The sequence below is a fragment of the Rattus rattus genome, chromosome 4 (genome assembly GCF_011064425.1).
Source record: "Rattus rattus isolate New Zealand chromosome 4, Rrattus_CSIRO_v1, whole genome shotgun sequence".
NCBI classification, from domain to species: Eukaryota; Metazoa; Chordata; class Mammalia; order Rodentia; family Muridae; genus Rattus; species Rattus rattus.
The window spans coordinates 115,214,505-115,285,515 of record NC_046157.1 but is presented as its reverse complement, the minus strand read 5'-3'; the positions used below and the strand labels follow the sequence as shown (position 1 = coordinate 115,285,515).

The 71,011-nt window shown below is 46.6% G+C and overlaps 1 protein-coding gene across 1 annotated transcript; it reads left to right on the top strand.

Moving 5' to 3' along the window:
* The first annotated feature begins 27,339 nt into the window (after nt 1-27,339).
* LOC116898145 (protein transport protein Sec61 subunit gamma-like) lies at nt 27,340-27,556 on the top strand. Its single transcript, XM_032899523.1, has one exon. It carries the CDS (start codon nt 27,350-27,352, stop codon nt 27,554-27,556), a length of 207 nt encoding a protein of 68 aa, XP_032755414.1. The 5' UTR covers nt 27,340-27,349.
* Nucleotides 27,557-71,011: the final 43,455 nt, after the last annotated feature.

The window sequence follows — 71,011 nt, the reverse complement described above, 5'->3', positions numbered from 1 at the left end:
AAAAACAGGGGGCTGGAGAGATGGCTCAGTGGTTAAGAGCACTGACTGCTCTTCCAGAGGTCCTGAGTTCAAATCCCAGCAACTAAATGGTGGCTCACAACCATCTGTAATAAAGTCTTAAAAAAAAAAAATCTCAAAAAGAAAGGCACCTATTTTTGACCTGTGGCCTCCATGTGCATATATGTACATGTGCATAGGCATATGCACCTGCATGTGCACATGCTCCCACATGTCAACACACATGCACACACACATGTGCATATATGCACATGCACACACACGTGCATATATGCACATGCACACACACATGCATGCGCAAACACCAACCATGATAAGTTGGCTTAGCAAGATACCGATCCCCACAGCTGAGAGATATAGGTAGACCTGAGGCAAAGGAGCTCTCCTTAGGACACATCCTTGCTCTCTCTTCATCCTCCATTCAGTCCTAACAGTGTAGAGCCAAGATGGCGGACAGTGTGTTCCAGTTTGCGTCTTCTCAGCTGAGAGTGCTTCTCTTTTACAAAGATTGCTCCATCCAAGGTTCAGAACTGAGTCTCGGCTGGTCTGGTTCAGATGCTATCAGCACCTAATGCTTGACCTTATTCACACCCAAGTGCATACTTTACAAAGCTGTCAGTAAAGGGATATTTGGTGGTGGACATCTGACAAGCAATTAGATCGTGATGATAAATCTCTCGTTGAGGAGCCCTCAAAGAGCTCCCTTTCCTTCCCAGTATGAACAAACACAGAGAAAGAGAGATGGCTGTCAGCAAACCAGAAACTTAATCTAACTGCACCTTGGACTTGTAGCTTCTTGGTCTATGAGAAATAAAACTCTGTCATTTACAAGCTACCTAGTCTGTGGTTTTCTGTCACAGCAGCCTAAATGGACAGAGTCCATACTGGAGCCTAAGAAAATCTTGTTGCGCTTAACCTGTTTAAGTTGTTTATCCCACTAGTCAGGGCCCGGGTGGTACACCACCCCTGAGCCGGGGGCCCACGTAGGCAAAACGAAGGCAAAATGTAGGCAAAACATTTCAAATAGAGGTGGCGATGGACGTTGGGAAAGTCAAGCAAATGATGCTCAGTTAGTCCACGGTCAACACTTGTGTTCCTGAGTCTTCCCATAAAGGCAATAACTGGGGCCATCTAGGAGGTCACTCTTTCAAACAGCAAAAAAGAACCCACCCTAACCAAGTGGCCCTTCCTTGTCTCCATGTCTTCTGAGTAAATGATGAGGAAAGTGACCATCTTTCCTTCTGAGGAGGTCTCCTAGCTTACCTCAGAAGTAAGCATGTGCACCTCAGAAGTCAGGAAAGGGGAGTGAGCGCCACACATCGAATGCTTAGCCCAGTCCACTCTTGCAGCAGAACTGCCATCGCAGGTCCCTTTCTGGACTCATCCTTCACACTGACCAGAGGCTCTGACCCAAGTCATGCTTCTCCTCGGACGGAGTGAATCACCTAACAGGTGTCCATCCATCTCACACCAGCCATACGGTCTCCTCTCCTAGATCTTTCCACACAGATCCACTCGGGTTTTATAGGTGAGGCTCTCGAATTGTAAAGTCAGGTTACCTGGGTGGGTGTCCCCTCCCAGCATCCTTCTCAGTCCCTCACCTCAGGCAAATGACTTGGGCTTTCCCTGCTTCAGCTCGGCTTAGCTGGTAAGTAAACAGACGTGGTTGGAGTACTTAGCACAGACCTGGAGTAAAATGCTTAGTACAGGCCTCAAAGCAAAAGAGGCATTGGCCATTACTATCTCAACTAGGACCGTGACAGTTATGATGCAGCGCTTAGAACAGCTGCTGCCACATCGTCAATGCTCAATCAATGCTGTCTCTGTCATCACTGACTTGCTTGCTGACCAGTCTCACAACCGTGGCTGCTGCTGAGTCAATATGCAGGACAGTTAACTGGGACTGTACTTGGGCTTCCCGAACACAGTGGGCCTTGACTTGGGGGTCACCCAGGGAGCATTAGTAATCCTGAGGACCTGGAATAGGGCCCAGAGATTGATGGAAACATAATGTGACAAGAACCTTCCCCTAATGAATAAAGATTTCAGGGGACCAATCACTGGGCAAGGAGTAGGCGGGACTTCCGGGTGGGGGAGGAGGAGAAAAGGGGCTTGGAGCTTTTTGAGAGAGCAAGCTAGGGTACCAGATGTAACAAACCAGAGGCCCCTGGTTAGGTGGCGGATCCACCCGCCACCGGAAGATTTAATTTAGTATGGGTTACTAATTAGGACGTTAGCAGTTGCACCCAGCGATTGAGTTACCTGTTGATTCTTAATTAAGTTTGTGTGGTGCTTTCCTTCACACAATGACTCAACTGAGTTCCAGAGAAAGGTACAGTGGCAAGGCACCCGAGGCAGCCCCAGAATTTGATGCATGGGTGTGATATCAACCCACCGAGTCGGGTGGAGATATTTTAGAGCCAAGGGTCAGAGAGTCTGCGGTGATGAGACCACCCCGCCAGTGCCTCGTGGCCCTTAGTGCCCGCGGCATAAAGTGGGATGTTGTCTTTTTAAGTATTTCCTGCTACAACATATTATTCTGTGAATGAAAGGGGATGTTTCAAAACTTTCCCAGTGGATTCCAAAGGATTCCACCAGGTAGCCAGGGATGAGAACACTGCCATAGGGAGATTGGATGGGGGAGAGGATGCCATTGTTAGCACAGTAGGGAGATAACAGATGGAAAAAGAGGTGCCCGGGGGCTGGGAGTTCAGTAGCGGGGTGTACACAACTTTGAGAGCATAGATATTGTCCCCTCAAAGACATCCTGATGGGCACCAGACCAAGGACAGTGGTGATCACAGAGCCAGCCAAGGGCTTAGTTTCTTCTTGGGGAGCAGAGCCTGGGCCACTTAGACTGCGCAGAGATTGATCTTTCAAAGCTGGGTGGGGAAGGCGCAACCCCAATCAGCTAACCTGTTGAGACTGGGACTCTACAAACAATACGCCTGGCTCTGGCCAAGATAAGAGTCTTGAGGGATGATTTCTGTCGGGCAAGGGCTGTATCTCAGCCATTGATTTGTAGCTGCAGCAAATACTTACAACTTGGCAGTCGTTGTGCCTGGCAAATAAAACAAACGCCTCTCCTGCTTTGCGGGCCTAATTATCTAGATCGAGGAGAGTGTAAAATAGGAATGCTCTGGATGGGCACCTGTGTGTGAGCTGTGGGAGTTAACTGACTGCTGCGGTATGTGGGGAGAGCATGTGGTTAGAGGATGCGGGTTCTAACCATAACCGGTGGTCACCACACAGTGGCTGTCCTCCATGCATCTGGATCTCCTTGGAGAACCTTTAGAATGACTGACTGCGTTCCAGTCCCCAGCCCTCAGCATCCTGCATTATCTAGGTGAGATCAGAGGATGAGAATCCTCCCCTCTCATCCAGGCTTCAGCTCTGTCCAGGATGCAGCCAGCTTCTGACAACCGGCTGCTCTGACACCTAGAGCAGAGCTGAGCAACTGAAGGAAGGACTTCCACAGGGACAAGACAACGTGGTGTGTGTGTGAATTTTCCCATTTTGAACAGCTGTGCCCGGCAGGTTTGAATTATTATACACCAGAGAACAAGAAGGATTGGGCTATGCTCTTCAACTCAGGCTCTTCCAGGCTGGACTTGCTAACCTGAGGGTTTTACACCGGGTGACTTTCCTCTGCTATTAACTATCAGGGGCTCAGAAAGCACCCCGAGTTTTAGCAGCGGGAGACGGACGGGTCTCCGGGTCAGCCAGCAACGCTATGGGAGGACAAAGTGATAAGCTCTGTGAGTGTTGGGCTGTGCAGGGCTCGTGTGGAAGGTAGTCTGCCAGATGCGGTTCTCCCTCAAGCACCTCTCCAAAGACACAAACTGTTCCCATGGTAATTTGAGCCAAACAGAGGGGGAAGTGGCTCTTCGCCGCACGGTCACTTAGACATAAGTATGATTTTTACATAATTTCCTTTGACTGCATCTGTTACCACAGATCACACCCACCTCCGGAGTGCACAGTTCTATTTTTTAAAGTGGAAATTGCGGGAAAGGGCACCTTTATCAAAATATCAAAATTGCCCCCTCTTTCTCTCTCCTCTCTCTCTCTCCTCTCTCTGCTTGGAAGCCATCAGATTGATTCAGCTCAAAGCTAAATATAGGGATGACTAACAATGATTTGCACAAGAGTCTTCGAAATTGCTTGTAAGCCAGCAAACGGGAAATAGATTATCCAGCAACTACATCGACTAGCATTTGAGACAACGGCCTAAATCCAGCCACTGGGAGGAAATGAAAAGTAATGTACTTTTCTCCTCAGCCTGGCATCAGCCCAGGGACAAAGCAGGGTCGCCTTGGATGCTGGGCACAGCGACCGCTGTCATGCCTATCTGGAGGTATCCCATGGGAGAGCTGCAGGGAGAACACAATTCCACAGCGAGCCCTGAAGTGAGTTTTCTAAAAATCAGGTAGTTGATGAGCCATGGTCTGTTGGTCAGAGAAAACGAAGCTGTCACATCTCACGATTCTGAGGATTTTGGGAAAGGCCGGCTAACGGCTAACGGATGCGATAGAGGGCTAGGGGAAAATGCCAGGAAGCAGCCAGGACCAGAGTCAAACAACTCTTTCCATCACTGCCTCCTCTAATTACCCTGGCATGGGGCACCAGGAATGCTCAACCTAGCAGGTATCTCCAGCAGCATCCTGAGGCAGGAATAGAGAGGCTGCTGGCCTCTGCTTTGTGCTCTGGGGTCCTACTCCACACAAGGTGGGGCCCAGGATCAGTGGGAGGTGACAGCCCGAGTACCTGCCTTACCTCCTAGACTGTGGGAATGCAAACTACTACCCTGCCCCACTTTTCCTACAGCTCATGAGCTGAGAAAGGTTTTCTATTTCTCCTTAGTGTAATAACTGAAAGGAAGTGTGTTGTGGGGCAGATAGAGGATTCGGGTTTTGGGGTCCATAGTGATGTTCTGCGGGAACACAGCCATCCTGTCAGTCGCCCTATGGCAGCTGAGTTGTATAGTCACTAGGGAGACTGCTCTCTTAGTCCTACAGACTGTCTGGTGTTGGGTTTGCTCATAGAGGAGAGGTTTGTTCAGTTTAGTCTGTTGCTGGGGTCTGAATGATCAATAGCCCTATCAGTTTGGCCTCTGAGGACTGTGTCAGAATGTGGTGTCAGGAACGCATGTGAAAAGTTCCAATGCTGAGGATGACGTAAGAGAGGCCCCGACAAGCACGTCAATGCCATCAGAGGGCAAGCGCTCATATGACTAACCACCGTCTAGCCTATTCTATCTCTTGAGGAGCCACCATCCCTCATTATCGTCCCACAGGAGAGCAAGATCCCAGAACACGAACTTTGGATGCATTCAAACCATAGTAAACCACAGTGCCTGCAAATACTAACCATGTGGCCATTTATAAGTTCACTGGCCCTGGGTCTGTAGAGCCCATGCTCAAGCCATACGGCACTATCAAATTTTCTACCCACGGGCCCCCAGCGCTTCTGTATGCAGGATGGACCTCCTCTCAGTTACTTATCAAGGGGAGCTAGAAGCCAGCTATCTACACTGGCCCAGAGGACTCTCCCTCAGTATTTTCTGAGTATGAGAAATGTGGCGGGCAAGATGCAGGAGGAAGATCTGGCTCGAAGGCCCAAATATGGCCCTCTCTAGCCACCATATTCCAGCCCAGAACCCCGAGTCCGATAACTTGATAACTTGATGTGAACGTTAAGCCGTTTGGGTTGTAAGAAGGCAGGCATTTGCTTTTGAATATGAGTTGTCCTTGACAAGGCTCACACGTTTGGATACTTGGTCCCTGGTTGGTGGCACTGCTTTGAGAGGTCATAGGCCCTCTGGAACATGGGGCCTTTCTGATGGAAGTAAGTCAATAGGGGTGGATCTTGAAGGCTATACCTACCCCAGGTTCTGGTCTAGCATTCTTCGATTCCTTTCTGCTGTTAGGCTGCGAACAGCCCCAGCCCTATGTTCTGTATGCCATGAACCCCGCCCTGCCTTCCTCATCAGGACAGACAGCATCTTCTCAAACCAGGAGCAAAAATAAATCTCCCTCAGAGAGGAAAAAAAACCTTCTGGCGGTGTGCTGGCGGCTTCTTGCTGCTTCCACGGACTCAGGCCAATTGGCAGAGTGATGTCAGCTGATGAAGACTAGTCTAGAGTTTTGCTAAGACAGGCTCATGTGTGAGGCATGACTAATGGAGGACACATGATGCTTGGAGGGAGTATAAATAGGACCCAGTGAACAGTAATGGAGGCTAAGCTGGGCTCATAGTTAGCTGTGCAATGCTTCTTGGTCTTGTATCCTCACTGATCTTCACTTTCCTCAGAGAGGCACAGCCGAGAACTTCTCCTGGAGTCCCTGGGGGTCCTGGTCCCTCCTGCTGACTCATGCTGATTCTGCTGAGGTCTGGCTGTCTCTGCTAGGTCATACTACCGCGCTGTTATCCCAACACTACTGCACTGGACTGCTGGTGTATCCGTGAAGTGTTTGTGAGTGGATCGAGCTGCCGCTGCTGACCTATGAACTGAACTGCTGATTTCCTGGCAACACAAATTTGTTGCAAAGAACCATTTCTAAACAGATCTACTTCCCCCTGTATCCTAACAACCTTTCTTTTCCACTACCTCAGATGGGTGATGGGCTAGAAGGGAGGTTAAAGCATTTAAGAACCATCATTAAAAGTAGGTAAAGAGAAAAAGTAAGTCACAGGGAGGGGCCATTTTGTCTGTTCATGGCAGATGCAGCTCCTTGTGAAGAGTGCACGTCAGAAGCAGCTGGCTCTGGCGTATTCTAGAGACGTCCTTCTGAAGTTTCATCCTTTGGTGAGGTTCATGATGGTTGGAACATATGGTGGAGACTTCTGATGTCTTGGTGGAAGGAAGCAGAGACTCAGGAAGCTGGTATCGCTTACAGGTCAGGTCGCAGAAAAGCACTTCTGTTATCTGGGGTTGATGTCCTAGAGGTTCCAGGGAATCCCCAAATAGCATCTCCAGCTGAGCCCAGGCTCAGACGCTTCAGATCCAAGTCACTTTAGAAGCAGTATTTCATTTCATGCTCCCACCTCCAATGGGATGGATATTTCCATGACTCTCTACCTGTAGATAATGCTACTGAAACTCAGAGAGGGTAAGCCGTTAGCCTGAAGTCACACAGCTAGGAAGTAAACAGAGAACTGAGTTCAAGTCCTCCTGATTATAAAAACAGGTAGGCTTACGTCCTGTGCAGCCCACATGTCAGGTTTGCCCATTATGCACAGGACAGATGAATGACAACAAACGAAAACCCACAGCGGCTCCTACAGCGGGGGACTGGCTGTCTTTGGGAGTCTGTGACAGGCAGCATCCAGTCTGACGTGCTAGAGTGTGCACATCACTCAGTGATGGAAAATAGGAAACTTTTCAAAAAGTTTAGGTGAACTTGTCCATGACGAGGGATGAGAGCCGAGTCATTGTATGAGTTCTAAATAGAATCCAGAACACTGTAAAAAGCCCGAGGTTCTGGGCTGTGTGTCCTACATTACCACACCCTGCAGAGTTCAGTTGCTGGGCACTCTTTGGTGGGAATTTGGGGAAACAAATCCCCGCAGAGTGTTACAGAGAATCACATAGGGTCAAGCAGAAGAAAGGCTCAGTGGAGAGGTTTTGAGGTTTTGTTAGGGTTTCCTTTGACATGAGCGGTTTGCAGGACAGAGTACTGAAAAGTGCTGTTGCCTCCAGACTGGTGACCCAAGCCCTGAGGCAGGAGGATTGAACGTTCAAGGTCTCTCTGGGTCAGGTTCAAGGCCAGCCTTGCCAGATTAGTGAGAAACAGTCTCAAAATAAAATATAAAAAGGACTCTGGGTGCAACTCAAGGGGGCAGTGCTTGCCTAACATGTCCAAGGACCTGGGTTCAATCCCAGGACAGAAACAAAATGCTGTGGCCATCTGGGCACAGAGAATAGTGCGGGAGAGGAAGAATAAAAGGGAGAAGATTGTAGCTGTTCCAGAGGTTCAGTGCCTGAGATGAACAGAGTACATGGGCCTCTGAGAAGAGGAGACAGCAGGAAGGCCGAAGGGAGAGGACAGTCTGTGACAGCTGCATTACACCTGTGCTCCCAAAGGCTGCCAGCCTGGCAAAGGCTCCACCCACCACACCTCCCACCTTGAAAGATACGGTCACTGGAAGGATGCCCTGGACATGGGCACACACGATTCAAATCCCGATCTGCCAGGGCAGATCAGCAAGTCCAGAACTTTATCTCAATCCCTGGCCAGGGACCTGCATCCCTCTGCTTCTCTGCAAAGCCTTGACTAGTCCACGGGGCTCTCAGAATAAACGCTGTTCCCAGGTGTGTCTGTGAAAGTGTTTGGGGGTGAAATTGGCATCTGGGTCAGTGGACCCTGAGGAGAAGATTGCACCCCACAGTGATAGTGGGCTTCATCCACTCCCTTGATAGCCCGGCAGAAGGCTAAATGTGTGCCCTTCCCGCCTCACGGCTGAAACTAAACAGCTTCCATCCTCTGCCTGAGGCTGGGATTTCTACAGTCAGCCTCCGAGATCCTCAGGCCTTCGCCCCTTGATTGAGTTGTTGTCACTGGCTTCATGTTTCTCTGGGGAACCCTAAGTATACAAGCCCTGTCTGAACCTGGGCAACGGAGAAACATTAAGATGACTAACCCTTGAGAATGTGTGTGTCCCCCGCATTGTTCTTAGGGGACCGTCTACAGGGAACGGGGTCCTCCAAGAAAGAGGAGCCATCACGTAGGTTGGTGTCCACATGCAGGTGAAGGCAAGGCCATGACTGGACAGTAAAAAATGAGGCGGGGACGAAGCTTTTGTAAGGCAGGAGAGAAGGGGAAGGAGAGGGAGAATCAAGATGGAGGCGGAGAAGGAGGACCCAGATCCCGGTGGTCTTGAGTTGCCAAGGTAGTTATGTATATTTCTTAAGGGGTGGATTTCTGTAGGCAAATTTATCTTATCTAGGTGGGCGGTTTATATCCTTATCAATTGGTTCTGAGTGTATCGTGTGGATGTATTGTGGACTGAGAATTTAACATGTAAATCTGACTGGTGGGTTGCAGTTTGCTGAGTCTTGATTTTACCGGGTAGCTGGGACCAGAGAGTCCGCAGTTAGCAGAGAGCCGCTGGGAGAGACAAAACCAGAGATAAATTATGGTTACTTCCATGCAGCCCCACGGGTGCCGGAGCTGACTCTAGGGACCAGCGTGGCAAGGTGCCATGCTGCAATGGCTCTCGGATACCCTGGGTCTGAGAGTACTTGAGGACAGCGTGGAGCCGCTGAGATAAAAGTACCCCATGGGTGCTGGCACTAGCGTGGGATAAAGGGTTACCAGTTTTTTACTGTTTACTGCAACACCATCGTGTTTCAAAATGGTGGGAATAGGAAGGTCCAGCTAGGGATCTGTGTTACAGACGTTTGCTGGTGCTGTTTGGGCTTCCACAGAACCTACCCTGAACCTGCTGGGCCTGGACCAACCTTTCCAGAGAGTTCTGTTATCTTCCCATAGCCGTAGCTTCATCTCCTGTCACTGTCAGAAGCTGTGACGTCCTGACCCCCACTGGCTTGACCGAGGCAAAGGGGCTTTTGGTAAATGGACTTTGTTCCTCTGTTGGAGGAAAGGCCAAGATTAGCAACAGCATGCAATTTAACACACCTGAAGAATGAGAATTTCCTTCCTTCCTTCCTTCCTTCCTTCCTTCTTTCCTTCCTTCTTTCCTTCCTTTCATTCTTTATTCTAGTTTTAGTCTACTATAATCTAAGAAGATGCAAGAGATTATTTCGATGTTTTTGTATTTGTTAAGACTTGCTTCTGGGGCTGGAGAGATGGCTCAGAGGCTCTTCCAGAGGTCCTAAGTTCAATTCCCAGCAACCACATGGTGGCTCACAACCATCTGTAATGAGATCTGGTGCCCTCTCCTGGCCTGCAGGCATACATGCAGGTAGAATGCTGTATACATAATAAATAAATCTTTCTGGGAAAAAATAAACAAACAAACTTGCTTCTGGGCCTAAGTCGTGATCTCTTTTAGGGAAAGGGCTGCTGAGAACCCTCGACGGCTGCTGTGAAGTGTTCTGCAGCAGGCTGGGTGAGCCTGTATGGTTTGCCCACACAAGGCTTGCTTTTGTTTCTGTGTGGAGACCTAGCTGTTGATTAGAATGAGCTGTTGGCATTATTACATATATTACATATTATGTGATATATACCATTACTGTATTCGGAAATACCTGTCACTTCTTGTTGGCCATCTTTGTTTTATGTAATTGGGAGCCCTATGGCTTGGAGAATATATGGTCTCAATGATTGCATTTTTGGATGGATTGTTTCCACTATTATTATAATATATATAAAACACCTTTATTATATATTATAATACCCACCACTATTATACTATGTTATGTAATATATTATAATGTCCATTAATATAATTTTCAGTTATTATTATTATACTACTACTATTAGGATTTTTTAAACCTCATTTAACCAATGTGTTTTAGAGTGTGTCTTATCAGATGTGATATTTTTGGAGCTTCCATTTGCTTGATAAATTAACTCTCAGTCAGTGTGTGTCTGTGTGTGTGTGTGTGTGTGTGTGTGTAGGTGTGTGTGTCTGTGTCTATGTGTGTCTGTGTCTGTGTCTGTGTGTTTGTGTTAGTGATTTGAATAAGTATGGCTCCATAGACTCATAGATTTAAATACATGGTCACCAGGGAGTGACACTATTAGCACTGTGGCTTTGTTGGAGGAAGTGCGTCACTGGGGGGCAGGGAGCAGCTTTGAGTTCTCAGATGCTCAAGCCGGGCCAGTGTGTGTCTATCTCTCCTCCTGCTGCTGCCTATTGATCCAGATGCAGAATTCTCAGCCATGTCTGCCTGAGCGCCACAACACTTCCTGCCATGATGATAATGGACTGAACCTCTAAACTGTAAGCCAGCCCCGATTAACTGCAGTCCTTTCTAGGAGTTCTGTGGTCATGATGACTCTTCACAGCAGTAGAAACCTGTGTGTGTGTGTGTGTGTGTGTGTGTGTGTGTGTGTGTGTGTGTGTGTGCGTGCGTGCGTGCGTGCATGCGCGCACACGCTCACTCAAGTGCGGGAGTGTCAGAAATTACTTCAGTTCATGCTGGTCTTAAATTTTTGTTATTTCTCTGTATAGTTTTAAAATGACATACGGGTGCGGTAATCCTGACTGTGGTTGCTCACTTGCAGGGCCTGAGGTGTATTAGTCCATGTTTCCGGGTTAAGATCTCTGCTGAGAACTCCGGTGGGTTAACCTTTTAGGGTTGGCAGTTTTCTTTTTCAAAATTGTTTGTTTTTGTGGCCTTAACATTTTGACTACAGCGTGTCATGGAGAAGCCCTTTGAAATGTCTGTTTGGGCCCCTAAATGCCCTTTGTATAGGCCCATCCCTTTGCTTCCCTAGATTTGAGAGCTTTTCTATAATAATTTCAAAATGTCCCATGCCTTTAGCTTTTAAAAACATTTGTATCTATTCTTTGACAATGCCATAATGTATGTAAGGTATTTGGATCACACCCATCCTCTAACTTTTCCCTCTCTCAGCTGCCTCGTCCTTCCTCTAGACTCTGCTCCAATGTCTTCCTCCTACTTTCCTGTTTATGGACTAGGACATGGGCCACTTCTAAGCGGCTACGCTCATAAAAAAAATTTTCTCCCTCTCCTCTAGCACCAATTATTTGCCCATTTCCCCTCTGCTGCCTTCTTCAACCACGCATACTAGAATGTGAACTTGATCTTGTACAGGTCTTGTGCAGGTAACCACAGCTTTTGTGCATTCCTAAGGGTAACAGCCACGTCACAATCAGATATCCCTGTTCTTTAGCTCTCCCATCCTTTCTGACCCCTCTTCTTCAACACAATGTGTGTGTGTGTGTGTGTGTGTGTGAGTGTATGCACGTGTGTGCACATATGCATACATGGGTGGTGGACAAGGGTGTGTGAGTGTATGAGTATGTGTGAGTGTGTGTATGAGTGTCAGTGTGTGTGTATGTGTGCATGCATGTGAGGTGAGTGTGTGTGAGTCTGACTATGTGCACATGTGTATGTGTGTGCATGAGTGTGGAGTGAGTGTGTTTGTGAGTGTATAAGTGTGTGTGCATGCATATATGTGCATGTGTGTGCACATGTGCATGCATGTGGGGTGTGTATGAGGGTGTGTGAGTGTATGAGTATGCATGAGTGTGTGTATGAGTGATTGTGAGTGTGTATGAGTGTATGTGCACATGTGTATGTGTGTGCATGAGTGTGGAGTGAGTTGTATAATTATGTGTGAGTATGTATGTGCATGAGTGTGCATGTGCATGTGCATGAGTGTGTGTGTGTGTGTTTGTGTGTGTGAGTATGTGTGTGTGTGGTGACTATATTCTGTCTAGAATTGAACACTCAATGTCACTTCATCACCTCGGTCATTTTGAGTCTCTGACCACCACAGTAAGAAGCCTTTCTGCCCAAGCTTGAGAGTAGCATTAATCTATGGATATACATGTAAATATTTAGAAGGCAGATTTACAATATGTATATTTAGCAACACAGCAATAGGTTGGTTTCCCTCTATGGCCTAAGACCTCCCCAGTCATGGCTTGTAACTAGTTACAGTACCAAACCTGAATTCTCTCTTGTGCAGTGGGCTTCAAATCCAATCCAAAAGTGGTTGGTTACCCCTATAACATCCATGGCACGGTTGCATCAGTGGGCACATCTTGCCTGGCAGATCAGTCTTATGCCTTTAGTACCTTGTTTCATGGATTTTTAAATTCAGTCTCTTAATCATGTCCCAGAGCTCCTGAAGCTGTGGTCATTCTGTTCATTCGCTTATTTTTACTGAAGTCTGGATGGAGTATTTCCTCAGCCTCCTCTTCCATGCCTGCATATGAGATCGTTTGGTGCAAATAGAGTGTTTAGGAGAACAAACTGAAAGCCCAGGAAGATAGCTGTCCCACTTAAAACTACAAACCTTAAACACAACCACCCATTATCTAGGTGACCACAGACGTATTTCTGTCTGTCTCTGAGAATTAGGCTCCCAAACGATAAGATAATATGAACTGGGCTGTTGGAACACCAGAGACATAATGGAGACATTGAGTGTGAAGAACATACACTGCTCACAGATAACCATCATCTATTATTATATTCCTAATAACGAAGCTATTATTACATCTCCGATAATTACTTTATTAAAAGCCCCTGTCAGAGTCGAAGGTGGGAGGATGATACGGCAAAATTAGTTACAATCCCACAAAGCTATGGAAGTGACAGAAAAGGAAAAAGCAATTCTTGTGTCTTCCCCCATGTGTACACATGATCTACTACCCCACATGCTCACATGACCTATTACCCCACATGCATACATGGTCTATTACTCCATGTGCACATATGATCTACTACCCCATGTGTACACATGATCTACTACCCCATGTGTACACATGATCTACTGCCCCATGTGCACTCAAAATCTATTCCCCCACATGCACACATGATCTCTTCCCCCACATGCACACATGATCTCTTCCCCCACATGCACACATGATCTATTCCCCCATGTGCACACACGATCTACTCTCCCACGTGCACATGTGGTTTATTCCTCTCAGCCAACCCTGCTATGGCTTGAATGAGGTCTCTAGAGCCTTCATACTGGAAACTTCCTCCCCAGTGCATCAGGGTTGGGATCATGGGGGCATAGGAGAGTGGTTAGACCCTCATGAATGGGTTGGTGTCCTTGTCTTGGAAGTGGATTTATTATATTCTGTTCTCTCTTGTCCCTCATCCTACATGACCATTACCTTCTACCTTGTGACACAGGACAAAAGACACAATATCAGACCATGTTCTAGAACTGTCACTAAATACATCTCTGTTCTTTATAAATTCTCCAGTCTGTGAGCAGTGGTTAATCTTGGTTAGCAACTTGTGTCTGGGATCAATATCAACTAGGAAGCATGACCCTCCATGGTTCTTGGAGGATGTTTCCAATCAGGATTAGTTGAGAGGGGGTGATCTTCCCCAAGAATGGACAGCACTTTCCTTTTGCAATGGCCTGAAGAGAAAGTTGAAGAGAAAAGTGCTGCTTTCTTATCAGCCTTTGCTCCTGGCCGGTGAGGTTTTCTACCCTGTGGCTTCCGCTTCTGTCCCTCACTGACTCTATAGACTAGCTTCTTTGGCTTTACAGTATGGACTTGAAGACAAGAGCTCTCCAGGAATCATCTAGGCATTCATAGTCAGACTGGGGTTATCTAAGGCATCCATCCCTGTAGACTGGGTGGCTTGGGTGTTGTCCATCTCTCAAGCATACAGACAACATGGCTGGACCACCAGCTCAGATCACGTAAGCCAATCTAAAAGCCCCATTTCTAAGATCTGCTCATCCTATCAGTTCCATTCCTCCAGAGAAGCCTGATCATGCTCTCTCAGAGCAGCAGAGAAGCACCCGGGACAGCCTTTTCCAAGGGATGAGGAAAGTACGACACAGACGGTGACCAATATTCTTGACTCAGCTTGAAAAAGTAGGGGCAGGACATGAACCCTGCAAACCACAGGGCTCTGTGGTAGAGACGAGGGATACCTGGAGCACAGAGCAGGTGCTATAGGGACACGGGATGTGAACGCTCAGGGAGTCCTTGATGTGTCAGGAGGAGAAGCCATCTCATTATCAGACTCCGTTTCCCTCCCAGTTTCATCAAGAACCACTGCTGAACTCTGTCACCTTGCTGAATGCCCTGTAAGAAAGGCCACAAACCAGAAACTCCCTGAGTAGCACACAACCTCGATTCAGAATTGAAAAAACAAAAGTCACCCTCTCCCAGGGGCCTGCGGAAGTCGTTTGTGAGTAGAGACTCTGGGCTGACTTGACAGCATTTCAGGGGAAGACACAGCCGTGTCTCTACAGAGGCACTGCGTTCTGCCAGCCTCGGGTACTCAGCACCTACTGCTACCCTGGTCTCTGACCTAGCCCTGGCAGTTCCTCCTTAACCAGCCCTAAGATCTACCCTGGCCATTCCCTACTCTTCCCAAGCTTTCAGAGTCTTTTGTGGATATCCCAAGCGTGCTCCTGCCTAAAGGCTTCACTCTGGCTGTTCCTCCGTGCATTTAGTGCTTCTCTCGGAGATCAGATTCCCCTCTATAGAGCAGGTGGCAGCTCAGGAGCTTCCTCAGCCGAAGCTCTACCCTGGCCTCTCAGTTCTCACTGTACTCTGAAGTCAGTCACCATGACGATAGGCTCCATTTGTATGCCAGAAAGTATTGACTTCACCACTTGTGATGTCTTCCTTGTTATTCTTTTTTTATTTCCTCTGTCCAAAGGTTAAGTGCCTAAGGTAGAGGGTAACCAAGTGTGCCACAGCTAGGCAGCACCTGGCTCTGGGGACAGTGAGCCACAGTATTATGTATTATGGAGTGACAGCCGGGGTGAGTGCACCTGGCTTGTGGCACTCAGGCATCCTAGAGCAGACTCTGGGGTTGTAGATGCCCCCTCCCCACACCGCTCCTCAGGGTCACCACTATTTAGAACTCTTTAGGTGTGTGATATAAAAGTGGACCCATGCAGTATTTATTCTTCCATAACGGATTTTTTTTTTTAGCACAGAGCCCTCTGAGTATATCCATGTTGTATCATACAGAGGGATAAAATATGAAGGGAGATTTTTCTCCAGATAAGATCCATAGTGTGGTGCAGCTACAGTTAAGGGGTAGTTTTACACTAGCATACTTGGGTTTAATTCCTCTGCATTCCTGTCCGCCAATCCCGCCTTACCTTAAGTTGCCAGCTCCCACTGCCAGGATAAATTATAGGCCTACCGCACCCCTGAACAAATCAGCAGGATGTGACCAAGAGTCCACAGCTTGGCATTTCTGGACACAGACTGTTAACAGTGGACCACTAGAAGCTCGGAGGAATTAACAGCCACCTTCTTACTCTGTTTCCATTTTTTCAATGAGGCTTGGGAATGTTACACATCTATGTAATGACAATAACTAGAAACCAAAAGTTTAAATGTGAAATGATTTAAACACAAGAAAATGAAGTGCTTATGCCTCTAATGAAACAGGTCCTGGGTCTGGAGAGATGGCTCAGTGGTTAAGAGCACTGGTTGCTCTTCCAGAGGTCCTGAGTTCAATTCCCAGCAACCACATGGTGGCTCACAACCATTTGTAATGGGATCAGATGCTCTCTTCTGGTGTGTCCGAAGACAGCTACAGTGTACTCATATACATAAAGTAAATAAAGAGAAACAGTTACTGAAAATTGTAAACTGCCGATGAAAAGACTCATGGGAGTCCTGAGTACCTGGAGAGAAACACTGTGCATGGATTAGAATATTCTAAGTAATAAACACTTCAGTTTCCTGGGTCAACCCATAAGTGTAAGTTTCCTATCAACATCTTAGCAAGTTTCTTTGAATACACACGAGCTTATTGTTAACTATCCGTAGGAAGCACTAGAATAGCCATGATGATATAGAGGGGGGATCATTATACCTTAGGCAATATACCATATTACATTACTACTATTGTTACTATATGATTACCATGTTATTACTATAATAATCATGGTATGGTGGTACTGGTGGCAGACAGAGAGAGCATTAGAACAGAATAGAGAAGCCGGAAACAGACCCACACAAATAGGTTCAATTAACTGTCAACCAAAGAGCGAGCCAACACAAGCTTGGCCGTAGGAAATGATCTCTTCAATAGATGGATGGATGGAAGGATGGATGGATGGATGGATGGATGGATGGATGGGTAGGTGGTTGGATGGATAGAAAGAAAGGAAGAAAGAAAGTTTAATGCACCTTGACCTAGACCTAAAATGTAGAAAATAACTGGGAATGGGATCATAGCCTTAAATACAAAACAATAAAGACTTTAGGGAAAAAAAACACAGAAAGTCAAACATCAATATATTGACCTTCATCAGGATTTTAAACTTCAGTTCTGTGAAAGCGCATATTAAGAAAATAAGAAAATCTACAGATTGGGAGAAAATAGTTGCAAATCATGTGTTAGAGGAAGTTTACCTAGAATGCATACCAAGGCTCAAAGCTCCACAATCCAGCAACAGCTGAGCCCGAAACACACATACTAAAAGGATATACAGAGGGCCAATTAACACAAGGAAAGATATTCAACATGGTGGCCATTTTAAATATACAAATTAAAACTAAAATGGGGCCAGGTATTGTGGTGCCTGGCTTTCATCCCAGCAAGGGGGAGGCTGAGACAGGTAGCTCTCCATGAGTTTAAGGCCAACCTGATCTACATAGCTAGTTCCTGGTGGACCAAGGCTTCACTGTGAGACCCTGTGTCAACAAGACCACAAAAACCTAACAATTGGCTAGAGTAAAAAAGAAGAAAAACTAAAGTAAAAATAGTGAGTGAGGGGTGGGTAGGGGTGAGGATGAGCATCCCGGCCAATGCTATAGCCACCAGAGTAACAGTCTGTGTGAGGAAAGAAGGAAATCCAGTTCAATGATACTTAGTTAGATGGTGTTGGTTCAAAATTCCAGAGTCTGACTCAGAGCAACTTACTTTTGACATCATTTAAACACAGTGCAGCTGAAGCAGAAATCTCTGGTTTCATCGGAGACTCAGCTGTGTCCCATGATGCTTTTCTGGAGACTGTCTTATGAGAGGATGTTTTGCTGAAGCAGACACAGGGGAGGGTGTTTTGCTGAGAACAGACTGGTGTTTTTCTGGAAGATGCCTGGGAAAGGGGCAGTTGATGTTTTGCTGGGGCGGTTGCTTGAGAGAACACATGATGTTTGGAAAGGGTATCAGTACAACCCAACAGACAATGGACGAGGATGTGTGGTATTGGTTCTCCTTGTCACACTTTGCTGGTCTTCCTTGGGCTTTGCTGACTCTAGACTTTGCTGACACTAGACTTTGCTGACACTAGACTTTGCTGACGATCATCTGGCATTGGTTCACCTTACCTACTTCTCTGATCATTGTTTGTCACTACGATGTAGAGAGAAAGGCACCAAAGAACTTCTGGTAGTGTTTAGGTGGCTTCCTGTTGCTTCCTTGGACTCAGGACAATTGGCAGAGCCTCTCGGCTTCTTCTAGATCAAACTGCTGTTGCTGGTTCGTGAATGGTGTTTGCTCATGGATGGAGCTACTGCACCTGATTCGTGTGAACTGAACTGCTCTTATCCCGACGATGCAGGTTGGATTCACCCCAAAGAACTATTTCTAAACAGGTTCACATCCTCCTCTGCCCTATTAGCCTTTCCTTTCCACCACCTCCGGTGAGTAGTGAGCTAAAGGAGAGGTTAAATCATTTAAGCACACTTATTAAAGTAGGTTTTAAAAAACATAAGCCTACAAACAACTTTGGGGGAAAGTTTCGTTGTGGCAATAATCACAATAAGGCTCAAGGCACAACTTCATTGAAATTCCTTTGCAAAGTACCTGTGATCTCTCCCATAAGAACAGGTTCTATTGACTGAGACATAAGGCTCAGGTATAGGTATAGAGAAGTAGGGTCTGGTACAAGCATGACAGCCAACTCTTCTGCAAAGTACATGGGACCTCTTTCACATGAATGGGTTCTGTTGACTGAGAAGGAATGCTCAAGAGTATTGGATAAATACAGTATGCTGAGGGACTTGGATGAGGCCTGGCCCTACAAATAGCAAAGTTCACCAGGTGGCTAACTACATCGATTCCCAGCTTTCCAAGTGGAAACAGATATTTATCCCCTCTGCTGAAGAGAAAAGCCTGTGCGTGTTAACATTCCTGTTTTCCCTACTGTTTTCTGTAAGTGCAAGGACCTCATGCCCTCTACAAGTGAGAACAAATGGTACTGGTAATGTGCAGAAGCTGAGTCACTTACACGTTGTGGGTAGGAATGAAAAGTGCACAGAACCCTGGAAAACCGTTTATCGCTTTCAACTAAACAGTTTATCATTTACAACTGAATGTAGCCATTATACCTCTAGGCATTCATCCCAGGAAATGATCCTAAAAGACATATGCAATGTTCATAGTAGCTTTATTATAGTAACTCTTCCCTGCTGAATTTATCCCACATGTCCTCTAATGGTGACTTAGCAACTGTGGTATATCCATGTAATGGAATACTATTCACCAATGAAGAGGCAAGAATGATTGACACATCCAATGAGTTGGTTTTGAGTTAACAGCCATTCTCAGAAGGTTACATATCGTATTATTCCACTTGCGTAAGATCTTCGAACTGATAAAACTGTAAAGATGGAGAGGTATAGGAGGCTATCTGTATGGTTTGTCAGTAGGTGGTTAGAAAGGATAGCACAAGGAATCCCAAGGAATATTTATGTTGACTAATAGCAATCTCCCATCTACATTTTACAGAACTAACCACACACACACACACACACACACACACACACGAGAAGTGGTATTCAAATGGACTGGGTGTGCTGCACTAAGGTGAAATTCCCAATTATGTACTGTACTACAGTCACATAAGATTTTACCATTAAGGGAAATCAAGACCAGCTCCATGGTATCTCTCTGCATTCCTTCTTTGGGCTCTATGTAAATCTATTATTCTTATCTATTATTCGGGGAGGAAAGGGTTTATTCAGCTTATTCTTCCACATTGCTGTTCATTACCAAAGGAAGTCAGGACTGGAACTCACACAGGGCAGGAACCTGGAGGCAGGAGCTGACACAGAGGCCATGGAGGGATGTTACTTGCTGACTTGCTTCCCCTGGCTTGCTCAGCTTGCTTTCTTAAAGAACCCAGGACCACCAGCCCAGGGTTGGCCCCAACTGCAATGGGCCCTCCCACGTTGGATCACTAATTGAGAAAATGCTTTACAGCTGGATCTCATGGAGGCATTTCCTCAAGGGAGGCTCCTTTCTCTGTGATAATTCCAGCTTGTGTCAAGTTGACACACAAAACCAGCCAATATACCATCTTTTAAGATTATTTTTAAAATACACATAGGTCTATAGCAAAAGCATTCCCATGTAAATGCATAAATTGTTTTTCCTTTGTGTATTGTCAATTGTTTGCACTTTAAAGGGATAAGTAGGCTTGTTTTCTCCGTTATACAAGAGAGTTTGAGGGCAAAGATGATTACAGGCAAGAAAGTAGTCTGTCTTGGTCCCAACACTAGCTGTCTTCAAAGTCAGGCAGGGACGAACCAAAGACCACTATGCCCATTTTATCTGTGAGAAATTTAGTTCCAGAGATCTAGCTTATGCAACTTGATATGCTTACGATGAACTAGAACTGTCCCGTTGTAAATCTTAACAATCGAACACAAGCTAAATTGAAGGAAGAGAGTCATTGGTTCAAGTAACTGAAAGACTTTGAATTCAAGGGCACAGCTCAACCCAGTTACTAAATCCTTGTAATAAGGATTTCTTACTCTTGATTTTTGCTTGGACGAAGTTCTCTGTATTGGTTTTTATTCCAGAGCATGCTGTTCCCAAAGGTAGCACTCACTCATCAGCGAAGCTGTCTCATAAGAAATCTTTCTCCTCTCATCTTCAGAAGCATTCCAGATTGACTCCTCCATCTTGAATCCCATACCTAGAAATGTGAACAGGTCTAACCAGACTAGTCCTGGTCCCATACAAAGTCAACTTTGCATTATTATGACAAATAATAAATCAATCAGCTTATAAAGAGGAAACATTGCCTTCACAATGTTTAAGGCTTCAGTGCCTGGTGGGTTGGCCCAGTTGTTTGATGAGTAAGCATATCACAGAAGGAGTACACAGTGGAGAGGCATGCATGGAATAAAAGCAACAAAGAAAAGGGACCAGCAACCCAGAGTCCCTTCTCAGGCACATCTCCAATCTCCAATGGTCTATGACCTCCCAATAGCACTATAGGCCGAGCATTAATCCTTTAATATGTGGGCTTTTCGGAGACAGCAAGCACAGCACAGACCTACCCTGCCCTGATCTTCTGGACTGAGAGTTGGGGGATGGGCTATACAAATAAATTTTCCTTGGATTATCAGATACCCCTTCTTCACATCCACATTTCCAGGCACTTACAGGCTGTGCAGGTAGGACACACAGGTTGTTATGGAGTTAACAACTCTTGAGGTCATCGAGGAAAACCCCCTCCTGTTTTCCGAGTAGCACAGGAAAGTCAAACATCCACTTTGGTGCTCTTAGGGTTTAAGTTATCCTGAGAAAAGGTGAAGGTACCTGGGCTCTGTTGAGGACCATTAAGCTAAACCTACTTCCCATTGGTCATGAGATCTAAGGCCTTTCTCAGGCTCTTGGTAAACACCGGATATTCTAAGCAACAGAAAACATACATACTAGCACCTTTTCCTTTTAAGAGTTAATCTAGACGAATTTGTCAACCACCTGGCCATGCCTCTCCGCAGCCCCCAGAAATCTAAGTCACCAGAAGATTTGTTATGAAGAGAGGGGCAGGGATTAATCACCCGCTTAGTGTGACAATGCACGTATTCTGAGAAGCCCCTTCTGCTGCACAGACCCTGGCGGAGCTCCCACCATGTTTCACTAAGAGCATACCCATGTTTTAAAGCAACTTTGCCCTTCTGTTCATATTCTCTGTCTCTGTCTCTGTCTCTGTCTCTGTCTCTGTCTCTGTCTCTCTCTCTCTCTCTCTCTCTCTCTCTCTCTCTCTCTCTCTCTCGCCAAAGTCTGGGGCTTTCCACTTATTTGCTGAAGTCCTCCCCTGAACCGCCAACCTGTGTAGCTGCTTTGCCAGGCCTCCATCATCACTGAGCAGAGCCACCAGCCATTTTTAAAAGACTCAAAAGGCAGACACTCCTTCTCCGCACTTCCCTCCTCCTGACTACTCCCGAGTTTTGAAGCTTGTCTGCGCTGCTGTTCTTCTCAAAGCCTCTAATAAATCAGTCTCTGAGCTTCCTCTGTGTTGCTAAATTCTTTCACTGCCAAGACTCAGAACCCAAAAGAGGGAGCCTCAATTTCCCCGGTATTCCTGGGACTAGAATACCAGGTGGTTCAAAGAACCGGGAAGCATCCCTTTCCCAAGCACATAAGCCTGCCCACCTTAAAGAGCAGAAAGAAGACAGGTTTGCAGCTTGTCTGGAGGGCCCCATGCAGAACTCCAAGGCCTCTAGTCTGTCACTCACTCTCCCCTCCCCGATCCCTGGTTATCTAAGTCTCCCAAAACCACTCGGATTCAACCAGCAAATCCCTAACCATTGCATAGTATCCTTAGCTGGGACCCCATGGCCAAACATCCCATCCAGGCTGGCCCTGTAGGGTGTCCCCGGGTACAGCCTTTCCTGCAGGTGGTGAGAAGTTGTCTGCCCCCCACCCCCCAGTCCAGTTCCCAGTCATCCTCAAGTTAATCGCCTTCTCCAGCTGACACGTTTTCACGTTTTTAAATTAATGAGGAATTTGTTCTCATCCAACTAACTGGTTAGGGCAGCAGGCCTATTTTCCCCTTCTCAAATGAATCCTGTAGGTAAAATAATGAAAAAAGCAAAAGAAAAAAAAAAACATGTTTCTCTCTCCCACCCTGGCCCCACTTTTATCGTTTTTTGGCAGTTCCGAACAGAACAATATGAAAAATCAGACAATTTACTGCTCAGTAATTAGCCCAAACTATCCTGGGCAGAAGGAGTTTGTTGTTCAGTAACGTGAGGGCAGCGGTGGGGGGAAGAGGGGAGGGGAGCTGTGCGCAAGGCCTTATGGGTACTAAGATTTTGAATAAACAACTTCCTGTGCTGGGTTTCTAGGAGCAGGGGAGTGAGAAGGTTGGATAGACTAGGCAGAGTTATTTTCTAAAGATGTGGGCTAATAACGAAAAGGTTTCTGCTCAGTCTCATGGGCTCAATGCTTGTTCCCTCCCAATTTAGGAATCCCAGGTTCATAGGTGGAAACCTTGGCCTCCGATGTGAGGGAATGGGGAAGGGCCTTTGGAGGGCGGTTGTTATAAGGGTGAGCTTACCAGAACTCTGCCACATGGACCCTGAGCCCGGAATTCCAGCCTCCAGAACAGAGAAGGATAAATTTAGTGTTATACGCCACCCTGGGGTAGCTCAGGTGTTGGTCCCTAGATACTGACTCACGATCCACTGTGTCATCTGTAACGTTCTTATAGAACCTGCCTCAGAGCTACAATCTTCTCCCGGGTTTTTTCTTCCCACACAACCATGTGCACTCTTTGGAGGAAGGTGCTACAGCGGTCTCACCCTTGGACCATGAATCTAACACCATAGCACACAGTTGGTGCGCTGTTGGTTGAGCTGATGTAGTGTAGATCAGGCAGACTTTACACAGACAGGTGGTCCCTGCCATAGGTCTGCCCTCTGTGAGAGGTGGTGGATTGATGGAAGCGGCTTCGCTGTTTTCCTAGTAAGAAAGGTCTTAAGGAGCATCCTGCCCCAGGTCAAGAGAGCTCTGGATACTCCTGCATTTCTAGTGAGCTATAATGCATCTTATTACTGAGCCGGTCTCCCTGTCCCCCTGCTGACATTTGAACGGAGCTCTCTCCATTTTTTTATGGCCTCATATTCTGTTCATGTCCTGCTCTCTATGCAGGGTGAGAGCCCACTTTTGAAGACCTGTCCAGCTTTGTTGACTGTCACTGAGCAAGGTTTATGACTCCCAAGTGTGCCATCACTAGGGGATGGGGGAGAGGGTAAAATGTATTTCTAGCATTTACCTAGTATCATTTACTGCTATCGTGTGGATCTGAAATTTTCCCCACAAAGGCCATGTGTTAAGCTTGGTCACCACCCTGCATTTATCTGACATAAATGCAGCCTTTAAGAGACGGGGAAGTTAGGTCATTGGGGTGACCTTAGAAGTGGTCATTGGGACCTTGGCCCCTTCCTGTTGTCTCACTTCCCACCTGCCAGGAAGTGAGAGGCTGTTTGTTTTGTTTTGTTTTTTCAGAAGCCCCAAAGCAATGCAGGAGCTAACCCCAGACCAAATTATGAGCCAAATAAACAATTTGCAAATTTCCTCTTTTGCAGTAGTTAATTATCTATTATTCTGTCACAGTGGAGGAAACCAACTGACTACCTCTCCACCTCATTCTGACCTGAATGAGTCAACTCGGAGATCTCACTGGACAAACCACGGATGGATACACAGTAAGCTCCCAAACCCAGGGGCAGGTGTGCGGTGAGAGACAGAACCAAGGAGGACAGTAAGGTGATTCCGAAGGTAATGATGGCTTGGGAAAGATGCGAGCAAGGAGCCATTTCTGGTTCTTTCCTTCTGTCTCCTTTTCTTTGCAGTCTCCCTTATAATATATTTGTGTGGGTTTTTTTATTAAGTTATTTATTTACTTTACAGCCTGATCTCGGCTTCCCCTCCCCTGTCTCCCCCCAGTCCCTCAGTCTAGCCTCACTTCTCTCCGCTCCTCCAGTCCCTCCTTCTCACCTCCTGTTCTCCCCTTCCCCTCCCTTTCTTTTCAAAGAAAAGACAATGAGTCTCTTTGGCAAATCAAGTTACAGTAGGACTAGGAGCATCTTCTGTTGAGGCTAGACAAGGCAGCCCAGTTAGGGGAAAGGGATCCAAAGGCAGGCAATAGAGTCAGAGACAGCCCCTGCTCCAGTCGTTAGGGGTCCTGCATGAAGACCAAGCTGTACATCTGCTACATATGTGTAAGGGACCTTGGTCCATCCTATGCATGTTCTTGGTCAGGTGGTTCAGTCTCTGTGAACCCCTACGGGCCCAGGTTAGTTGGTTCTGTAGGTGTTCTTGTGGTGTTCCTGATCTCTCTGCTCCTACAACCCTTCCCCTTCCCCTTCCCCTTCCCCTTCCCCTTCCCCTTCCCCTTCCTCTTCCTCTTCCTCAAGACTCCCTGAGTTCGGGAATCTCACAGGCTGGCCGTCAGCAGGACATCAGACGAACCCAGCAGAGAACCTCCTGGCCATCAGGAAGACATGGTGTTGAACTTACCAGCATCTTTTAGGGATGGGCATCTCCTTATCCAGCCCTGCCAGCAGGAGCTTTGATCTTGCAGAGGTCTGGAAGTAAAACTACACCTTCCCTGCGTTTTGGGGGTGGGTGGGACTTTCTGCTCTGCTTTTTAAATTGTTGCTTTGGTTCACAACTCAGCTCTAAGCTGGAATGGTTAGCACTGCAGCTCAAGCGCCCAGCTCTGAATACATGTTTGCTCTGGCCAAGCTTCGGGTGAACCCAAGCCCAAACTGCCACCTGAGAGACAGAACCAAGGCAAGTGTGCTGCCATCCCTCAAAAACATGTTCTACCGAACACACCCCACCCTGTGCCTGCACCACTTACGCAAAAGAATAACACTATTTTCTTAATATACGGCCATGTTATAGGTTGATTGAAAATACAAAGGAGATGGGAAGGAGAGGGAGAGAGAGCAATAAAGCCCTCACCGTCATGAGCCCAACCCCTGGAGCTAGCTCAGTAGCCCCTTCCTTCTCCTCCATATGCAAAGATGAGCCATGACCCAGACTTTCTCTGGTGCAGGAGGATGCCTAGGAATGGAAGCACCAAGGGAGAGTGTCATATGAAGATGAAGGCGGCCATCTACGAGCCAAGGACAGACAAGCACCTGGCCTGCTGATACTCTGCTGTTGGACTTCCAGCCTCTGTAAGCACAGGAACATGATTATGTGCTGCTGGGGACGGTCGGGCTGAGTCATGTTGTCATGGCAACCCTCATAAACCGATAATGCTGCCCTAAGTCTTGGCTCAGAGACCATTTGCTTCAGGACAAGTGGCCCAGGAACCTCTTTAACTGTGTGCTTCCTTGCTCCCTAAGGTCAGCCTTTCCTACATCTTGACTCTTTGGCAACAGTAATCAGAACAAAAGACCGGCAGACACACACACACACACACACACACACACACACACACACACACACACACACACGCACAGAACCCCAGAAACAAACCTAGGAGCGTTCCAGGTGGCCAGGTGGTACAGGGAGGCAATTATAGTCAGGGAAACTGCAGAGCTATCACAGAGCATCCGTGTGGCCCGGGTGGGCAATGTCTGCTCTATCAGGGTATGACTGCCGAGCTTAGCGGCCAGGGGGGACGTCCTGGGGTTTCTGTGCAACAGAAAGACAAGATAAAGTCCACATAGTTCCCAGCACTCTGCAGGAGCAGAAGCTCCACCCCCACCCCCACCCCCACCCCGGAAAAAGCAGCTACCCGAACCAGGAAGAGAAGCTGGTGTGTCCCAACACCGTATGGAGATGTGTGAAGCTCTATTTCATTGCCTGAAAACTTGTGAAATTCGACTCTAGAGACCCAAGATCCACTTTCAGTTTTCATCTACCGCCTCCATTCTCTCAGGTCACACTGATGTAGACAAAGCGCGTGGCGATAAAATTGATAGCTGTACAAAGGATTTACTAATGGCCTTGCCTGGGAGATTCTAAGTCACACCAGTGGAGTTTAGGTGAAGGAGCACGGCCTCCAAACACCCCAGGGATGAGTAGCAGATGCTAATCAGATGTGTTAGAGCTCAGGGAAATATACAATGCTAGGATGGAAACTCTTGTTTGCTGGGATTGGCCAGCCGTTAGGCCCATCCCCATATCTAAGAAGATTCCTCAAGGGAACAGTGCAGGATCACAACCAACGTTCCAGCCTGACCTGCTATAACCCTCCCAGTTCTTGGGAATACGTAATTCTGCCAGGTGGGCAAGACGGTCCCATGCGGCAACTATTTGAAAGGAACAACCCCGAAGCACTTAAGAAATAATTACGGCAATGTCTCTGCTGTTTAAATCTCCCATCTGCCAAAAAAGCCAGATCTGCAGTCTCCTGCCTCTGTTTGAACTGTTCAAAGTGTAACCTGGGGCTGGGGCGGAAAAGAGATTTGAGGATTTCAGTGTATGTGAAGGGAGTAAGTCTAAGAGGTATTGAAGTTAGCAAAGTTCATTTGAGGCCGGCTCTTCTTCAGGCATCAGCAATAGCCAGCCTTGTACCTTCTTCTTCCACCTCTAAGTATGCAGAGTGAGTTCTCCCTGGGGAGGAAGCAGGACCCTTGTGAAGAGCCAGGATGGGGATGAGGTCGAGGTTCTTTGAATCCCACGTGTGCTCGGAGTTCCAGTGTTGTAGCATATGGGACCAAGATTGCTCGCCGACCCTGGGACTCCCTCCTGTGGTGTGAGATGAAGGGCCCGAGGGCCACAGTTTGTCCTCTGAGGTCCTGAATTTAGTAAAAACTCAATCCATTCATTGTTTTGGAAATTTGCTAATTCTTAAGGACCCACTCCAACACCAATTTTTTTTTTTTTATTTGAGAAGTTAAGGAGGCTGGAAAAACAAAACCAGGAAGGCAAGATAAAGCCACTCAGTGGCGGTTCAATTCTCTTCTAAGCTACGTGTCTGTCTCTACACTCTCAAACCGCCATCCCACAAATATGGATCAGGTAATGCAGTTTGTTGAGCCAAGTTGGCAGTTTGTAAAGGACTCGATTCGGCTGGTTAAAAGATGCACCAAACCTGATAGAAAAGAATTCCAGAAGATCGCCATGGCCACAGCGATTGGATTCCCTATCATGGGGTTCATCGGCTTCATTGTGAAACTGATCCACATCCCTATTAATAACATTATTGTGGGTGGCTGAGTCCTTTCTCATCTTGGGACTGGTGAACCAATGAGGGGGTGACAAGCTCATGAAGTAAAAAGTTGCCTGGAAAAAAAAGCCACTCAGTGGACATCCAGTTGGGGTTTGAGGGACAAGAGAAATCAGGAGGGAAATGCAGATAGACACAGCAGCTCTTAGACATAGTACTGCTGCTTCCCGGGCCTAATCCTGGGCCCCAAAGCCCCAAAATTCAACTCAAGCTTGCCCCAATGGCATCACCCAGGATGCAGGCGAGATGCCTTGTCCACTGCCACAGCAGCCGTTTATGTAGACACATGCAATTGGTGGTTCACTTCAGTTCTCTTTAACTCTCCTTTCCTGAAGGTGAGGCTGGCGTCCTTAGCAGACGAAGAGGCTGAGAACAGGAAGGCACTTCTTAAGACTTCACAATGGGTTACTCCTGGAAATGGGATTGGAACCCGCCTGGCTCTGTGAGTTTCTGAGGGCACCCGGTTAGGATCCTGTTCCTTCTGGACAGACGCCTTAAAAGTGCAGCTCTGTATGCTATAATATGAGGGCCAGCAGAGGAGAAATCTCACTGAAGGAAGAGACAAATGGTTACAGGAGGTTTCCAAGAATCATGACAAACTCGTATTCCTGCTGTGGAACTGAGAGGAAACTCATAAAGAAGAGGGACTTATTTGCCTCAGGAGTATGAGGCCAGCATGTGATTGACGCAACTGGAGGCCCTGGTGCCACATCAGGATGAGGTGGCAGTCAGTCAGTGCACAGCCAGACCAAGCTGGTGCGCATGAGTCTCTCCTGTTATAAAGCCATTAGCTCAATGTGGGGAGCCCATTATATGATTTCATTTATCCAAGTTACTGCCCAAAGTCTCTTTCTACAAATCCCATCAGCACATGAATTGGAGTTCAGGTTCCAACACGGAGTTAGAAGGAGACAAACACTCCAACCACAGCCAATCTAGGTTCCTGTCTTGAAAGCCAAGCTTCCCAGTGTCTTAGGCAGGAGGGCCGATGTGCCCAAGGCTGTTCACACTGTGCAGTCTGTAGTTCCACTTCTGGCTAACTGGTCTTGCTAACTGAGGCACATCAACCCAGGATGTGGTTTCCATGCTTAAAAGCCCACCATGAGATAGTTCCAGACTGCACTAGGGTCCTGAACACCCAATGTAGTCACTGGCCAGCTAACGGAGACTTTCTATTGGCTTAAACCCATGTAGTCTTCGATGGTGGACACTGTAGAGAGGTGTCTAGGTGAAAGGAATTCTGTATCTGCTCCTCCCCGGATCCAAACCTTCTGTGGTCCAAGGCTCTGGAAACCAGGAAGATTCTCTCTCTGCCTCTTCCTGTGAAGATTGCATGATTGGCAGAGGCTGGTTTGAAAGCACATCTCCAGACAAGGCCAGGTAGGAAAAGGTTTGTGAATGTGTGTGCACATATGTCAGCATCCCTGCCTGGATCCTCCTTCAGCTACCTCTGTAGTGTTTTGTTACCTGAGGGCAGTTTCCAGCCACAGGGGTCTCCTGTGAACCATGTTTCTGATGAACCTCTTTAATTCCACCCTCAGATCTGGGGGCTTCCCAATCATGCCCTTGGGCATCCCTTCAGTTTTGTTTCCTCTGCCTTAGCCTTCTCTGAAACCATCCCACTCATCCAGGCTATCGCCCAGACAGGAAAAGTAGGTCAAGGACTAAACCAGAAGAAAGGGCTTCCAGAAGAAGTGTAAGTATTACCCAAAGCTATTTTGAACCTGAGACTGTGAAACGAGAGAATGGTGGGGATGGCTGCTTTCACCAACAACCCAGGAACAGACAGACATTGGCCAATGCCTAAAGCCTTCCACCCATCCATGGAACATGGCGTCTCACAGCTGTGCTCTGCAGAACAGGATACCACCCTATGCAAGGACAGCCTTGAAATCTAAATTCACCATCAGCAAGGCCATGGAGAACTGGGAACAAGGCTTGACTGGCTTGGTGTCTAAGGAAGATGTGCCAGTCACCCGGGGTGAAGTATAGCCACTGAGCAGATGTGTCCAGGGTGTCTCAGGAAGTCTGAGCAGCAGGGGGAAGCATTCTAGCTCGCCCTTCCCAGGCCCAGCTCTGCACCATGCTGAGATGCAAGCTTTGCTGTTGAAATGTGTGTATTTAGGGGGAGTGAAGTGTGCAGCAGGATCAAGGTGACTGGGTTCGAGGTAGCCTGGTTAAATTCAAGGCTCCCTGCAGAGAGAGGTCTTGACCTAAGAGCTAACTGAAGAGAGGAGATAGGGAAAGTGCCCACAGGAGTCTGGGTAGAAGGAGGAGCCATGGGTTGGATTCCCGGGAAGCCGGGAGAGGAGGTGAGCCACAGGGCAGGCAGCTATGTGCCCTTGTCTTTCTTCTGGAGAAACCACACAGGACCTTTTCATGCCAGGCTGCCCGTGATGGTGGTGTCAGGCCCCACTGCTGGGGAGGCATTGTCTCACATAGTCCTGTTTTTCTCTTTCACACAGGGAAGAAGAGAGAAGAGAAAGCAAGACTAGCATTTAAGTCCTGTGAGGTTTCCCGGAAAGTTTCCCATTCTAACCCAACTACAAGATGCTCTTATTGGAGGCACCTGCAGTGGGCCACCATGGTTCCTGGTTGATGAAGCATTCCTACTTTCCTGCAAGCTTCTGTACAACGTAACTCCCTCACAGAAAGCGTGTCACTCTTAGAGGCTGTGGCTCTGAACTCATAATTAGGCTTTACAGCTACACACAGGACAAACGATTACATCTGGAACATACAAACAACAACAAAACCCTAAACACCTAGAGAGGGAGAGGGAGAGGGAGAGGGAGAGGGAGGGGAAGAGAGGGGGAGAGGGGGAGAGAGTGAGAGTGTGTCAAAACTAGACTACAGAACCAAACAGTTCAAAGAAGAAATATAAACGGCAGGGAAGTATCTCCCCATGTTCAACACCCTTAGCCACCACTCTGAGATTTCGTCTTAGCCCAGTGACAAAAGCTAAGGCCAAGAAAACCAAGCCCAGCAAGGATGTGGGGGCGGGGACTGCATTCACTGCTGGTGGAAGGCAGGCTGGTGCAGCCACTGTAGAAATCATTGTTGGAGTTCCTTAAAGAGCTACAAGTAAGCCACCATATGATACAACTGTATCCCCCTGGGAACATACCCAAAGGACTCTATCCCCTACTACGGGGGCACTTGCTTGACAGTGTTTATCGCTGCTCTATTCCTCATAGCTGAGAAATGACAAGAGCCTAAACTTATATCAGCTGATAAAAGGATAAAGGAAAATCTGACACATAGGTATGATGTGACTTTATCCAGTTGCAAAGAAAATGAAATTATAAAATCTGAAGTTAGAAGGACAGAGCTGAAAAAAAAAATCATTCTAAGTGAAGTCGTCTAGGTCCAGACAAAAATGGTGCACGTCCTCTTTGAGTCTTTAGATCCGTGTATCTAATGCAAAGGACCCATAGAAGCCAGGAAACGAGAACGGGGCCATTAAAGGAATTTCAATGGAAGGAGATGGCACAGCCTAGGTGGTAGGGATTGGGGAAGGGGAATAATGGGGCAGGGAGTTATATGTGGAGAGGAAGATAGGTGAATGACAAGGCAGAGGACTGAGTACAGGAAGGGAAAACCAAAACTAAAGAGGTTTTGAAGTATATGATGGAAACATACTATTTCAGAAGCTTCCGTGTGTGTGTGTGTGTGTGTGTGTGTGTGTATTATCAAAAGTTTAAACGGAGTTACTCAATATCAACAGATAATGCCTCTCCTACATGCCATAGGCTATTGTCTTAGAGTTTCTATTCCTGCACAAACATCATGACCAAGAAGCAAGTTGGGGAGGAAAGGGTTTATTTGGCCTGCACTTCTGCAGTACTGTTCATCACCAAAGGAAGTCAGGACTGGAACTCACACAGGGCAGGAAGCTGGAGGCAGGAGCTGACGCAGAGGCCATGGATGGGTGCTGCTCACTGGCTTGCTCAGCCTGCTCTCTTATAGAACCCAGGACCACCAGCCCAGGGATGGCACCACTCAAATGGGTCCTCCAGTCCTGGATCACTAACTGAGAAAATGCCTTACAGCTGTATCTCATGGAGCATTTCCTCAAGGGAAGCCTTTCTCTGTGATAACTCCAGCTTGTGTCAAGTTGACACACAAAACCAGCCAATACAGCTATGAAACAGAAAGTCCTAGGTGTAGGTTATTTATCTTTGAATTGTTAGCTCAGGGGCTCCCAAAGATCCCCTAAACAATACAAGCTATTGCTATTTCTCTTGGTTACCCTCCAGAACTTAATGATAAGGCCCTATTGTTGAAGATAGTATACACTTGAGTCCTATGATATTAAAAAGAAAGAAAGAAAGAAAACTCAAGCTGATAGTGATGTAGAAGCTTCTTCCACATTGGGTTAGGTTTCATAGTGCTCTGCTTCTGGAGAAAAACTGTGGTCAACAGTCATCCCCAGCTGAGAACCTGTAACTACGATAGTCTGATGGGATATATTAGTGTCATCGTGGTATCAGTGTTACAAGAGTAGCCAGCCACTTTCTACTTGGATTTAATGCCCACTCCACAAGATCAAACTCATGCCTACTACTGTGGAATGGTCTAAGATCCCTTGCTGGGTACGTCACAGGCCCTAGGGAAGAGCCTATGGACATTATTTTGCAAATGTACACATAGTATCAAATTGCCCTATAAATATCTATCTTTTTTTAAAATTTTTTATTAGATATATTTCAATACCTATCCTTATATCCATAGGTTAGCGCGGTCCTCAGTCTTCATCAAGGAAGCTCTTATGGCAGCAGACCGTCATTACTAGACTCACAACTTGTTGGTATGAAGGGAATAAGGGACTGTAGAGTACTGAGCTCTAATGGGGACATCTATACCACACCTTCGTCACCCGAAGGCCTAAGTGCACTCACAGAAGAGAGAGCGGAAAGATTGGTGAGAGCCAGATGTTGAAGGGGACTTTTTCAAAATGGAACTTTCCAGACACAACAGGGTCATTGCACATAAGGACTTACATCGGCTGTGGCTATGTGCACAGGACCAAAATAGCAAAATTCCATCATGAACGGGAGGGAAGGACCCACGATGTTCCACCCGTAGCGATTGGCAGCTGATGGTTACAGGGAAAGGAAGAGTCCATTTTCTTTCTCCAGGGACGCAGCTCCCCATGGGCTGTAGCTCCCCATGGGCTGTTCGTGTTTGCAAGGATGACCACGCCCATGCACATAAGAGCAGCACTAAACAGGGGCAGTGGATTAAAAATAGAGAGCAGACAGTTGTGAGCGGCCCAACGTGGTTCTTAACTCCCGAGCCACCTCTCTACGCCCAGGCATCTTCTCCTTGTGGACATTGACTTTTACTCTGTTGGTTGCTTCCATTGATATCCAGACCCTTTAAAGGTTCGATATAATCTCATTCACCAGATTTCTCCTTTTTAATCTCTGCATTTGGTAGTGCTTAAGACAAGCAAAGTTAAGTGTCCTGAAGCCTTTGCTTGTGTTTCCCTTGAGGAGTTTTATAGATTTCAGTCTCACAGTCAGGTCACTAATCTACTTTCGGCCAGCTTTTTGGTGATGTAATGTAAGGGTCAAACTCCATTCTCTTGCCTGTGCACATCCAGATTTCCAGTACCATAAGCTGAAGAAAGCATCCCTTTCCTATTGTGTAGTCTAGATATCACCATTGGAAGCAATTAAATCATGCAGGCAACAAGTTACTGAATTTTTATCATCTTTTAAAAAATAGTATCTTTATGTTTTGAACTTTTCATACAAATGTGTGTCTTGGTCATATCCAGCCCCTACTTTCCCTCCAAAACCCTCCAGGATCTCTCCATTGCATCTTTGCACTGAATGTATGTCCTTCACCTATTATTATTATCATTATTTTTATTTTTAACCCGTTGGGTCCAATATTGTTCATGGGATGAGCTGGGAGGACAGAGTTAAATGTGAACCAAATACTATGTAGAAAATTCTCAAAAAAGTGAAAGGTATTTGTAAAAGAGTATCCATGAAGTTGGGAAGAAGTGGTGAGGAGCGTGGGAGGAAGTGGAAGGGGGAATTGGGGCAGGGTTGATACACTCATATTGTCTACGTGAACCACAGTCTCCAACAACAAGAACAGAAAGAAGAGGGGTGAGCTTCAGAGAAGGGATAGCATGTGGCAAACATGAAAGACTGACTCCTCAATTATTCACCTGTCTGAGCAGTTGACATGCATGGAAGCTTGCACTGTTGAAACAAAATGTCCCACAGAGCTGGGGATGGTGGCTCATATCTATGATCCCAGGACTCAGGAGGCAGAGGCAGGAGGACTACTCTGAGTTCCAGACTCGCTTGGGCTATGTAGTGAGCTCTGGGCCAGCTTGAAGTACAGAAAGAGACTTTGTCTCAAATGAAGGGAAAAAGTAGAACCCACCTTCAGAGTCATCTGGGGAAAGAAGAAAAGGTCTCAGGTAATTATGTGTGATGTTTACAATAGCTCGCCACTCTCTCTAAATAACCTAATACCCACTCCATCTCCCTCCAAAAGAGTCTCTGAGAAAGGGCCTTGCTGTAATGGCTGTAGTTTCCCAGTTGCATGAAAGAGTTTGGGTTGACCTAGCTAATGCGAATGTGGTCTCAATAAAACCCATCAAATAAACTTGTAAGAACACTTATTATTTTTCCTTCTTAGCATTTGCTTAGTAGGCTGTAGGGAGGCGCCGTTGGATAGCCAACATTTCTTAAAATTGCTGTCCAGGGGGAAACTGAATTGGTAATTTCTTTCTCTCTGAACAAACGTTCCTATAATAGGCAGTGACCTTTAAAATCATCTCAGAGACGAATCTTTTCTAAAAGTAGCTGTCGCATTCTCTAGGCATTTGCATTTCACTGACTAGTGAGAAGAGAAGCTTGACAGGCGGTGGGGAAGACGAGCCCGAGCCGGTGGGAGTCATCTGGGATGATGAAGTGGCAGATCCAATGGAAGAAGCTGATGGATCCAATGGATACAGTGATGGAGATGCTGGACACGGGGGGGACAGCCATGAGGACTAAACAGTCAGAGGAGATGGCCCTGGGTGACCTCAGGGGGATGGAAGGACATGAGCTGATGAGTAGAGCGTTTCCCTCCTTGGTTCGTGTGCTCGAGATCTCTGCATTTTCTCCTGGTAGACTTCAGTAGATGGAACATCTAAATCTCCAAACTGCTTCAACACTCCTTCAGTGCTGCCTAGGCTCTCCATGGGCTGGCCCAATGGAAACCTTAAGTACGCATTGCCTGTGACTCTTCAACAGGCTTTGCCATGGAGGCCACTCTCTTACACCTCATTTATTTTCTGGCTTGCATGGTTCTGGCTCACAGCCCTTCTGCATTCTGCCCTTCTGCTGACACTAGCAAGCCCACGGGGCAATACTTAAGCACTCTGTCCTTGGAGGTTGGGGCTGCCTTTTTTCTCTCGCCCCCTCTTGCTCTCTGGACTGGCTGCATTATGTAGAAGTTCCAAGGTATTGAGGAGAGCAGGAAGGGAAGCGCCTTCATGCCAAGAAAAATCCAATATTGAGAACCAAGGAAAGCCCTTCAGGCTGAACCGGTAGCGACCAACAGCCTCCCAAGTAGTTCTAGAGAAATGTAATAGACCAAGCACTCTGAAAGATCTCCACTCCGTCCACACCAAAGCACAGGAAAGTAAGGAAAGCCACATATGAAACCTAAACAGAGCATTCTAGGCTTCTTTTTGTTGCTGTCATAAAATGCTGAACAAATAAACTTGGGGAGGAAGTGTTTATTTTGGCTTACCGGTTTAAAGTCCTTTGTTGAGGAAAGCTGGGGCAAGGACCCAGAGACAGGAAGCCAAGCAGAAGCCAGAGAGAACTGCCGCTTTTATTGGCTTGCTTACGGTTCAGCTACATTTCTTATGTAGGTCAGGCCTATGTGCCTAGGGATGGTACTACCCACAGTGGACTGGGCCCTCCTGGCAACGAGTGAGCTGGATAGGTTTACGTCAACTCGATGCAAGTTAGAGTCATCTGCAGTGAGTGGACATCAATTTAAAAAAAATGCCTCCATAAGATCAGGGTGTTGGCAAGCCTGTGGAGCATTTCTTAATTAGTGATTGATGAGGGAAGGCCCAGCCCATTGTGGGTGGGGCCATCCCTGGGCTGCTGGACCTGGGTTCTGTAAGGAGGCCAGCTGAGCAAGCCATGAGGTGCAAGCCAGTAAGCAGCATGCATGTGTGTGCATGCACGTCTACATGTGTGCACATGCACACACACACACACACACACACACACACACACACACACACACACACACACACACAAACCATGGCCTTTACATTAGTTCTTACCTCCAGGTTTCTGTTGTGTTTGAGTTCCTGTCCTGACTTCCTTCGGTGATGGACTACGATGTGGAAGTGTGAACCAAATAAAACCTTTCCTCTCCAACTTGCTTTTGGTTATGGCATTTCATCATAGCAATTGTAGCCCTAGCTAAGACAATTAACAACGCTAATTGCTACAGGCGTGTTGTGCTGGCTGGTTTTGTGTGTCAGTTTGACACAAACTGGAGCTATCACAGAGAAAGGAACCTACCTTGAGGAAGAGCCTCCATGAGATCCAGCTGTAAGGCATTTTCTCAATTAGTGATCAAGGGTGGGAGGGCCCAGCACATTGTGGGTGGTGCCATTCCTGAACTGGTGGTCTTAGGTTCTATAAGAGAGCAGGCTGAGCAAGGCAGGGGAAACAAGGCAGTAACATCCCTCCATGGCCTCTGCATCAGCTCCTGCTTCCTGCCCTGCTTGAGTTCCAGTCCTGACTTCCTTTGGTGATAAACAGCAACGTGGAAGTGTAAGCTGAATAAACCCTTTCCTCCCCAGCTTGCTTCTTGGTCATGATGTTTAGTGCAGGAGTAGAAACCCTGACTAAGACACAGGCCAATATGTTAATCCGATGGAAGCACCTTCTGATTGAGGTCCCTGGGTGTGTCAGGTTGACAGCTGGAGTCAACTCTGGCAGTCAGTCAGAAATTGTGGTTGTGTGTGGGAACCAGAGTCCCCAGAGATAAACTGTAAAATGTCCACATTAAAAATTTAAAAATCCATCAAAAATAATAAGTCTCAACACAAATGAGCAAAAATAAGCAATTGTTATCCTCACTGCGGTCAATCAATATCAGGGTAATAATTATTAAGCACTTTGAAGGAGCCACCATTGAAATGCTTCCCATTTCAATACCAATCATGTATTCTTTTGAAATGACTAGATAAAAATGATTAAAAATCTGGAAAAAAGAAAAAAATATTATTTATAAAAGTAGGCAGACCATGCAACACAGTGTATAATCTCAGCCACTAAGACCGAGATGGTAAGACCCAAGCTCGATTCTTTCCTGGGGACAACTTGACAAGAATTTGTTTCAGAATAAAACAGAATTTTAAAAGGTTTGGGGATGCAGCCTGTGAGTAAAGTGTTCGCTTAATACTCGTGAAGCCTGGGTTCAATTCCTAGGCCCTCCTCCCACTCTCAATTACAATAAGAAAAAAGGAAACATGAAAATTCAGACCAGAAGAGTATAATAGCAGAATATTCAAGAAAACTGACTTTACGGACTCAATTGAAGACTAAAAATGACATTCCAGCAGCGGAAACAGCACTTATAAAAGCTGAAAAGAGATGGGCTCAGAGACGAGACAGGTCACTGTGGAATCCTACCAGTGCTCAGAAGTTTGCAGTTGTAGCCGGGAAGGAAGAGAGGGTAAGGGGTGAAGGCACATGGGAAGCAACAGCAATGGCTGAAATGTTTAATGCTGACGAAAGACGCAAACCCTCAGACCCAAGAAGCTGCAAAAGTGCCCAACAGCGTAACCCCAAATCACCCCACACCAAATACATTGTAACATTTTTTAAAATTTATTTATTTATTTGTTTATTTATTTATTTTTATTATATATAAGTATACTGTAGCTGTCTTCAGACATACCAGATCCCATTACAGATGATTCTGAGCCACCATGTGGTTGCTGGGATTCGAACTCAGGACCTCTGGAAAGGCAGTCAACATTCTTAACCACTGAGCCATTCCTCCGGCCCACATTGTAACTTTAACTCCTGAAAATAACGTCAAATAAAAACACCCTGATGTCAGTGAGAGAAAAAGAACACCACCCAGGGCAACAGATGAGGATGGGTTTCTCTCAAGAGGAAATCAAGAAGTTTGAGGGTAGGTTTCTTTCAAAGATGAAATCAGGGAAGCCAGAAAGAATTCAACCATACTTTTCAAGTCCACGAAGAACAACAAATTCCATATCCACCGAAGTTGCCCCATCGGAACTGAAAAGGAAACATTTAAATGAAAATTTAACCCCTTGCTAACAACCTACAATACTAGGAACTGAAAGGCTGGCTCACGGGAGGTCTTCAGACAGCAAACAAGGAAAGAAGACAGGTTAGAGGATGAGGGAGAGGTGAAGAACTGTGAAAAATGTGGAGATCTGTGCAGAACCCCAGAACCCCTTCTTGTTCAGGAGCTCCGCAGGCAGTGTTTGATTGAGGAAACAGCTGACGCCATCTGATGCCTCAGCACAAGGATATTTAGAGATAAAGAAAGGAACGGGACACCATGCTCCAGTTAAAAGTAAAACGCTGACTAGGTGGTGGTGGCAGCTCATGCCTTCAATCCCAGCACTCAGGAGGCAGAGGCAAGAGGATCTCTGAGTTCAAGGCTAGGCTACAGAGTGAGTTCCAGGACAGCCTGGGCTACACAGAGAAACCCTGTCTTGAGAAACAAAACAAAAACAAACAACAACAACAAAATCCCACTGATATTAGTCCTGTAATTGTCATTCCCACACTGCTACAGATGCTATATGAAAATGTAGATTCAGAAAGACTCAAATAAAAGTCAAGCTAGAACTCGAAACTTGCTCAACTTTAAATGTCTAAACAAACGTCAGATGAGAACTCTAAACCAAGAAGTCAGTAAGTCAATGAATGTGAAACAGTGATAACAGTAGCAGAACGGATGAGGCCGAACTGTAAGCAGCACGTCTAAGTGCGTGCACATCGATAACTACGGGATTTGTAAGTACTGGTGCTGGGATTGGGGGACGACAAACTGTAAAGGATAACCCAGTCATGTGCTACTTAGACATACCTATGTGGAGAATAAAGGAATGAAAACCCCACCCCAACTTCTATGACATAGGTAGGTTGGAAATAAAAAAAATGTATGCAAAGGTAAGCCATGAAATGCTGGCATTCATATGAACTGTTTCACTAGGCAACTTTAAAACAAAGGACATTACTGCTGGTAAGTATGGAAATTGCATAATTCACCAGACGAACTAGCAATACAAAACATCAGTGCACCAAAGAATCACGTTTCTTAACATGTGCAGCAAAGACTTGAGAGCCAATGACATAAACAGACAATGTCGTAACTGTGGTGACAGGGTCAAGGAGAGGGAAGTTAGTGAAGCATCAATGATCCGAAGAACAAAGTTACTGACGTGTTCATAACTAGCATTCCAGAACATTCTACCAAACGGAGACACACTTTTTCCAGGTCTCATGGAATATGCATCCAGACAGATCACTATTAAGAGGAGTCATATAATAAACCTTTGAAACGCTTTAAAGAGTTGTGACCGCAGACTGGAATCTCCAGCCACTCCAGAATCAAACAGGAAACCAGCAACACAAAACGAGGGAAGGTAACATTCTGCAGCTAACATCCTCAACACGATTGCCATAAAAATCTATCCCACAATACAGAAGAACAATTACAGAGCAAACGAGTGGGCTTTCCTTCTGACAAGCAAGGCTGACTCACCGTTCAAAACCAGCACTCAGTAAGCGAACCTAAGAAACATCACATAGTTCCATCAGTTGATCTTAAGAAGAATTTGGCAAAGTCCAACACAATAATAATAAAAACACCAATGCATCAGGAATAAGGAGAAGTAGCTCCAATTCCCCTTGGGTAAAGGCTCTTTATAAAAGTCAACACCACAACCCACACCTCACTTAATGGGAAAATATTGAATGCTTTGGGTCTAAAGTTGGGGCCAAGGTAATGTCCATTCTTGCCACTTTATTCAGCATAGTTCTGGAAGCCATCCTTACACAAATAGGAAAAACTGGAAAGCAAAGGGTATAAGTATTAAAAGTAAAAAAAGAACTATATTTAAAATATGTATAATTGGTTTTTCTCAGGCTAGAGAGATGGCTCAGCGGTTAAGAGCACTGACTGCTCTTGCAGAAGTTCTGAGTTCAATTCCCAGCAACCACATGGTGGCTCACAACCATCCGTAGTAGGATCCAATGCCCTCTTCTGGTGTGTCTGAAAAGAGCTACAGTGTATTAATATATAATAAATAAAAAAATAACTGGTTTGTCTCCATGGAAGTTTCCCACATCATTCATAAAACTTCTAGAACTTAGAAGGGAATTTAGCAACCCCACATGTCACGATTGACAGAAATGAATTACATTTCTATATGCTAATCACAAAGAATGTGCAAATGTAAGTAAGATACAAAACCATGCCTAATCGCTCTAAAGAAAATGGGACACCTAGATGTACACTCGGCAAAGCATATATGGGGAATCTACACTGAAAATATAAAAGGTTGATAAAAGGCATTTTATAATGCCTTTAGATTTATTTTTATGTATACAAGTGCTTTGCCCACATGTATGAAGGCATGTGTTCAACCTGCATGCCTGGCACACGTGAAGGTCAGATGTCTGATCCTCTACAACTGAAATTAAGAGCAGCCATAAACTACCATATTGTTGCTGGGGACTGAATCTGGGTCCAATGCCCTTGACCACGAAGTTGTCTCTCCAGCCCTAAAAGACTATGTCTGAAGGCCCTCTCTAAACGTGGAATCACGTTCAAGTTGTGCTTATTGGCTGGAAAATGATATATAATACACACCCAACCTAACCAGTAAATTCAAAAGAAATTACTGTCAATCTCCCAGCAAGGCTCTTTGTAGGCATAGACAGCTTCAGTCTAAAATGTGTTCAGTAGAGCACAGATACTAAAATGCCAAAGAATAGAGTGGGAGAGAAGATTCCCTCTACCTGTTAAAAAGACGAACGATACCTAGAGTGCCAGAGATAGCATTGCCCTGACAGGAGGCTGGACCCTAGATCATGGGACAATAATAAACTCAGGAACGGACGCATGCAAACACACCCATGCCTTCTCCACAAACAATGCTGTAGCAACGGAGCCCAGGAGAGGTCAGGAAAAAGAAGGAACTGCAAACTATACCCCACACCTCCCACTTTGTATCGTGCTGAAAATGGACCAGGGACTTGGATGTTAAAAAAAAAAATGCAAGATTTAAAAATCTTTGTACCAAAAAGTGTAGACTGAAGTACTCAGTAGGAAGACCGTGAGCGTTGGTTAGCTTCCTGCTTGTAACAAAGCACCCGAGATAAACAGCTTACCAGAAGGAACGATTTCTCTGGAGCCACGGTCTCGGAGGTGTCCAGCCAAGGCTGATTGGTTCTATTGTTCTGAGGCCTGATACAGTAGCATGGCAGGGAGCACTTGGCAGGGAGTACGTGGCAGAGAGCACGTGATCAGGGACCGCGTGGCCAGAAGTGTGTGGCCGGAAGCACGTGGCCGGGAGGGCATGGATGGCATGGAGTGCATGGCAGAGCAAAGCCGTACATCTCATTGGTACCTTAAGAAGGAGAGGGAGGCATAAAGTGACAGAGGCCCAGGGAAGGGAAGAAAGGAAGAGAAGAGAAAAGGAGAGAGTCAAACTTCATTATCAACTTGACTGGTTTTGAAGTCACCATGGGAACACCTGTACCTATAAAGATGTTTCCAGAAACGTTAAGTGAGGAAGGAAGACCCTGAACGTAAGCAATACCACCCATGGGCGGGGGTCCAGGACTGAGTGTAGTAGAAAGTGAGCGGGGCAATGTCAGTCTTCTCTCTCTGCTTCCTGGCTGCAGGTGCGGTGTGACCTGCGGCTCCCTGCCAGTACCGGCGGCTCTGCCTTTCCTGCTGTAGTAGACCCTAAACTCATAATAAATGTGTCCTTCCTAAGTCGCTTTGCCAGGGATGCTTTCTCACAACAATAATGAGAGAGTGGTTGGAGAGATGGCTCAGCAGTTAGGAGGACTGACTGCTCCTCCAAAGGTCCTGAGTTCAAGTCCCAGCAATCACATGGTGCCTCACGACCATCTATAATGGGATCCGATGCCCTCTTGGGGTGTGTCTGAAGACAGCTACAGTGTGCTTATAATAAATAAATAAAATATAATAAATAAATCTTTAAAAAATGAGAGAGAGAGAGAGAGAGAGAGAGAGAGAGAGAGAGAGAATGAATATCCTTTTATCCCCTAAGACAGCCAACAATGACCTAACTTCCTTCTACTAGGCCACACTTCCAGAAGGTTCCACCACCTTGTTGTCACAGACTCAAGACCAGGTTTTTATCATATAAGCCTTTGAAAGGGTTAGAGGTTTTACATCTAAATCAGAAAAGAGCTTTTAGGCTTGGTACCAAAAGCACTGTCAATCGTAGGAAGAAGGAAAAAAAAGATTAACAAGTCATATTTTATCTAAGTAAAATCTTCGCCGGGTAAAAGCTCATGGTAAGAGGATTTAAAAAAAAAGTTACAGGCTAGGAGAAAATATTTACAAATCACATGTTCAACAAAGGATTAGTATTTAGTGTGTGTGTGTGTGTGTGTGTGTGTGTGTGTGATCACAAAATTTGACAGTAACTGAAAAAAAAAAAAAGAAAAAAAAGAAAAAAAACCCAGAGATAAACAGATGGTAAATTAGCCAGAGGAAGATAAGTCATTTAAAGAGTCATCGGTGAAGTTTGAAGTAAAACTCCAACAATGATTTAAGCCGATGTGTTTGACAATGCAGAAAGCTGGCCAGGGTGAGGGGGAAGCAGCTTACTGCTGGAGGAAGTGTGAGATGCAGCAGCCACAGTGGAAAAATGCAGGGAAGTGTGTCCCAAAGGTAAACTCCGAGCTCGCCTTTCAGCCTGGAGAGGTCGACATTTATGTCCACACAGAAACCTGCACGGACATACTTAGAACCGTCTTGTTTGCCACAGCCCCAAGCAGGATGGCCTTCAAAGGTTTAAAAAAAAATAAAATAAAAGCCAACCCCTTACATGCATTCCGAATCCTATGGGATGCTATCTATATGGGAGCAAACGATCCAAACACAGGACTTAGAAGGAACTCCACGATGTGCTAAGTGAAGGAAAACAACTGCAGACCCTGTAACTTCGTTTACACAACATCCCGGAAATGGCAGGCTAGTGGAGGTCGAGAACAAATGAGTGGATTTAGGACAGGTGTTCAAAGCCCGGGGGAGGCAGGTGTAGCAACAAAAGAACAACACAGGAACAAAGAGGACCTCTCCAAACCATTTAGAGTCTTGATTGGTGGATGTGACCCCAGTGGAGGTTTGAGGGTGGAGGAGGATGCACAGTCCAAGAAGGCAGAAGTTCGAGTCTATTCCTGGTTTGTGTCCATGCTTCTCTCCTGGATGGGATAGTCTGTGAGAGGTATTGATGCTTCTCTCCTGGATGGGATAATCTGTGAGAGGTATTGATGCTTCTCTCCTGGATGGGATAGTCTGTGAGAGGTATTGATGCTTCTCTCCTGGATGGGGTAGTCTGTGAGAGGTATTGATGCTTCTCTCCTGGATGGGATAATCTGTGAGAGGTATTGATGCTTCTCTCCTGGATGGGATAATCTGTGAGAGGTATTGATGCTTCTCTCCTGGATGGGGTAATCTGTGAGAGGTACATATTTAGATGAATCTTTGGGCAGTGGACCAACCAGAGGTAAGTCTGGACCTGTCTTGGACCAGTATCTGTTGCTACAGTAAAATTCCAGAGATCGAGCACTGTTTGATTACCACTAGGAAGACTGTAGGAAGGCTGTGTAGGGCCCAGAGTACTCCACAGGACTAATGTGCTGGAAGAGGAGACTACAGCATCTTCCCACTTCTCACAGGACACCCACCCCTCACCCTCTCCTATCAGGGAATCCCAGCTCAGCCTGAGCATTGCCCACTGCACCTGATACAAACACTTGAAAGATTAACGGGGGTTTTGTAGCAGCCGATCAAAGGATCCTGAAATACCAACAGGGTTTTTGTAAGATTCCTGGAAGACTTTTAATTATTTTTTGTGTTTTCCTTTCCCAAGGACAATTTTCCATGTGACTATGTTGAAATATTCTCTCTATACATGCTCTGCATCACACACTTGTACACATACACACACATGCACACACATTCATACATGCACACATGTGCACACACATGTACGCAGGCATACATACACATGCATACACGTGAACATGCACATGTAGACACATGCATGCACACATTCACATACACATGCACACACACAAGCACACATGCTCACACACATGCTCATGCACACACACACAAACACACACATGTAGGCATGCACACACACACAAACACACACCTGTAGGCATGCGCACACACAGTGCTTCTTCTGCACTATTACAGTGGCTCCACAGAAGTCTCAGATGATAGTTCTCATGGCAACCATCAGAGCCACTTCTCCTGAGTGCTTGTAAAAGCGCTGGGCGTGACTCAGACTCTGATCCATCTTCTGCCAGAGAGCCCTTCTCTCTTGTGTTTTTCTTCTAGCTTATTATCAAATGCATTGTGGTGATAGTTTGAGAAATGATCGATGTTATTTTGTCTGAAAAGTCCCTTCCTACACGCGGCCCATCTATAACTCTACAGGAGAAATAAATTCATTCAATTCAGTTCAACAGATGATGAGCATTCCCTATATACACGGTTTTAAATGAGTTTCTAGAGAGACAGAGATGAATAACGTGCGGCTGCTGCTCTCAGGCAGATGCTGGTGTCACTTGGAGTCTGTGCCAAGGCTCTAGTAAAACTCAGCTTCGGCGTGCATTGTTAGCCAGTACTGAAATGGCTCCTGAGGAGCACAGAGGAGAGGTTTTGCCCAGAAGACACCCTAGTGTAGACACAGACAGTGTATTGAAGAGCTATGTGTACAGATAGATGCTAAGAGCGTGCTGGACGCGCCAGCCCAGCACATCCGGTCTAAATCCTGCCTCCACGATCTGCCAGCAGGGATAGGGGGCCAGCTTCTCATCTTCAGGACCAGGAAAATATTGCCAACCGCTAAGTGACCTACTTTGCCCAAAGCTTGGCACGCAGAACTTTGGGAATGTTGTGTAACATTTGAGCCGGCATAACTTTTTTTAAAAGATAAATAAACCAACAGATTTTTTTTATTTACCTTAATTTTTTTTTACTTATTCACTTTACATTCCGCTCAGTGCTCCCCTCCAGGTTACCCCCACCTACTCTCCTCCCCCCCTTTTCTTCTGGGCGGGTGGAGGTATCCTCCTGGGTGTCCCCCTCCTGGCCCTTCAGCACTTCGGCCCTTCAAATCTCTGCCAGGCTAGGCTCTTCCTCTCCCACTGTGGCCAGACAAGGCAGCCCAGTTAGAAGAACATATCCCATGAACAGGCAACAGCTTTTGGGGTAGCCCAAACCATGAGGTCTTTTACTGAGCTGTCTTCAGCCTCACGTGTCTGAGAGGAACACAGTTAGATGGATCTCTGGGCAGTGGGGTGAGTGCCTGAGCAGAGCAGAGGTAAGTCTGGCCCTGTTTCTGCCTCAGACCAGTTTCTGTTACTACAATAAAATGCCAGAGACTGAGTACTGTATAAAGCAAAAGAGTTATTTAGATCACAGTTCTGAAGCAGCTAGACCCCCTGAATATGATATCGGTATCCTGGCTGTAGTGAGACCATCCCAATGATGGGAACTTACGAGAATGTAATGAGCAGCCATGTGGAACAGACACGCAGGAGACAGGCTCTCGTATAATCACATTTTCCCAAAGTAACTAATCAATTCCCACCATACTCTCTTTAATCCCCTCTAAGGTTGGTGCTCCATGGTCCAATTGCCTTCTACTACAGCCTAACTCCTCACGGTTCCACAGCATCAACACTGCCACTCTGAAACTAAGCAACCAACTCGTGAGCCTCTGAGGACAATCATGTCCTAGTGACCTCATACAAAAGACTACAGGAAACCCCCATAGGTGCCTCAAGGTCATCGAAATGCCTCCCACTGATGAACAGAGTAGATTTCACTACACCACGACTAGCCAAATGCTTAAGTAGTGTGTGCTGGGCATGTTACTAACCCTGTTTGACTGCATCATGTTCATCTCTGGTAAGTAGCTCACTGACATACCCAGCTGCACACTCTGCAGAAATGGGACCTTATAAAACTGCAAAGCTTCTCTAAGGCAAAGGACAAAAGGACAACCAATAGATTGGGAAAAGAGCTTATCAATCCTACATCCAATAGAGGGCTAATATCCAATATATATGAAGAACTCAAGAGGTTACACTCCTGAGAACCAAATAACACTATTAAAAATGGGATACAGAACTAAACAAAGAGTTCTCAACTGAGGAATATCGAACGGCTGAGAAACACCTAAAGAAATGTTCAGCATCCTTAGTCATCAGGAAAATGCAAATCAAAACAACTCTGAGATTCCACCTCACACCAGTCAGAATGGCTAAGATAAAAAAACTCAGGTGACAGCAGATGTTAGTGAGGATGTAGAGAAAGAGGAACACTCCTCCATTGTCGGTGGAATGCAAGCTCAAGCACTCTGGAAATCAGTCTGGAGGTTCCTCAGAAAATTGGACATTGCACTACCTGAGGACCCAGTTATACCACTCCTGGGCATATACCCAAAAGATGTTCCAACATACAACAAGAACACATGCTCCACTATGTTCATAGTATCCTTATTTATAATAGCCAGAAGCTGGAAAGAACCCAGATATCCTTCAACAGAGGAATGGACACAGAAAATGTAGTCCATCTACACAGTGGAGTACTACACAGCTATCAAAAACAATGACTTCATGAAATTCACAGGCAAATGGATAGAACTAGAAAATATCATCTTGAGTGAGGTAACCCAGTCACAAAAGAACACACATGGTATGCACTCACTGATAAGTGGATATTAGTCCAAAAGCTCGGAATACTCAAGATACAATTCATAGACCATATGAAGCTCAAGAAGAAGGAAGTCCAAAATGTGGATGTTTCCGTCCTTCTTAGAAGGGGAAACAAAATACGAATGGGAAGTAGAGGGTGGAAGGGACTTGGGGGAAGGGGGAAAAGGGGAAGGATCAGGTATGGGAGGAGACACGTGAGATACAAAGGGTCAGGAAATTGAACAGAGGTGAATAGCAATTGGGGATGAGAAACTGGGGGTAGCCACTAGCAAGTCCCAGATGCCAGGAAAGCAAGAGGTTCCCAGAATCCAGTGAGATGAGATTAACTGAAATGACCAACAAAGGGGAGAGAAAACCTGTAAAACCATATCCAGAGGTTAGGCAAGGCCCCTGGTTGGGGGATGGGGTCACCCACTCATTTACAAATTTTTAATCCAGAATGACTCCTGTCTAAAGGAAATACAGGAACCAAGAGAGGAGCAGAGACTGAAGGAAAGGCCATCCAGAGACTGCCCCACCTGGGGATCCTCTCATATACAGTCACCAAACCCAGACACTATTGTAGATGCCAAGAAGTGCATGCTGACAGGAGCCTGTTATAGCTGTCTCCTGAGAGACTCTGCCAGAGCCTGACAAATAACAGAGGTGGATGCTCACAGCCAACCATTGGACTGAGCATGGGGTCCCCAATGGAGGAGTTAGAGAAAGGACTGAAGGGGCTGAAGGGGTTTGCAATCCCTTAGGAAGAACAACAGTATCAACCAACCAGACACCCCAGAGCTCCCAGGGACTAAACTTCCATCCTAAGAGTACACAGGGAGGGACCTATGGCTCCAGGCACATATGTAGCAGAGGATGGCCTTGCTGGGCATCAGTAAGAGAAGAAACCTTTGGTCCTGTGAAGGCTGGATGCCCCAGTGTAGATGAATGCCAGGGCAGTGAGGTGGTGAGTGGGGGGGGAGGAGGAGCACCCTCATGGAAGTAGAGGGGAAACAGGGAAAGGGAAAAAGAATAACATTTGAAATGTAAATACATAAAATATCCAATTTTTAAAAAAATCCCTTGTTTAGGATAATAGTCCCCCATCTTCCATGAACCCCATCCCATCCCTGGCCTGGAAGGAGACCTACAAGAGCTACATCAATGTCATACCCCCTTCATGTATACTCATTCTCTGATTACTACCAACCACTTGGGGTGTTTCTTACCATGTTTCCCACCATTTCCTGTGAGGTTCCTGTGGGGTTCTTGAAGGAAAGAGATCTCACCTTCTACCCCAAAGCATTTTTTTTTCTGTTTGACTCATCTTGGTGTGAGGTGTTGTGATACATAAATATGCCTTTTTGAGGTCCTGTGGTCTAGAAAACTTCTTAGATACAAACCGGCTTGGTGCCTGATAGCCTCAGCTTTGATCCTGGAGCTTAGCAGAGTGTGGTCCTTTTGGCTCTAGTGTCCATTGCTTCTATACATAGAGAACATTTAGGTAGTGTCTTAGTCAGGGTTTCCATTCCTACATCATGACAAAGAAGCAAGTTGAGGAGGAAAGGGTTTATTCAGCTTACACTTCCACATTGCTGTTCATCACCAAAGAAGTCAGGACTGAACTCAAGCAGGGCAGGAAACAGGAGCTGATGCAGAGGCCATGGAGAGATCTTACTTACTGGATTTCTCTCCCTGGCTTGCTCAGCTTGCTCTGTTATAGAACCCAAGGCTATCAGCCCAGGGGTGATACCACCCATAATGGGCTGGGTCCTTTCATTCTTGATCACTTATTGAGAAAATACCTTGCAGCTGGATCTCATGGAGGCATTTCCTCAAGGGAGGCTCCTTCCTCTGTAATAACTCCAGTTTGTGTCAAGCTGACACACAAAACCAGCCAGCTCAGGTAGGAAATAAACCATACCTTAACCCAGTGGAAAACTTTTAGATTCATGAGTCGGAAGTCCTGGGAAGTTTTAGCAACAATGAAATGTTTCTGCTTTATCTCTCATAGTGAGTTATAAGTAGTGAGCATGGGAACTATTGATGCTTTCTGGACTAACACCACCTTCCAGGAGGCCTACTTACCAGTAGGGTGTGAGTTGTGGGGCTTGTGCACAGCCCGCCCGTAGCTGCTGGCTGTGGAAGCTAGCTGTAAGTAGAGTAGTTGCCACTGTGAGTGAATTGGATTCACTTCTGAAGCCTGAGATCTAGGAAGAGGGGAAGCCGTGTAAACCTCAGGGAGAAGAGACAGGTAACTCACCCGACAGACCTATACATAAGAAGCCCGCAGAAGCTGCACATCGCTAACAGTGAGGTGTGAACCAGTGGGCTTGGTGAGGGGTGGGGTGGGGGCTGTGCACAGGGTAGGGCATCTCTGTCCCTCTCAGAAATTTGCAGTATGCATCTGTCCTTAGGGTCAAGCAAGTTAGAGCCAAGTCAGGGTGACCTCTGGTCTCTCCTTTCCCAGCCGGTATCATCTGAGAAGAGAGCTAGGGCTCCATCTTCTTCCTAAGCCGCTCTCTCACTGTCCTGGGAGTGTGCTTCCCACAGGACCAGGATTGAGACCTGGAGCAAGGGTTTGAGAGCACAGTCCTAGCTATAGGCAGTAACTACCTTCTTGCTTAGTCGACGTTCCCAGATCCACCTACCGCCTTGAATGCTGACTAAAAAGCATCTCTGCATATCAGGGTAGAAAACACTGATGGCCTTGGCATGGGAAATTGGACCTCCTCCCCTCAGCAGACCGGGGGCCCGGTGTCTGCAGTCCTCCTTCACCTGCTGATGGTGTCCACCCAAGAAACCATCCTTTTCCAAGGGACAAGCTCTCTAGCTTCTGGGGACACTTCTAGGTCCAGTCTTTCTCACCCTTTTCCAGAAAAAAAAAACAAAAACAAAAAAACCTCCAAACTGCTTACGTTGTTCCAGTCTGAAATCCATTCTAGATCCTTCATGTGGTTTTTTTTTTATACAAATAAATAAATAAATCCAACCTTCTGACGCTGGACGAGTACCAACTGGATAAGGGAGATCCTTGGCCTCTCTGCTCACTGCTAGGGCAAAGGTCATGCTTAAGAAACTGAGAGGCTCCACAGGGACCAGGATGACTATGGGGCCTGCAGGACAGGCTGACTACCAGTGCAGCTGAGTACCAAGAAGTCCAAGGAACCAATGTGAGGGCGCAGCATACTGCTGTGGACCTGAAGCCGCTGCCTGTGTGCCTGCGAGGGTAGAGATACCATAGCAGGTGTCTGTGGGAGCTGGGGAGTAAATGTCTGTGTCACCCAAGTGGCTCTAAAACGTATTTACCAGCCCCGAATGCAGCTCTACCTAGGAAAACTGCACAAAGCTACAGGTTGGGAAGCCTCCCTCCTGAACATACAGGGAGAAAGAAAGGGTGAATCTACTGTGGGGTAATCAGGTCAAGCAAGCCCCACTCTACTGGGAAGCTTAGGTATGATTGGAGCCCTCCACTTCAAGGGTGCTGGAGGCTGGACTCCAATCTGGGACTTAGGTGAGGGCAACTCCTACCCTGAGCCTCCAAGCTTCTTCACTTTCCTGCATGGCTATGATGTTTCCCATGATCCTTCTTGTTCTTCAATAAGTTCCCAGGCCTGTGCGTATAGCCTGCAGCCATGAGAAGAAAGCCGTCTCACATGTGAGCTCCTCGCTGCTCTGGTTGCATTGTCGGCTGCTTCTAAGCCACAGTTGTCCACAGTTGCAATGCAGAGAGACTCTTCTGGCACATCTCAGCCCTGCCCGCACCCTCACCTACAGTTAGCTGCTCTATTCCCATTCTGAGGGGTTCTCTTACTCTGCAGAATGCAGGTTCTTCATATCTGGCTTCTCTTCCGGGGACTTCAGCACTGCCCTGGCTCCTGAAGGGCTGGCCTTTGTCACATCAAACCGACGGCTCCCTTTGTGAACAGGTTTGCATGGTGACCCACTGACCTACTTTCCTTTTCAATGCTGCCTGGCATAACTCAGCATTTTTGCAAGGAAGGCGCCCCTCCTCCTCAGATCTGTGATCTTCAGATCGTGTGACAGGAAACATGAGGACAACAGCCTCCCCCCTCACACACCCAACACACGAACAGAATACATGAGGGTATTAACAGCCATCAGATTGGCTGTTTGATTGCACCCACTCCATTCACTGTGAGAGGCAAGATGGATTTCTCTATTTCTTTCTACCAGCTTACAGTTCTCCCTTCTTCACACATGCCCATGAGGTTGACTTACCCCTATCTTGGTTTTGTATTTAAAGAAAAACAGACTGGTTCAGTGACCTGGAGACTTTCAATTTGGCAGAGATTGAAACACTCTCTCTCTCTCTCTCTCTCTCTCTCTCTCTGTATGTCTGTGTGTCTGTGTATCTGTGTGTTTATGTGCATATGTATGTGTGTGTCTGTATATTTGTGTCTGTGTGTGCATATGTGTTTCTGCTTGTGTATGTGTGTCTGTGTATTTATGTGCATGTGTATGTGTCTGTTTCTGTATGTGTGTCTGTGTGTTTATGTGCATATGTGTGCATGTGCATGTCTGTGTGTATGTGTATGTTTGTCTGTGTGTGCTGTCTGTGTGTGCGTGTAAGTGTGTGTGATTTGTTTTCATTCACAAGGTTGCGATATCTGGATTGAATGGATTGTTCAAAATGAATGAAACATCCAGAATGTCTTCAATCATCTGCACAAACAGAGCCTGAAATCACCCAGAAGGGGGAAAATGCTGCTTGACGAAACAACAATGCAGACAAAACCCAATCGATGCGGCAGGTCTGCTGCAAAGGGTGTCAGAGCACGTTCTTTATCCCTTCACAGAGGGCTGCGATTGCAGGATCGCTCGCTGGGGCTGTATGAATGGGTCTGGAAGAAGGAGACCACTGCCAGGAAGCCAGAGGACACATGAGCTGACAGTGTCGTGCTGAGGGGCTGGAATGAAGGCATGGCCAGAAGAGAGGGAAGGAAGGCACCTGTTGACAGAAGGAAAGCATTTCTGAGCTGGGGAGAGAAAGCACGGTGAGGGGATTGGAGTCCTCCCTAGTGGTTGGAGTCCTCCCTAGTGGTTGGAGTCCTCCCTAGTGATTGGAGTCCTCCCTAGTGGTTGGTGTGAGTCCTCCCTAGCGATTGGTTACTTTTCTGTTGTGATAAAAATACTCTGACAAAAGCAACTTAGAAGAGAACGGGGCTATTTTGGCTTTCCCTTCCACAGGGATAGATAGAGTCCACCATTCTAGAAGCTGGCTGATCACATTTCATGTGCACACACGAAGCAAAGAGCAAGAACAGGAAGTCAGGCAGCACAAAAAATCCCCAAAGCCCACCCCCAGGAATGTACTTCCTCCAGTAAGCCTCTGGAGACATTGCTGGAAAAGCCAAACATCTATTAACTGAAATCTATTAACACTGACACAGACCAAAGAAATGTTCAGGTCTAGCTGCATGAAGCCCTTGCAGCTGCTTAGAGGAGGACTAAGGCTGAGCAGTTACTCACTAGGGCAACTGCATCACCCAAAGGTACACTGCCACATGGGTGACAGCTCAGGAACCCTGCATCCCTGAGCTCCCTGCACACTGCCCAGGTGCCGCCATGGGCAGGCTTCTCCCCCAAAAACTGTCCCCTGATTTAATAATGCTGGAATAGGCCTCGTAGATGCTGTAAAGTTTTTAGCCTCCTGGGTCTTCTGAGTTGTGTAAGCCCCACTTCTTTCCTCCAGGAAGGAATATACTTTGATTTTCCAGTTACCCCAAAAATGTTGACGCTGACCTTACCCCATTCCTCAGTCCCTGCCTCAGCTCCTTCCTGCCTTCTTCCAGATCTCCCGAGCATCACTTGCATTGTGTCTGTATTGGAGCTGCCTTCTCCACAAATACTGGCTTGAGCATTCATTGGCACAGTGTGTGTGTGTGTGTGTGTGTGTGTGTGTGTGTGTGTGTGTGTGTGTATGACTATGCAGCTGTACATATGTGTGTGCACATGTGCATGTGTGTGTGTGCATGTGTACATGGCTATGCATGTATATGTGTGTGCAAGTGTATGTGTGTGTGCATGTGTTGAACATGCATGCGTATATGTATGTACATACCTATGCATGTGTATGTGCGTGTGCATGTCTCCTGCTTCCTCACACTCTGTTCTTTTTCTCTTCCTCCCATGCTGGGCCCTCCTCCTACGAGTGGCCTCCAAATGAAGGCTGTCCCTTCTCTTTCCAGTACATTTCCCATCCCTCCTGTGATGGTTTGTACACACTTGGCCTAGGGAGTGGCACTATTTAGAGGTTGTGGCCTTGTTGGAGTGAGTATAGCCTTGTTACAGTGGGTGTGGCCTTGTCTGAGTAGGTGTGTCGCTGGGTGTGGATTTTAAGACCCTCATCCTAGCTGCCTGAAAGCTAGTCTTCTCCTAGCAACCTTCCATGAAGATGTAGAACTTTCAGTTCCTCCTGCACCATGACTGCCTGGATGCTGCCTTGCTCCCACCTTGGATAATGATGGATTGAACCTCTGAATCTGTAAGCCAGCCCCAATTAAATGTTGTCCTTATAAGAGTTGCCTTGATATTAGCCCAAATGCTTGAATTACCCTAGATGCACAGAACACATGAAACTCAAGAAGGATGACCAAAATGTGAATGCTTCACTCCTTCTTTAAAAGGGGAACAAGAATACCCTTGGCAGGGAATAGAGAGGCAAAGATTAAAACAGAGGCAGAAGGAACGCCCATTCAGACCCTGCCCCACATGTGGCCCATACATATACAGCCACCCAATTAGACAAGATGGATGAAGCAAAGAAGTGCAGGCCGACAGGAGCTGGATGTAGATCTCTCCTGAGAGACACACCCAGAATACAGCAAATATATAGGCAAATGCCAGCAGCAAAACACTGAACTGAGAACAGGACCCCCGTTGAAGGAATCAGAGAAAGGACTGGAAGAGCTTGAAGGGGCTCCAGACCCCTTATGAACAACAATGCCAACCAACCAGAGCTTCCAGGGACTAAGCCACTACCCAAAGACTATACATGGACTGACCCTGGGCTCCAACCTCATTGGTAGCAATGAATAGCCTAGTAAGAACACCAGTGGAAGGGGAAGCCCTTGGAACTGTCAAGACTGAATACCTAGTGAACGAGATTGTTGGGGGGAGGGTGGTAATGGGGGGAGGATGGTGAGGGGAAGCCCATATAGAAGGGGAGGGGGAAGGGTTGGGGGATGTTGGCCCAGAAACCGGGAAGGGGAATAACAATCGAAATGTAAATAAGAAATACTCAAGTTAATAAAGATTTTTAGAAAAAAAGATATTTTAGTCCCAGACACTACTATAAAAAAAAAAAAAAAGAGTTGCCTTGGTCACGGTGTCTGCTCACAGCAGTAAAACCCTAACTAAGACACCTCCTTACATTTTCCAGTGATGTGTCTATATGAAATTTTACAAGATGAAAGTAATTAACACGTTCCTCCGGTGTAAAGTTAGAGTTCCAAGTGCCTCCCTGACACCTCAGCCTGGCCCTGAAAGGCTGTGCAGACTGATGGAAAGCAGCGTCCTTGACTTCATCCTCACCTTTCTGCCTTTCCCCTGGTCTCTCCACCCCATTGCCTCCTCTCCTCTCTCTAACATCTGAGTCATCAGCAGTTCCTGGAAGCTCAACCGTCACAGTCCTGAGAATCTGCTGGCCTCTCAGCAGCCCAGCCTCCCGACATGGTCTGCAATCAAACCTCACCTCAATCAAACTGCTCTCCTCTGCCTACCACCAGCAGGGGCAATTCTTGTCAGAATGGGCACCCTGGGTTTTTAAAAACCAAAAGCAATTATCATCGCACACTTCTGATCACAGGTACTACCCTCCTCAGAACAGATCCTCCCAGTAGCTCTGTGTGGCTCTCACCCTATTTGTAGACCCTGTTCTTTTCACTTTAGCGGAGCTGACTCAGAGTGAGGATTCTGCTTTGTTCACTGATGCAACCATTGTACGCACTGTCCTAGTCCCTCCCTCCTTCCCTCCTCTCCCTACTTCCTTCCCTTCCTTCTTCCTTCCCTCCTTCCATCCTTCCTTCCCTCTCTCCTTTCCCTACCTCCTTCCCTCCTTCCTTCCCTTCCCTCCCTCCCTCTGTCTTCTACATGAGCCCAATTCCTGTCATTGCTAACACTGATTAGATAAGTTTGGGCTCACGGGTGGGGTCCAAGGGTTTCATCTGGCGATGGCCTTCTTGGAGGTAAAGTCTCAACCTGGTACACAATGTGTACACATGTCCTGTGGTCTGGCCCCCTTGGATTAAGTGTCCGCCCTCCTCACACATTCTCAATTACACCTCCCCTGAACTATTGCAGTGGTCTACTAATCCCACAGTGGAGATTCACCTAATCAACATGATATTTCGCAGAGATTTTAGTTTTTAATTTTTTTGAGATTTTTATTATGTTTTTTCCATGTATGAGTATTTGCCTGAATATATGTATATGTGCTACATGTGTGCCTGATACCTGTGACAGTCAAAAGAGGGTCTTGGATCTCCTGGTCCTGGAGTGACAGACAGTTGTGAGTCAGCACAGGGGAGCAGGGATCTTCTGGGAGAGGGAGCCATGCTTTTAACCACTGGGAGTCTCTTTACCCACCCCACCCCAACCCCACCCAACCCAACCCCTACCCCCAGCCCTCCAGCCCCATCCCAGCTTCACCCCCACCCCAGTCCCTGCCTCCAGCACTTTCAACCACCTCAACACTCATGCTCTCTGTTTCTGATGGCTTGAGCAGAAGTGGCCAGACAGACAACACCAGAATAGCCACCAGCTGACCATGCGGACTTCCATACTGACTCTCAGATGGCCACTTGGAGAAAAGTGGTGTCTGGCAATACACAATATGGCAGCAACACATGGAGTTTGGATTGTATCTTTAGTTACGAAGGTTCTCGTGGCGACTAAAATAGTGCCTACCCTGTGCTGAAAGTTCCCAAAGAGTAATTAGCATCTTGTGCCAAGAAGATGGGAATGGTAATTACTAGGCTGGGTGGCTTTTCAGTTACCTAGAGATATAAATGTGAGGAAGATAGATGGGACAGCCCTTTCCTAAACTTACTTATTTTTTGTGTGGCATTTATTTGCGTTTTCTGTTTTTCCATCACGACAGTGACACTTTGGTTAAATGTGTCTTCAGAGTGTGCTAGGTGTCTGTGACCAACCAGTGAAGAGCACATGACCCTCACAGCTGTCACTCAGGGATACATGAGCTTCCCTGGTTGCCTGGTTACAGTAGCAAAGGAGGAGAGCTTCCCGGAGAGGTGCGGAGAGGTGCGCTGGGAGGAAGCAGCACCAGAGTTCTCTCAGGGGGACTTTAGAACACGAAGCTGTCAGAGGCCTTTCGATCCAGTCAGCGGGCAGGATTTTCCTAGCTCTACCATGGGTCAGTCTGTGCAGAGGGAGTTTCCTCACTGCCTGTCAACTTTGATGAACATCCAGTGCCCACAAAAGACCACGGTCATTGGCATTGATGCCTGGACACAAATGAGCAAAGCCTGAGTTATTTTCTAGCTCCCCTAGCTAGAAGTAGAGAGCCTCCACTGTCCAGCTGGAGACTGAGCTGAAACCAGAGGGTTCCTGGATCTAACCAAAGGAGAGGCGGAGCCTGCTGTGCCAACAAGACAACTGAGACTGGAGACCCTTCATGTCATAGAAGCTTGTGTGATCCATCTCTAGGTGTTGGGCCAGATAAAGGTCTCTGAGAAGTGCTTGACTCCCTGTCAATGGACCCCAGAACTCAATACCATCCAGCCACTTCTGCAGGAAGGACTAAGTGTGGAGACAATAGGCCAGCAGAAAGGTCAGACTCAGGCCCTGGGGCCAGAGGTCTCCATTCTCCCATTCACAGGAAACACAACCCTGGGTCCCCATCTCCACGAGTTCCTCGAGGATCCAGTGTCAGTGTGCATGCTGGGATCCTGCAGCAAAGCATTGGCTTAGACATCCCTGCTCATATACAGACTTCTGGAGAGAGCCCAGAGCAGGCCGCTCTTCTGTGCTCTGACAGCACATCTCCAAAACCTTTGGAAGGATGTATGTCTTTTGCTCATATTTCTACTAAGAATTCCTTTCTCCAAAAGTAGGTCAAGAGCTCGAGAGAAACTCACGGACTCTGCCTTTGATTTTTTTTTCCATTTTGAATTTCAAAGAATATGATTAAGTTTGTTAGGAGGGAAAAAAAACCCATTGATTTAAAAATAAATCTATAATACGCTTGGCACAATGGAAACTGAAAGCTGATAGGTTTTGGGAAAGCCTTGGTTGTCGCCCAATAAATATTCATTGTCAGGCCCCACATCTTGCTCAGGAGTGGTTTTCTGGTTGTGGTAAGACAAGGTATAGCCTTGATCATGACAGGATCAGATGAGCCCCCTGACCCTCTGTGTTGCCACTCTGCCCCTGGCCCCAACTATGACAAACTGTGGTCACCGAATCTGCCTTTCTACATTGGCCACAGGAAAGTTTACTCTCTCAGTAAATATTGTAAGCCTCCTGTATACTCCTCTATCTTCCTTACTAAGAAGGACAAAGAACTCCATCCAACAGTATGGCGTCACTGTTCCCATGTGGTGTGAGAGTATTAAGAACCAGGATCAAGTGTCATCTTACTTTGGAGGTTCGGGACCTTGTCCACAGTTAGACCCTGATGAATGGCTCCTGGAAAAATGGAGGACTTCAGACCTTGGGTATATGCCTGGGTGGCTTTGGGGCATGAGTTGAGGGGTGAATTCCATCCCATTCCTTGACAGTCATGGGGATATCAATGGCCTTGCCCACCCAAATCCTGACTGCCTTTTGCATGGACACACTGTCTCTTTCTCGTTTTCAGCCCATCTGCTTTAGGTGAACTCAAAAGGCTCCAGTAGGCATGTGGCCAAACCTGGAAAAACACAGAATCTAGCAAATGACTTATCGTTCTTTGTATTCTGGAGACAAAGGACTCCTGTGTTAGAAAATGGTTTTATCCAAATAGCCCCAGATGGTGGTATTCATAATAAACCCCCCTCAGTGGCCCCAGTCTCTCCTTGAAAGGATGGCAGATGACTATAGCACAGGTTACCTTGTCCTCAGACACTGGAGAGCATTTATACAGATGACTAATTAAGAACAAATTAGAGCCCATCTCATGTTGGTACCGCTTCCGCAGGAACAAGTATCCTTTTGATCTGACACCTGAACTCAGCTCGGCTGCACGAAGATGTTTCAAAGTTTGCAAAGAATTAGGATAAAGCATGCTCACATCTCAAGCTGCAGACACCTACACTAATATAAACCAGGGAGAAAGAGGCACACCCACAGCTCGGCCAGCATGTTGACTTAGGAATAAGATTTTCTCACAGTACATCTCTGCCTATAAAAACCCTGAGTTCTGCTTGGGGGAATGTCAGTATCTGTGGTGGTTTGACTGAGAATACGCCCGCCCCCATGTTACGCCCCTGCCGGTAGGCTCATATATTTGCATGCTTAGGCCCCTGTCCTTGTTGATGAACCCTTTGGAAGGAAAAGGAGGCATGGCCTTGTTAAAGGAGGTGTGGCCTTGTTAAAGGAGGTGTGGCCTTGTTAAAGGAGGTGTGGCCTTGTTAAAGGAGGTGTGGCCTTGTTAAAGGAGGAGGAGGTGTGTGTCACTGAGGTTGGGCTTTGAGGTTTCAAAAGCCCATGCCATCCCTTTCCTTCCCCTTCCCCCCTCCCCCCCCCCCCCTCTCCCCCCCCCCTGTCCCTTCCCCCTCTCCCTCTCCCTCTCCCATGTCCCTCCCTGCACCTCTCTCTGCCTGCAGTTCGTGATGTAACTCTCAACCACTTCTCCAGCACCATGCTTCCCATCAGAATGATAACGGACTAACCCTCTATAAAAAGCTCTCGTTTTATAAGAGCTGCCTTGGTCATGGTAGCTCCTCGTGGCAATAGGACAGTGACTAATACTGTAATCAAGTTCAGTTTCCTCTCAAGGCCTCTGTTTGGTTTGGATCCTGACAAATGTCCCCCAAGGTGCTGCTACCATCTGATGACCCAATCAGGTGGCCTCCAGTCCTCAGCTCTCCTGAGGCCACTTTTGTTCTGTGCTGCTTTATGAGTCATTCTGCCCAGCTGAGGTATATGCTCAAGAGACTCCTTAAGAAGGGCCACCTAACCTGGGACTGAGATATTCTGTGCTCCCCATGTTGATTCCCAGACATGGGAAAAGCACAGTATCTGCAGAAGTCTTCCTCATAGCAGCCACCTCTACGTGAGGCCTCCAGAGAGAGCTCTCCATCCCAAGGGGATGGGGGAACAATCAGCAGAGGACATGGTGAAAATCATTCTCACTCTTCAAAAATGTTTCCAAAATTAACCAGGAGCCTCATAGAGAGCTGGACCCTTTGATTTACCAAACCCATAGAAGGTTTGGTGAGGTTTGCCTCAGGGATTCTTTTTTATTCTCTGATTGCACCAAAAGTTACTATTTGGCTGTCAGTCTGCACTTGAAATGGAGGGTGGGAGTAGGGATGCCGTCAGTTTAATTATTGATAAAGCAAAACACACGGAGTGAGTGTCAGCTCTGCCCGGAGGGTGACCCCATGCCCTGCCTGTATGCTCTGCTCAGCAGATGATGGGGTGAGACCCTCCCCTTCCCCAGGAGGAAGCTGGAACACGCATGCTCATGGTTGTAAGTTCAGAGCAACAAAGTTTCAGTTCTCTTCACATTGGTACAGAATGCTCCTTCCAAAAGGGATTTCTTTCTCCTCCATGAAGCTTTTTACCTTAGGGGAATTCGAGGATCCAGTCAGTCCCTGCCTTTGTGTACCTGTCTCAGTTACTGTTCTGTTGCTGTGAACAGACACTGCGTAAAGGAAAACATTTAATCGAGGCTGGCTTACAGTTTCAGGGGTTTAGTCCATTATCCCCAAGGTGGGAGCATGGCAGCATCCAGGCAGGCACGGTGCAGAAGGAACTGAGAGTTCTACATCTTGATTCGCAGGCAGCAGAAGGCACCTGTGTCTGAATGTAGCTAAAACATAGCAGACCTCAAAGCCTGCTCCCGCAGTGACCCACTTCCTCCAACAAATCTCACCAACTCCAACAAAGCCATACCTCCTAATACTGCCGTATGGACAAGCATGGAACGCACCTATGGAGCCATTCCTACTCAAACCACCATAGTACCTTTCATCTTGGCATGTCTTGCTTTATGAAGGCAGCTTCCACTGTTAGCTCTGATCTGCAGTTGTATCTACTTCTTTCTGCTCCTCAGAGACCCAGGGCTTGTCAAGAGCTCCAAGTTTGAATAAGGGTGATCATCTGGGGTGGGGTTGAGGAGAGGTTTAGGTGAGCACTGTTCTAGTGGGGATAGGAACACATCTGTCCTGTGAGGTCCCTGGTGGCTCTCCATGTCTTCTTGTTTCCAAGCTTTCTGGGACTGTTACTCCGCCATGCACATCCTGCCAAGGTCCCTGGCTTTCTCTGACCGTTCTCAGAGCGCCCCAGGGTCTTCTGCCTCGCCAGGCCCTTTCCAGGGAAAGGCTCCATGACGGATAGAGAGGCTCTCTGAAGATGCCAGTGCTCTCATTATCCAGCAAGAATACATCAGGGCTCACAGAGTTCTTACTTGTTTCAAATGATAGGGAAAAGTGAGAATAATACTATGAGCTGAGCTTGGGCTATATCCATCTTCATAGCAACCCAGAAATGAAATCGAATTTTTAATGTGCTCCTGTGGAAGGAGGGAGACAGAGATAAAAATGCCCAGGCACAGAAAGCCATCTGAAACCCTGAAACCCAATGATAGAAAATAGAGAGATGGAAAAACCAAAGCCTGGCATGACTGTGGTCCCTCACCCCCTCTCCCTCCTTCTCTGTGTTTGTTCTTTGTCTGGTTGCTGTGATCTAAAAGGAAGGGTGAATGAATGCTGGCTCACAGTTCTGAGTGGCACAGTCCATCACTGTGGGGCACCAGCCAGGAAGCAGAGAAAGGGGAAATGCCTATTCTCAGATGGCTTCCTCCCTCCCTCCTTTGCCTTCTGTATTACACGAAGAAGATGTCCACCCAACTCTCTCTGGAGGCACCCACAGGTGTGCTTCATCAATGCCCCACATGAGGCTGGGGGATGGCTCAGTCCATGGTCCAGGACCTGCATCTGATCCTCAAAACCTACCACTACTGCTGCTGCTGCTGCTGCTGCTGCTGCTACTACTACTACTACTACTACTACTACTACTAATAATAATAATAATAATAATAATAATAATAATAAAAGCAAAGAAAGGTAGGGTCCTGGGACTCACTGGTTAACCAGCTTAGCCTTCTTGGCAAGTTCCAGGTTGGTAAGAGACCATATCTCATAAAAGAAAGAAAGACAGAAAGAAAGAATGAAAGAAAGAAAAAAAGAAAGAAAAAAAGAGACAGAGACAGAGAGACACAGAGAGACAGAGAGACAGAGAGACACAGAGAGACAGAGAGAGGAAGGAAGAAAGAAAGAAAGGAAGGAAGAAAGAAAGAAAGGAAGGAAGGTAGGTAGGTATATGGTACCTGGAAAAGACACTGAAGTCTTCTGGCCTACACACACACACACACACACACACACACACACACACACACACGTGAATACACCCCCCCCACGGACACCGCACACATAAACACACACCCATATGTATTTCTTAATTTCTATAAAGTTGACAGTTAAAATTATTGCAGTCTCTCCTCTTCATATGCTCATTAGACGCATGTTTGGAGCACTGGCAGGGCTAGCCTGTGGTGCCGAGGGACATTTAGGGTAAGGTACTTATCCTGTGTCCTGTAACCAGAAAAGCTGTAGGATACCCCAGAAGACGCTTGTCACAGTGCCCCAGAGCCAGGCTGGGATCTAGCAGGTGACGAATGAGCTTTGGTGAACATACCCTTTCCATCGTGAGTGTGACTCTCTTCAACACTAACAACGTGCAGGTTCTAAAACCTTCCACATCCTCTCTGTGCTGTGAGGGACAGCAAAGCTCACAGGCAACAGCCTACAGCATGACACGCACAGTAAATGCCCCTGTTCTGGGATGGGGGCAGGAGCCAGATGAGTTCCAGAGCCTGAAAATGCCCTGTTCTGGGCCTGCAGACTGGATTGATTGGGGAGCAGGAGCAGGATGGCAATCAGTTCCACAGGCACGCCCGCACTCCCCGAGGGTGTGATGATTGATAGCATCACTGAACCTGAACCTAGAGTTGGAGTTGGTGGTACAGGACATAGAAAGAAGGAGAAAGTTAGAGATGGACAAGAAAGGCTATGGAGGGGAGTGTGGGCTCTCTCAGACTGTGTTATTTTAGGGTATCAGAGGAAATGTGTCAGAGTGATGGGCATAACAACACTTGTTCCTACACGAGCGGGCTCTTACCCATTCTAGACATTACTAAGGACACCAGAGAGACTGCTGAGTTCTGCTCCTGTGTTGCCTGTTACCATGTATCCACAAGGATTTGTTACAGAATGTCTTCTTGGCCCCTCAACAAAGAGATTATAATTATAAAAACCACTGGGGAGGGAGGTGGCTGCGAGGGTGCTGGAGAGATGGCTCAATGGTTAAGAACACTGACTGCTCTTCCAGAGGTCCTAAGGTCAAATCCTAGCAACCACATGGTGGCTCACGACCATCTGTAATGGGATCTGATGCCCTCTTCTGGTGTGTCTGAGGACAACTACAGTGTAGTTATATATAAAAAATAAATCTTTAAAAAAAATTTAAAAAAGGAAGTGTCCTCCCTGACACGCAGAACAGGGCTTTGCTAATTTAGGTGTCTCTCAAGCCAAGAGTTAAATTTAACCATTGCACAGAGGTGAGCTTGAAAGCAGAGTGCAAGAGAAGATGAGGAGTCTGATTCCTATTCTGACTAAACCTTTGTGACCTCAGAAAAGTCACTGTCTTGTTTCGGCCGACCTCCAGGTGAGCAAGATTGCTCTGATTCCACGGTGACCAACATTGTTACTATATTAGGAGTCTAGGGATACACGAATAGGGAGCGTCTGAGCCTCCAGTGTGCACTGGCTCTCCTGAATGTGGAGAGAAAGTATCATTCTTCACCCTTCATCCTTTCTGCAGCCTTCTGGTCAAAGGGAAAGCAGTTACAACTGCTGTTACCTTCAGCTGGGGTCTCCCTTGGCCAGGTGGAGCAGCCCTGGAGCCCACGCTGTGTCCCTTCCCAGTGAAACTCCTGTGGTGGATGCAGGCCCAGAGGACATCTCAGTGTCTAAATATCAACCAAATGGTGAGCATCTCTCTCTGCCCACCTTTCCCACCTCATCAAGCATTCCTCCCTTCTAAAAGCTGCTGTGGGCCTGGGACAGGCATCCCTCAGCCCCCGTCCTCATTCACAGACTCGTTTCTGTTTAAGCAAGACCCCCCAACCTTCGTCAAGTTCAGGTCCCTGAACTGAGTTGGAGGACCAAGTACACATGGTTGGTAGTCTCTGGGTCTCGGGAGGCTCAGAGTCAGCCACGGCAACCAGAAGAATCAAGTCCTCCCACAGCAGCAATTCTCCAGAAATGTTGCCATGGTAAAGGGGGACGGTAGAGCAGCTGGTGCTCGAAGAACCATTAGCATTAGAGGCTGCTGGTGATGTACACAGACACACCCAGGTTCATTCTGCTCAAACAGCACAAGGCAGTGAAGGCTTTTGCCAAAGTGTGTGTGTGTGTGTGTGTGTGTGTGTGTGTGTGTGTGTGCATGTGAGTCCATGTATGTGTGTGCACGTGTGCACGTGTGTGCATGTGTGTGTGCATGTGAGTCCATGTATGTGTGTGCACGTGTGCATGTGTGTGTGCTCTTGCGTGTTTATATGTGTAGGGTCTCAAGCATGCACACTTATCACTGAGCTATGCATCTGCCCTGCTGGATGTGTTTTGAGATGACGAAGACTCCAAATTTGGCCAGGATAATTCTGAGGTTTATTGCTTATTCATGAGCTTGGGAGGCTTTTGAAGAAACAAACAAATTTACTGTGTGACCACTGTTATTCAAAAACATAAAATCGGATTACCAAGATGCAAAACAGCAATGGTGACAGGCAGAGATTCTCGGCCCCAGGGTCTGTCATGGGCATGAGGAGAGGGTAGTGGAAAACTTTACCGCCAAGTGCCACGCAGAGGTTTTGGGTCAGGGAAGTCCTGCCTGGTCATTTGTTTCCACCTGCGACTCCTGCCTGAGGATGAACCAATCCTATTGGTGGAAGCCTTCGTATTGAGGCTCTGATCGGTGGAGACCCAAATGATGCAACTAACTTCTGCCTGGCAGGGGCCTGGCTAGTTACAGACTTTTATTGATGAATTTACATACGGTGCAGATTTTGATCAGTCGAGAGTTGGTAGAGCTCACCTGTTGGGAACTATCTCAAACCATCACGCTGCCTTTATGGGTACATCGTTTCCATATTTCACCAAAGAAGACAGACATACAGCCAAGGGTAGTGCTTGAATTCAAACACCCTCCTCATGTTCCTAAGCCTATGAGATAGAGAAGGCTACAAGGCAAGTAACCTCAGAACAGGCATAATTTAATGGTCAGATAGAAGGCAAATATTGCAAGGAAAGAAAGCAAAGAGCTGAAATAATTAAATTCGTTGCGAGAAACTGTTTGCCATTTGCTTGAGTCAATTCAGGTAATTTTGTGCTCTAAACTTCTGCTGCTAAAATCCCACAAGCAGCTTAACTTCTCCGAAGTAAATGTGGCCCAGCGCCTCTATGGCGACGCCGTGTTAAGTGTCATGACAGCCACGAAATCACTTCCCGGGGCGCTATGAAGGAGCACAGAGTGTTATTGTTCAGTAGATTAAGATTATGGTGACTAACGCATTATGAGCAATGTGCGTGGGAGAGGATGGAGTGTATCCAAAGCTGTAAGAGAAAGGGTACAGGAAAAGCCGCTCGCGAGGCTGCTCCCCGCCCCCGGCTCCTGCCAACCTCACTACCCACCATCTTCAAACAGGTTTCTTCTGGGGTGGAAATGCAAGGTGGATATGGGAGCAGTGGCCCAATGGATCACACCTGTGCGTGCGCGTGTTTGTGCGTACGTGCGTGCGTGCGTGCATATGTATGTACGTGTCTGCCTGACGGCTCCACCCACAGGTACCAGGCATTAGTGGAAGATGTTGCAGGACTGGCTCAATGGGCACATGGTAGATGATACCGAGGGCAGACACCTGCAGCTTGAGGAACCCCATACTGTTGTCTTGTTCTCTGTACATTTTCTATCTCAGTGTTCCCGTCTCTAGAGCCCTTCTAGTTCCTCCCCCAGCCCAACCTGAGAGCCCTGTAATCTACTGATTGCATATAGGAATCTACTTCAGCATATAGGAAAACCTTTTTTCCCAACGACTATGTTCCCAGAGTCAAATGTTATTCTTGTAAAACTACTAAAATAATTGTGCTCGCATATTTAATTACAGCACTGAGAAGGTGGGGACAGACACTTGAGATCATTCTTGCCAACATACTGAGTTCAAGGCTATCCTGGGATAAAGACCCTGGAGAAAGGGAGAAAAGGGGGCGGAAGTGGAAGGGTAGGGAGAAAAACAGAGAGAACATTAAATTGCCCAGTAGACCAACAACCAGAATTTTTAAATTATTGTTATTATTATTATTATTATTATTATTATTATTATTATTATTAAGAATTTCATTCAGAAAGCTCCAAAATCCTACCAGCAAACAATATATTTAGGAAAATAAATAATATTTTTGTAAACACTCAAATTCAAATTTGAGACATTCAATTCAGTTTTTGTGCTGAACTTCAATGTAAAGAAGATAAATTAGAAAGCCTAACAAGGCCTGGCTTGTTTTGTTTTGCTTTGTTTCCCCCCTCTTGTTTTAAGCCACTAGCTTTGGATTTATTCTGCTATTACAGGATATTTCAGACACACAAAAAAGTGGGCTGCGGTGGTTAGTCAGCCCCAGACAATGCAGGATCAGCTATGAAAAGAATCTCACAGAAGAAGGGGCTGTGTGAGATTGTTCTGTGTCTGAGGGAGAGTGTCTTGATTGTGTTGAAGAAACAAACCAAAAAACAAAGCAATATCTCAATAAAATAGGTAAAGAATGACCATTTTTTCAGTGCAGGGGACTGAGCTAAGGTTTCATGGAGTAAGAGTTCTAACACTGAGTCAAAGCCTCAGGCCTGTATTATTATTGTTGTTGCTGTTTATTATTATTATTATTATTATTATTATTATTGTCATCATCGTCGTCATCGTCATCTTGAGATAGAGTATCATTATGTTGTCCTTGAACATACTCTATATCCCAGACTGTCCCTGAATTTGAGATCCTCCTGCCTCAGCTTCGCAAATACCTAGGATTGCAGGCCTACATCACCAGGCTGGGTTAAGAACAAGCCACTTGGGGCTGGGGATTTAGCTCAGTGGTAGAGCGCTTGCCTAGGAAGCGGTTCGGTCCCCAGCTCCGGAAAAAAAAAAAAAAAGAACAAGCCACTTTTCAAAACATCTCCCTGACTCCCTGAGCCCCCTGACCTGCCTGACACCTCCCTCCATCACCTAACCCCTTCATCCCCACACCACTCCCACCAAAGTTCCCTTCCATGTTGGAAAAGCTCATCCTGGGGCAAGACCAAGAACTAGGCCGAATGACTCTGATCCTACACATACACACATACACACACACACAAACACACACACACTACAAAAGAAACGTCTTCTGCCTCCTACATCATTCCGAGTTCCTTCTCTGCCCAGTACTGTGTTTTCTTTACTAAGCCAGGAGGCTCGGCCTGGAGGGCTCCCCGTACCAGCATAAGCACAACAGGTGTCTGGTAAAAGACGGGCTGAACACACTAAATGCCTTTTGCTTTTCACTGCAGCCAGACTTTACCTTGGCTCATTGTGACACCTAGTGGTCACATCTCTCCACTCTGCTCCAACAAGATTAGCAGGAAAGTGCAGTTCCTGTTAGTATAGCAAAGGCCTTTCACAGACCAGCTCTGGTCCAGGGGCTCCTCTAGTACACAGGGGCATGTGGCGAATGGTCGGTGTCTGCCCTCCGTGGGCTTGCAGGCCAGCGGCGCTCACTGGTCTCATCTGGGTCAGCATAATACAGACACTGCTCCGCAGCCGGAAACCCACAGGAAACCCCAGCTTCCACGCTGTGGGACTGACTTGAAGAAGGGTAGCTGAGTGATGCCATCCCCTTTGAAGATGACTTGGTCCCGTGTCTCAAGTCGAGGTCCCGATTTTACTCTCAGCATCAGCAAACATTCTCAGAAAGGCCACAGGCAAAGCTGTATTGGATTCCTTTACCCCCACCCCCCCCCCCACACACACACACACACACACACACACACACACACACACACACACACACCCACCTCTACCTGCATTCCCCTAAGGCGGAAGGAGGTCACGGAGGAGGGACACACTAGGGAGACCCTGTCCTGCCCTCCACCTTCATTTCCTCCCATGTCTGTTTCCTCTACTCTTTGGCCAAGCTTTGAAAATCAAATCTTAATGAAATAGCATTTAGGAAGCAAAATGAAACTGGGGTCCTCAGAGTCCGAGTGCTAACAAGCAAATGAAAACATTAAGACACCAGAGAAAATCCGGTGACATTTTTTCACCTGAGCCCGTGGAAGAGCGGTGCAGAGGGCCCCAGCTTACGATGGAGCTGCATTTGATGAACGCACTGTTAGCTGAAGATGAATCTGCTCCACCGAACACCACCACGGCGTGGCTCCGCCCACCTTAAACTCGCTAGGGCATTGGCCTACCGCTGAGTAGTGGTCTAAGCCAAAGCCCATGTTGTAATAGCGTGAGAAGCGTCTCCCGAAATTTAATAAACACTGCCCTTGAGAGTGTGAATCAGAATTGGGTCTTCGGAAAGCTTAAGGAATGATTTTGCACCATTGCAAAGTTTAAAACCAGGAAGAGTCAAACACTGTGGGTCTGATCGTACCAGGAGACAGAAGAGGAAATTCAGAGACATTTAATGTCATACCATTTCCGTGTGGTCAAAATGAAATACAGGGCAAAAATAAAAACATCAAACAAGCTGTTCTGGCCAATACTGGTTCTGAACTTGACAGGATCTGAGATCTATGAAGGTCTGTATCTGGCCAGGTTTATGGGGCATTTATTTCTAGAAGGATCAACTGAAGGAGGAAGGGTTTCCCACAGGGTGGGTGGCACCTTTGGGCAGTGGTCCGGATACAAGAGGTCTGGGGGCAATCGGTGAGGCTTCCCCTACACACCTTTGGTCCATGCATCTGAGAGCATTCACGCCATTGTTGCCGCGGCCGCTGGCGCCACTGCCGCCGCCGCCGCCGCCATTCTTCACAGACAAATAACCAAGGTTCTTTGTCCTTACAGTGTGGAGCAAAACCCAGAGGCTCTCTGGGAACCATCCAGGCTTGCATTGCCAGACTGCTCGAAACGTCCAGAATCATGATCTAAGCAGCTACCAGATCCTCAGGCTCTCTAACATGCCACACGCCAAAATGCTAATGCCCTTCATATGTAAATAATGGTTATGAAACAATAAAAATAAAGGAACACCTAAATAAAATAGGTCTGAAAAGAAATAGCTCTTTAAAAGATATGCAAATTAGAGTTTGGGTAGATGTAAATGGTAGATGTTGGGGTCTGGGACTCTCCCTGCAAACCACACCAATGCCAATCCCAGGCAGACAGGGATGGTTTATTGAACACACACCTAAAGACTGACCAATCAGGGCAACAGCTCAGGTTCCAGAGCAAAAGTTGCATGCTAGACATTTCTCAGGGCCAGCTTATTTATAAAGGCTAAAACCGCAAAAAAACCACAATGAGCGTAGGTGCTGGAAGTGCTGCCCAGTGGTTAGCTCTGACTCAAGCCATTTTAGACCTAACAGTTCATACTGACCTTTAATTTGATAGGTCCTACGGAAACTTATAGTTGTGGAGTTTCTTAAGATTGACAAACCTCATAACATACAGAACATAACAGGGCATGTGGTCAGCATGACCCTGCTCTGAGTCAACTTATTTTTCTGTCAATGACCGGCAGGCATGTTACAGCAACAATATGAAATAGCTGGCAGGCATGGAACAAAATGGCTGCAGCTATGCTGGGGGCTGGGGAGCAGGTCTCAATAGTAGAGCTTTTATCTAAACAAACAAGTCCCTGAGTAGTTTGCTGTCCTCAGCACATCGCCAAAAAAAAAAAAAAAAAAAAAAAAAAAAAAAAAAAAAAAGCCACAAATTACCAATGTATGATAGTTCAAATAAAATTGTTTGGTATGTGAACAAGAAAAACATCTGTGATGTTTAATGGCAACCAAAGTATCTGTGAAAATGTTAACGTGGTATGTTTTCAGAGAAGACTTTAGTATTAGACATAAAAATAGTACATGCATTTACCTCTTACCCTGTAAACCACTTCTAGGAATAAATTCTAAGAAAATGGTCCTGGGAGAAAGAGACAGCCTGCAGAACCGAAGAGAATCTAGTTAGTTGAGCAGGACAGGATTAGCATCTAAACCATACAAAGAACTCATAAAAAAATAAACAAGCTTAGGTGACAGATAGTCCAGTAAGCAGTTTCCAGATGATGAAATATAAATGATCAATAAAAATGTTTTTGAAGACCTGGAGGCTCACTAAGCATCAGAGAAATGTAAAACAGAATCACATTGAGATTCTACCTCAGCCCAGTGTAAATGGCGGTCACTAAAAAGCAAGTAACACTGGTGACCTCAGAAGAGAATTGTGGTGGTTTGAATAAAAATGCCCCTCCCACCATAGGCTCACAGGGAGTGCCATCACTTGACGAGATTAGGAGGTGTGGCCTTGTTGGAGTGGGTGTGAAAGTGTGTCACTGGGGGGTGGGCTTTGAGGTTTCAGAAGCTCCACCCAGACCAAGTCTCTCTCTCTCTCTCTCTCTCAATCTCTCTCTCTCTCTCACTCTCACTCTCACTCTCTCGCTCTCTCCTGCCTGCTGTTCAGAGTAGAACTCTCAGCTACCTGTCCTCCTGCACCATGTCTGACTGCATGGCACCACGTTCCCTGACATGACAATAATGCACTAAACCTCTGAGGTGTAAGCGGGCTACAGTAAAATATTTTCCTTTGTGAGAGTTGCTGTGGTGTCTCTTCACAGCAAGAAAACCCTAAGTCAAGAACTTTATACACTATACCCTACTGGCAAGAGTGTATATACGGGCGGATTTCTCAGAACACTAAGTAGGCCTGAGATATGACCCAGTCACACCTACTACTAGAAATTTACCCAACTCAACCTATCCCAGCGACACCTGTATGTAATGCTCATGAGAGCTAAGTTATAGAACTAGGCTAGGTGCTCTCTCTCTCTAAATTCTTCTTATATCATTAAAAACACACTTGAACCAAGAGAGAGAGGGAGGGAGAGAGAGAGAGAGAGAGAGAGAGAGAGAGAGAGAGAGAGAGAGATTTTCAGCTACAAAGGATAACCACAATTTATCATTTGTAAGAAAACAGACACCGATGGGGGTAGCTGGATTAAGTAAATTAAGCCAGCCTCATTGATTCCTAGATTCTATAAAGTAATAAATGCCTAAAACTTATGTGCACCATTAAAGTAGAAGCAAAACTGTCCAGGGATGGATCCGCAGGAACTAACGGGAGTGAGGAGAGTTCAGGAAAGTGAGGGTAAAAAGGAAAAAGCAATTGACTAAGAAGACGAAGGCACAGTATGCTATCACAGCAAAGCTGTGTGTGCGTGTGTGTGCGTGTGTGTGCGTGTGTGTGCGTGTGTGTGTGTGTGTGTGTGTGTGTGTGTGTGTGTGTGTGTGTGTGTGTGTGTGTGTGTGTGCGTGTGTGTGTGTGTGTGTGTGTGTGTGTGTGTGTGTGTGTGTGTGTGTGTGTGTGTGTGTGTGTGTGTGTGTGTGTGTGTGTGTGTGTGTGGTGTGTGTGTGTGTGTGTGTGTGTGTGTGTGTGTGTGTGTGTGTGTGTGTGTGTGTGTGTGTGTGTGTGTGTGTGTGTGTGTGTGTGTGTGTGTGTGTGGTGTGTGTGTGTGTGGTGTGTGTGTGTGTGTGTGTGTGTGTGTGTGTGTGTGTGTGTGTGGTGTGTGTGTGTGTGTGTGTGTGTGTGTGCACCTGGAATGATCCTTCCCATAGGTAATAGCTTTTACTTATGAAGTCAATAACTTGGAATAGGTAATGCTATAGCAGATCACTGATCCTGCACTGTCCCGTCTCAGTTTCGGATGTGATGACGTAATTCTATGATTGTTAACATAAACACTGGCCCAGAAGGAACCCTGAGCCTTCCCGATGTAAAATGTGAGACTTGCCTGTAAACTCAGGCACAGACTGCAGGAGGTTGCCTACATGTTCACAGCTCACCTTGCCTGCTGATCTCCTTTTCTCCCCCCTTCTGTGCCTTTCTCCAAGGCTCTACTTGTCCCGACACCCTGGGTGCTCTTACTCTCTGAA

Bases quoted from the DNA above. Each gene is read 5' to 3' on its own strand.
- LOC116898145 (XM_032899523.1), top strand. From the start codon at position 27,350: ATGGATCAGGTAATGCAGTTTGTTGAGCCAAGTTGGCAGTTTGTAAAG.